Source organism: Lycium barbarum, chromosome 2 (assembly GCF_019175385.1).
Source record: "Lycium barbarum isolate Lr01 chromosome 2, ASM1917538v2, whole genome shotgun sequence".
Taxonomy (NCBI): domain Eukaryota; kingdom Viridiplantae; phylum Streptophyta; class Magnoliopsida; order Solanales; family Solanaceae; genus Lycium; species Lycium barbarum.
Window position 1 is genome coordinate 120,947,838 of NC_083338.1, and position 72,089 is coordinate 121,019,926.

A 72,089-nucleotide genomic window follows, 5' to 3' on the forward strand; every position below is an offset into this window, starting at 1 on the left:
CATTTGGTACACTCGTTCCATCCTTTAATTTATTTAATTCTTGCATTTTATTTGCGTCTTTTATTTCAATTAATTTTCATACTTTATTTTATTATATTTTGAAAATATGTCTTCTAAAAAAATTATGATCCCTAGGTTAGGTGTGACTGTCAATATCCCTAATCCTTTTAGTAGTAGTTGTGGTCCTAAACGTGGTTCTTCTAGTAAATTTAAAATTCAATTTAGAAACAATACGGAAGATTTTATTCATGTTGATGAAATTGATTTTAATTCTCCCCCCGGTTTTCCTCCTATCCAGAAGATTTTGAATTACAAAATGAAACCTTAGAAATAACTTATGGTAATTTAGATTTTGATCAATTTAAAATTTAGAAGAAGGAGAGAAATTAGATTTAAATGATACACCTACTAGTCCCATTACCGAAGCTCTAACTCAGACTACATCTTGGTCTGGAGCCAGTCTTCCCCCTAAACCTCCTACTCAGGATAAGACTAAGATGCAACGTCCTAGAACTAGTGTTGTATGGAGATTCATGACTCTTGATGATGATAAAATTTACGCTACTTGTCACAAATGTAAAGAAGTAAAAAAAACACGAATCCGGTGGAGGGGCGGGTGGGACGCGTGGTTTATATAGACACTTGAGAAAATGTGTTGGAAAATCATACCTTGATGCTCGAATAGAAGTCGGACTTGACAACCCACTGAGCAGCACTACTAGTTTCGCTCCCGCTGGATCCGTTGGGGGATCTAATATGGTCCAATAAACTTTAAATCCTTCTAACCCTGCTGTCACTAAAATTGCTTATCATAAAGATAGAGATCTTGAAGAACTAGCTAAAATGGTTGCGGTTTGTGGCTTACCTTTTAGTTTTCCTTCCAATCGCGGTTTTATGCATTATATTATAGCTATGTATAACCCTATTTTTCAAGGTATTTCTAGATCCACTGTTAGAGCCAACGTCTTTTAATTTCAGAGTGATTATTGTCAGTATATGTATTATGTGTTCCATCACTTAGATACTACAGTGTCTGTCACTTGTGATATAGGTCGCAGTATTAATGGCAATGATTATTTATGTGTTAGGGCACATTGGATTGATCATAACTGGAATATGCAAAAACGTATACTTGGTTATAAATATTTTGATGAGAAAAACAGCTTCTTATATTTCTTCAAATGTTCAAGAAGTTTTACAATTATATGGTCTTCTTGACAAAGTTTTAATTGTTACATTTGATAATGCTTCTTCCATGACTATGTGTGCTGAACTTATGACTATAAGAGTTTGCCCAATTAACGTTGATATTTTTCATGTCAGATGTGCATTCCATGTTTTTAATTTAGTTGTGAAAGATGGTCTATTTATTTGATGGTTCTCTAAAAAAATACGATATGCTTGTCAATATGTTTTTAGCGCTCATAAGCAAAGTAGAATTAATTTGTTTAAAAAATATTGTGTTGAGCAAAAATTGCCAGTTAGAAGAATTCCAAAAAATGTTTGTACTAGGTGGAATTCTTTATATGAAATGCTACTTGTTGCTCGCCAATATCAAAAACCTCTTCAATATGTTTTTAATGCACATCATTATCTACCCCGTGAACAAACACAAGGTAGCGATTGGAATGATATTGAATCGATATGTATTTTTTTAGAAAATTTTTATTTTGCAACAAACAATTTTCCGGTATGTACTATCCTACTATTGCACAAATGTTATTTTATATTTGTGGACTTACAAAACTATTTTCGGAATATAGAGAATCAAACCAACATGAGGAAGCCGTTGATGAAATGATTCTTAAATTTAAAAAGTATTTTTTTCCTATTCCCGATGTTTATTTGATTGCTTGTATACTTGACCCGTCTTTAAAATTAAAAGGTGCTAAGGGACTTGTTGAAAAAAATTATTTACAATTAGAAATTCCTCCTAACGAACATCCAATTGTTGAAGAGTGTAAATGTAGAATATATACTAAAGCTAAACTATTGTATGATAGTTATGAATCTTTGGACAGAAGAGGTGCAAATGAACGTCCTTCGCAAAAAAATAAGGCTAAATTTGCCAATAGAAAATTCGATAAATCAATGGATGTTGCCTGACTTAGTATTACTTCTACTCAAAATGAAAGTGATCTTAATTCTTATCTTAATCAGGGATTTGAAAGAATCAGTATGGAGGACCACGACAATCACGATCTTTTAAGATGGTGGAGGGAGCGTGGCAAGTCATTTCCATTACTCTCAAAAAATGGCTCGAGATATCCTAGCTATTCAATCATCATCAGTAGCTTCGGCGGCAGCTTTTAGCGCGACAAGATTTCAACTCGGAGACCACACACATTCATTAGCACAAGATAGCTTGGAGATTTTCTGTCTTATCCAGAGATTGGATCAACGCAGAAAGAAGAAATTGTGGGCTACCAAAATTAACCCGTCAAGAAGAAGAACGATATGAAGAGATAATCAATACTAACAGCAATGACGGCATGGAACTTATAGGCCGCCAAGCAGCAGTGTCAATTCCAAAAATGGATCCAACGGAAGCGATACGACATTTAGAAAAAATGTGTATAGATTCGTACAAGTTTTAGTATGATAATTTACAATTAGCTACTTAGAGGCCTAATTGAAACAGAATCCTTACTAGAATGTGGACGTGTAGATTAGGTGGTCTTATTGTAACTTAGAGGCCTAGTTGAAACAGAATCCTTCCTAGAAGGTAGCTGTGTAGATTAGATGCTCTTCTTGTATTTGAGACTTTGAGTCAACCTTTATGAAATTTAAAAGTTCTATTGAATAATTAAACGTAAAGTTCTTACTTGAAAATATTTTTCTTTTCATAACTACTAAAAAAAATGCAATTCTTTATAATTTTTATAAAGACTTGAAATTATATTAAATATATTATCTAATAAATTTTAAAAAATAACCCTTAGAAGTTCAAAAAAATAGCCGTTAGAAGTTCAAAAAAATAGTAAATACATTTAAAGTTATAAGTTATAAAAAATAAATAGTTCTTACTTGAAATTATTTTCTCCTTTTATAAATATTTAAAAATAAATCCAAGTCTTTAAAATTTTTATAAAGACTTGAAAATTTAATACTAACTAATAAGTTAAAAAACTAGCCGTTATAAGTTTTAAAAACTAGCCATTATAAGTTCAAAAAACTAGCAGTTGTAAAATAAACTTAGTTGATTTAAAGCTAAAAATTATAAAAACTCAACTATAAATGCCCCTCTTTCCTACTTCATTCTTCACACAATTATCTCTCTACCTCAATTTTAAAACTCAACTATTCTACCTCAAACTTTCATGGAAAATCCTCTTCCTCCACCTCCTCCTCAAAGAAGATGTTCTTGGGTATGGAATTTTTATGAGCGTGTAGATGAAGAAAATGTGCCTTGTAACAAGTGTCAAAGGTTAATTCGTCATCCGCTTGGCCCCGGACAAGCATTTTGGGGTTACCGATTGCTTAAAAAACACTTGATGAAGTACCACAAAGATGAAATTTGAAGTTTATCTCTATTAATGTTAATCGCTTAATTTGTATGTTTTGAAGTTTTATGATTTGCAATGTGTTTACATTTCGTTTCTATGTTCTGAATTTTAGATTTGCAATGTATTAGCCGTTTGTATGTTTGAATGTGTAATGTTATCAATTTAAATTTTAAGTTCGAAGTTTTATATTAAATTTGTGTCTATTACTTTTAAAAAAATCCCCAACCCGCCCCGCCCCGTCCCGGCCCAGCCCATCCTGGAGTGGGACGAGACGGGCCCTCCCAAAAATCCCCCCTGATCCCGGTTCCCCTAGTCCCGATCCCCCTAAGTCCTCCTTTAAATAGTCCCCCGTCCCGTCCCGTCTCCTTCGACGGGCTTAGGTTGTACAGGCAAATTTTCACGGGGTTCAGTGAATTCAACTGAACTCGTTATTTTCAACAACAATAACATATCTAGTGTAATTTCACAAATGGAGCTATCAACTTGAATTAAATGAAAAGATTATTTAAACTGTATCTATCATTAAGGTCACACATTTATTTAGAATTCATAAACTTTGATTTTGACTTTGCCTATATGAGGCCAGAAATAAAAGAGATGGTAGCACAAAATGTTGAGTAGAATTGAAGTTGAGAAAATATTGTAAAACACGAGCAAAAATGCGGTTTTCTTTTATTATTGTCAAGAAAATTAAAAATAGTTTTGGATTCTTGAGATTCTCAACAACAACATACCCACCCAGTGTAATTCCATAATTGGATGGATTCTTGAGATTTCATTATCCTTAAAGGTGACGAATAATTTTATTAAAGCCATGATCGTATTTGTTTTCTACTTTACTTTTCGTTGATGATATTTTCGATGAATTATCTTCTCTATAGAGATGGCTTAATATCGGCATTATATTTGGGTCATTAATAACCTGCAGTTAATGATAATATTAGCATAGAATAAACGGGAAACTTATAGAAGATTGATAATTACATGTGAAACGACATTGAATTCAATATTCATAGTAATTGTCATTGTTACTTACGTGATGTTAATGAAATTTACCATGTTAGTAATCTGATAAAATAAAATAAAAAATTAATTAACTACAATTAAGTGATAATTATATACAGTCAAACATATATCATAAATATATATTATTTAATGCAACATATACCATAAATATATATTATTTAGTGTAAATACGCAATGTGAGTAAGTTTTTACCGAACTGATAGCAAGGCCAACTATTCCGCTCGAGTGTTAGTCGTATTAGCCACATATCCAAATATTCCGTGTTATATATTCATCAGAATTGTGTAGGAAAATTAATGAATATCCCGTCTTTCACGCCTTCATTTGTCATTTCTTTGATTAAAATTCTTATGCACCTTCGTTTGTTTTTCCAATAAAAATTGATTAAATTACAAAGCAAAAAGAAATACTAATAAATAAAAGTAGAAAAGCGTCGTGAAGTCAAAGTGGACAAAAAGGCACAGTTCTGAGCACTCCTATTTTGTCTGCAATTATTAGCAAGTGCTCATACCACTTGTCTTTACTTTTGTTTTTATTTTTTCCTCTTTTATTGTTAATTGTCATTTATTTGACTCTTGGCTTTCCTTTGTGGTCATCTGACTTTAGTCAATTAGAAAAGGTAAATTAGGCTCCTAATGTTTTTGAAGTAGAAATTAGCCTTGCTTCAATGGTCATTAAAATCAAAGAAATATACTAATGTTATTAATGGTAAAATAGTACAGGCAAAGAGTATGCATATCTTGTTTATCTAATATATCTCATTACTTGGAACATGTTTGGATTGACTTATTTTAGGTGCTTTTAAGATCTATTGCTTAAAACTCTTTGTTAAACCATCAAAATTTACCCACTAAGAAACTATTGCCATGTTTGGGATTCAACACGACAATTCATTAGTGGCTGATCGATAAAACATCGTTGTTGATCAATCCTTATGAAGTTAAACCAGACTCCATAAATTAATAGACAAAAATAGTATAAACTGCACCTCCAAATGTGAATTCATGTCAGGTCTATTGAAGAAAATGAGTTTAAGGACTAAAGGGCAATATTATAATTGTACAGTTTCCATTTATTAGTTAAATGAGGTTAGGAGTTAGTTGGAAAGTTATTTATGAACCAACCAGTTCACTGATTGAGTTAATCTGTTGGTTAATGAGTTTAGCTTAGTTTCATCCGTGTGTATATATGTGTATATCATATTATCATTGTAAGCTTAATGATTAGAACTCAATACATTGAATGACATTTCTTTCTCCTTCTCTGATAACTGCTTTTCTCCTTCTCCCTTCTTTCTTTCTCATCTTCTTCTTCTTATGTGTAAAGTACATAACTCAACCTTGAGCTTCTGAATCATTTCATGGTTCCGAGCCAATTTCTGGAAAAAATTACTTCTGTCTAAATTCCGCTAAAGGCAGTTCATAATCTGTGTGTAACAAATTCAAGAACAATCAAGATTGCAAAGAATTATTGATGGCTATTCAAGGAAGTACGTCTGTCTACTGATGTCAGTGGAGTCACTGGCACAATATCATCAAATGCAGCTAATTCAACTGCTGCACAGACTGAGAGCAACACAAATGCTCAACCAGTTCCAGGAACAACTCAAACAATTGAACAAAATCATCCTCTCTTCTTGGGTTCCTCTGATGTAAGTGGAATTTTTTAATCTCTTTTCAATTAGTTGGGTCTGAAAATTATTCAGTTTGGTACAGATCTATGAGATTAGCCTTGTTAGGAAGAAACAAATTTGGACTAGTGGATGGAATCTAGAAAAAACAAAATTTCAGAGAAGAGTTTTGAGAACAATGGGAGAGGGTTAATGCCATTGTACTTTCTTGGTTGGTAAATTCAATTTCAAGTAATTTGTTGAGTGATGTTGTGTGTGCTTCAAATGCTTAGTCTGTTTGGGAAGAGTTGAAAGAGAGGTTTGACAAGATTAATGGTTCAAGAACTTATAATATGCAGAGGGAAATTGCAAGTTTAACCCAAGAAAAAGTTCTGTATCTGCTTATTTTACTAAACTCAAAGGATTCTAGAATGAGTTTGAATCTCTTATGCCATCTCCGGGATGTAATTGTGAGAAATCCAGAGATTTCTTGATATAACTTCAAAGACAACAATTGTACCAATTTCTGATGGGACTAAATGAAACTTATCAACAGGCTAGAAGCCAAATCTTGCTCATGCCCCCATTACCCTCAATGAATCAGGCATGTGCCATGATCATAAATGATGAAGGACAAAAGGCTAGCACCAGTATTGCATCTAGCTTATTGGGTGCTGGACTTTCTAGTTTTCATAGGGCTGGTTCCTCAAACCAAGTTGGGGCTATGAAATCTGTTCATTATGATCCTAGCACTATATGCTAGAAATGGGATGAACAATTCAGGTACTAAAAAATACAAGAAAGATTACAGTCTACAGTGTGACTTCTGCAAAATGAAAGGGCATACTAAGGAAACTTGTTATAAACTGGTTGGTTACCCTCCAAGTTCCAAGAAAAGAAAGTTCGGTCAAGGCTATGGCTCAAGCAATGGAGGACCAGGAAATGAAGGTTCTGCAGCCTACAATGCTTCTATGGTTAAGAATGTGACTATGCAGAATCAAGCTACATATCCAACAACATATCCAACTACAAGTCAAGGAGAAGAGAATCTCATTACTGCTAATATGACTGACTTGTATCAAAGGATAGAAAAGGGAACATGTCACAACAATCAAATATGAATCAACAGCTTGGAGCTTGTGTGTTCACTCAAGAGCAATATAGTCAACTCTTGCAGATGTTGAATAAAAGCAGTGCCTTCTCAGCAAATGCTAATATAGCTGGATTAGATGACATGTCAGGTAAACAAAATGGTAAGGACACAATTTCATATATAAGTGCTGCACCTAAAAAACATTCGCATCGTTTGCGTCGTAAGTAAACTAATGTAAGCTCGGAGAGGTCATGAAATCCTTATAAGGTTAAGGAATACTTTTAACAAGTGCTAAGCAAGTGTCTAAAGGTTTCAGGATCAAGCGAATCGAAGAAATTAAGTTTGTCGAAATTTTGGAAAACTTGGCAGAATTTTGGATAGGAAATTCTGGTCCAACTTGAGGGATGTGTATATCCTATAATATGAGGAGTTATGGAATTCAAAACCTATGTAAATTGAATTTCATTGAGTCTAGTTTCCAATTCAACAAACCGTTTGTCGATATGAAATCGGAGTAAAAAATTATGAGCTTTTCAAGATAGGCTGCCAGATGGCTTCACCGCGAGCTCCATTTGAAAGGCGGTGGAACCGATCTTCAAGGGGTATAAATACCTAATTCCTCTCATTTTATCATCATTCTACACTCCTTTGAGCTCTAGAAAGCTCCATAAACATTTCTTAAACACTTATAGCCCCTTAGATCAAGAATTCAACAACATTACACTAAACTAGTTCATGAAAAGTGATTGTTCTTCTTCTACTTGATGTTGTGGTGAGTTTGGTCTTGAAGCAAGTTGTGTGAGTTGAAGTTTTTTAAGTATAAGTTGTGTTCTTCATCGTTACTTTGATATTGAGTTGTTTTTGGTGGATTTTAATGGTTTAAAGTGAAGGAAAACATAGTATAAAGGTCGTAGTTTGGTATATTGAGGTTGTTGGCTTATGGGCTTATTTTACGAAGGAAGTCTTGGACGGATTTGCATATGTTTTTCATGTAGTATCTTGTTTATGTTATTTTTGAGGTTGTTAATGATGTTTGGGAGTTTTTTTTTGGAATTTAGAGGAAGTAGATGATATAGGGGAAATGTTGTCCGAATTCCGTTAACTTATTAACTAGCTAAGTTTGAGTGTGTAAGTGTTCTTATGGCCTAATTGTTGTATGAATCATCTTGAATGCAGATTTGCAGGCTCGGAAGGTAGACTTTGAGTGGCTAAGTAAGCAGCAAGGTATGTTAAGACTGTTCCTTTCTTTCTTAAGGCATGATCCTATTGTTATGACCTTTCACAAATGATGTCCATAATGATTCCTCACATAGTGATACTAGAGGCTTACATTCTTGATGTACTTACGATATTATTGATTTTGGTCTCACCTTATGATTATTGTTCCTTCAAGGTGAGATATGCCAATGATGTTAGCTCCATAATGGAAATCGGAGGTTTACCAACCTTACGTCACTCTGATGAATTTAGAAATGTATTCTTAAGGAATGTTTTGTAAGACATGAATAGTATGCTAGTTATGAGATCCCTAACGAGGTATTTAATGCTAGAAGATAGGCTTATGATGCACCCAGGAATTGACTAAGGTTTAGTTAATTCGGGAAGAAGTCTTAATGTCCTACAAAATGTTCTTATGAGTCTTATGTAATCATGTGGACATTAACCGATAGGTAACGACCATGAGAAGTACATAGGAATCACCCATAGAGGTCTGGTTATGATGTTGATTATATTTTCACTGGTCTAGAGCCAGTTGGGCAGATTATGTATCACTGTTTACCACCGAGCTACGGCCGGTCGGGCAGATATATATTTACCACCATGCTACAACTGGTTGGGCAGTTATTACCACCGAGCTACGGTCAGTTGGATAGATATGTATTTACCACCATGCTACGGCTGGTTGGGTAGTTATTACCATCGAGCTACGGCCGGTTGGGAAGTTACCACTGATCAGTCGGGCAGATGCCCTCTACCATCGGGAGATAATTGGATGGGCAGTTACTACCGTGCTACGGTCGATCGGGCAGTTACTACTGATCAGTTGGCAGATAGTGTTGACACCCAATTTTGTCCCGCCTCTCCTCCGAAATACCTATTTATACTTCTGGTATTTTGAGAAATTAAAAAATATGCATTTAAATTTTACTATAATTATTAGTCTTTTATTAACACCCACGTTTTTATTCTACTGCAGTTATTATTATCATCATTATTATTATTATTATTATTATTATTATTATTCTTAAATTATCATTTATTACTAATTATCATTAATTATTATTATTCTTGTTATTTCCATTATTATTATTATTATTATTGTTATTATTATTATTAATTACTAATCATTATTATCAGCGTTATTTTTGTTATTAATTATTAATCATCATTATCATAGTTATTTTTATTATTAATTATTATCATTGTTTTATCAATAATTGTTATTTATTATTATTATTATCATCATTATTATTTCTTATTATTATTATCATTATTATTTTATTATTACCACTATTACTGTTATTATTATTAATTTATTATCATTTTTGTTATTATCAATAATTGTCATTTTTTTTATTATTAATTACTACCATATTTATTATTATTATTATTAATTATTATCATTATTCTTATTGTTATTTGTTATTAATTATCAATATTTGTTATGTACTATTATTATTATATCTATTATTATTTTTTATCACCATTATCATCAGCATTATCATTATTACCATTATCATTATTGTTATCATTATTAGCAGTATTACTACCGCTATTTATTTGCTACTATTATTTAGTATTATTGAAACTTGCATTTCTCGACGTTTCTACCAACTTCCGCACACACATCGCATTTATTTCGCACATTTAAATGATAGCGTTTGTCATTAAATATTATAGCACGGTCATTTGCGACATCATATAATTTTTACCCGGATCTTTTTTTATAATTACATATTTCCGTATTAGGTGATATTCTGGCACCCTTAGTACATCGTCAATCAAAATGTGTCTCTTATTCAAATTTAGAAGCCAAACTATTTCTTGCACTCAGTCCGTATTTTGACTTACCGGACCACAAATCAAAGTCCGATTAATTCCTAATATTTTTTGGACTAGACCATATGTTTTATCTCAATTGTTTTAGATCAGTCCATGTTTAATTTAATAGACCGTTCTTTTAATACCCAGTCTAAAATTTGACCCGGTCCAAAAATGGACCGGGTCCAATTCATTCTTCAGCCAAATAAGGGAAACCCTTTTAGGGTTTCCCCTTCATTTTCCTCCATACCCACCGCCGCACCCCTCTCTTCTCTTTTCCCTTTCTCCCTCCTCCTTTCCCGCCTCCCTCGCCGCCGCTCCCACTTCCCCCCTTTTCTTCCTTCTTCTCCGCTCCCCACTTTCCCCTGTTCCCCGCTTCTCTCTCCTTTTCACCCACCGCACTTCCCTTCCCTTTTCTTTAAAAAAAAAACTCGAATGGAAAACACTATAAAGGGTGGCGATTTGAATCGAAAGAGCAAGTTTTTTGGAGCGGCCAAAACCCCCTGGTGACAGGCGAAAAAAGAAAAAACCCAAAAAGCAAGAAACAAGTTTTTTTTTAGTGGCAAGATCACCCAAGCAATACTAGTTCATCAGCCGCCTCAAAATCTCCATAAAAAAATCAGTTTCTTTAGCAAATCGTAGTCTCATTTTAATCGGGTCAAAATATTAGATCCCAATTTATATTCGTTTGCCTTGTTGTTGCTGTGAATCCGAGTATCGCAAGCTCGGATTTGATAGTGTTTGAGGTGGATCAAAGACTCGAAACCCCTGTTCGCTGCACCCGAAAAAGGTCCGTAGTCATCCTGTCCTTTTTACTTTGCTCGCAGATTCTTTTCATTCGTGTGTCGATATGTGTTTCTTTGTCGTTTCAGTCAATTTAGTGTGTTCATGCATATTCCGTAGTTGCAGTTAATATAACTTCAGTTAGTAGCTTAATAGTATGAGCGTATGTTTCGAGTTAATTGATTGCAGTTCTAATAATCGATAATGCTGGTATATGTATATCCCAGCCTAGATTGATGTTAGTTTCAGCTGTGTCTGTATGCTTATATTTAGATGACTGTATTGATAATGTTTGGTTTAATCTGGTAATAAGGGTCTGCCCCGTTTAGTTATACGATGTCGTTTAACTTAAACTGGGAGTTTAAATATGCATACAGGAGTTCGAATCGTAATTCCTACCTGACCTTGTAAAAATTTTAGTACTGCAATTTAGGAGTGTTCATATGAGTCATTGTGTTCGATATTATCATTAGCATGCTCGAAGTATATTTAGTCCTTGTTTTACTTGAATGTTCAAACTATTTTCATCTCTTAAGCAGCTCGTGAGGGTTTTTAAAAGGGCATCCCATTTTTCTTCTACTTATTTGGAATATGGTGGACAGCAGTGGTGGTTTAAGCTGTCGATAGTTTCTTGCTTAAACTGCTCTGCATCTGTTTTTGGGTAATCCTTAAATTTGGGCATGAGACATATCTTTACATGCTGAAACTGGTCGTGACCCTTCTTGTATCTTTTGTGCCTATGCCCTGTCTGATGCTAGCTTGTGTATGCCAATGTGTACTCATATGTGTGTTCAAATTATCCTATATGAAGAAAAGTGAATCTGTTGTTGTCTCTGGTTTGGGTACCCTTAATGCGCATAAACTGAATAAGTATGCAATACTGGCATGAACGTATCAGGAATGCATGTTTGTTTTGAGTAAAATCTTTTTCCTTTTGGTGTAGTTTTCAACAATATCTGGTGTTTATGTGTAATTATGTTGTTGGTTTGCTAGTTTAACCTTGTCGTTAGTCTAAGTATTAGAATTTTTTTCTTTATTTGAATTCAGCATGATGTTTAAATATTTATATAAAGGTCGATGATATAGTGAGATCATTTTGTGTTAAGTTAGCGTCAATTTAGTGCTAGTGTCAGTCTTGTATTGGTATATCTGATCAGTTGCTAAGTATGTTTAGTTCTGAAATTTCATGTATGTATTCAGTGTTAATGATGTTTCTTAATAACCTCAGCTTAAGCACTCATGTAGGTTTAATGATGAATCAGTTTAGCTTGAGATATCATTATTTGTGTAGGTATCTTACACCTCTACTGCTAAGTGGCTTCAATATTAGTTTAAATACCTCCCAACCCAGCTTAATCATTTGATCGTTGGCAGTATGTTTATCTTAGCGTTGATAATTGTTATCTTATCCTTTGTGGTTACGCATCAAAATAAAAGAGGATTAGAAAGCATATAGGGACAAATCTGAACCAAATCTGCTAAGTTGGTGCCTTTACATGCTAAAAGATATAAACTTGAAATGGTTTGGGAAGTGTGTAGTGTGTTTTATTCAGGCTTGATTTCACTTAACTTGACAAGAATTATTGCAACAGTCCTGTATTGGGTCAACATGCTCTATTACAGTTCGCTGAATGAATGTTTCCCCGTCTTAATGCTAATCTAAAATTCACTATAACTACAGGCATGTATTTCAACTTCAAACGATCATAAGTTCCCTTTTTTAGCATGGCTCTGTGTATTTATCCATTACCTTCATATGGGGATATATGGCATCAGTAAATAACCTGAGTCATTTAGATTGGATTTGTGTGCTGTTCCCCCATACTGTGATTGTCGTCTTGCCTGAAATTCAAATTGTTGATCTCGTCATATGTAAACATGATTAGTCCAGACCCACTCATATAATCCTATTGTGACCCTCATGTAAGCTAACATATTTACCATCTTCCTCCCATTCCTGAACATGGTTCTGCCTGTATCTAGTATGTGCAAAGATTCCAAAAGATGATTCCGAACTTATCATGACCATTTAACTGCTTTGCTATTAATTTTACAGCATAGTTGTGGTTCTGCTCAGTTCAGCTGAGATTGATAGCCCTTTTGTGACTTGACATTATCAAAATCTATAAATGCCCTATCTTGAGTATATATGTCATAGATTAATTTCTTGAAATATCTGCCTAAATGGCGTGCTTCGCTAGACTATACATTGCATTATGTTATCATGAGCGTTTGGACTAGACTATCTGTAACTGCCTGTTGTCTCCCTATTTATGACATAAAATGCTGTGGGTTCTGTTTGTTTGCCTATGTAAGTAGCGAAACTAAAATGTAAACTGGCAGTTTGTCTAGACACATTGAAGCGGTTTATGCTGATTAATACACACGATATGTGGCTGTTTGAGTTTCTGTCCATGTCTTAGTATTGTTTCGCTTATATCGTAACACGTTGTGCCTGAATCATGTATACGCGCGCGTATGGCTGGTATACCCTCATTGAAACACGTCAAATATACATCATCTATTGATCCTTTTTTTTTTTGAGTTTATATTTCCACATGTTTAATCTTATTTGTTGATTGTATACTAATCCTTTTCCTTTCGTTTTTATGCATGACCATCGCATACGAGTCCGAGGACTTATCTTCTTTTTGCATTCGGTGTTGGGCTAAAAGACCAACGAAACCTCTCATCATTCCTCATCCGCAGCAAACAGAAAAGAAAATCTGGGCCAAGGCCCCAATAGCAGTCCAGATCCACAGCAATACAAGAAAAGCTGCTGGGCCGAAGCCCAAACAGCGCATAGGCCCAACAATCCCAAAATGGGCTGGGCCCATTTGATTTACTTTTATATATTTCATTTTCATTCGATTTGTATTATGTGACTAACATTTTACTTTGTTTTATTCTTCTTGATTTAGATGAACTTAGCGAATTTAGTGAGTTAACTTTAACATATTGGGTAGTAAATTTAGGAGAAAAACTCACAAGCAATCTCCCATAAGTTTCATTTTCTCCTTTTATATTTATAATATACATAATATTTACCCCCTAGAATAATTGATAGCATAAATTCTTTTGAGTTAGAGGAATCATATTTTAGTGTCTTAATTTCAGAATGTCATCAACACGCAAACGTATTTTAAAATAACTCTACAGATTTTGAGCCAATCATGTATATTCTTGATTAAGCTAATGGATAAAGATAATAAAAAATGGACAAAAGAAAGCTATTAGCTATTTCGTATTTTTTCATACTCCTAAAACTCAAAGTCAATTAATATCTCATTGTTTAGTTCGTTCAAATATTTATTAAAGCATTGCATAAATTTACGTCTTCTTTACTTATATGTTAGATTATCCTATTTTCGTAGACTCATTTTATTGTGCTACTTCCTTTTAAAATTATTGATAATTATTATAAATCTTATTTCAAATATCATTCTAAGATTTCCTTTTATAAAGTATTGGTCTTATTTCAATAGCCTCTTATTTAAAGCGTTAGCAACATTTATAAAACCCTTTGTTTCAAATAGCATTCTAAAATCTCCTCTTATATGAATTACTAGTCCCATTCTTTTTTTTTTTTAAAATAGCATCATTATTTGAAGTCCTTCTATAAATGGCATTTAAAATCTTCTTTTGCACAAATCGTTATATCTTTCTATAAGTCTTATTTAGCACAATATATTTTCTTAAAATTTAAATACTATATCCAACATTAATTAATTAATCTAAGTTTGGCCGGATAACCGTATTCAACGGATTCTAAAGGATGCCTAATCCCTTCCCTTTAGGATGATATAGAACCCTTACCTAGAATCACATTGATTAAGCAGACCATTAATAGAGGTTTAGTTTTAGCTTTACCTTAGTTAATATCTAGGTGTCCTAATTCACCGTTAAACTAATTAGGTGGCGACTCCTTAAAACAAAGCAATATAGGAATCTCCAACATGTTTGTACTCCGCTTCGACTCCGGTTTAAAAGGGGTATAACAGCTTGGCGACTCTGCTGGGGATTTTTAGGTTCTTAACCATAACAACTTAGGTTAATAATTAAATTTGTTGGATGTTTGGTTGTTTTCTTTATTTTTTTTTGCCTTTATTGTTGCTTTTTTTTTTTTTTTTTTTTTTTTTTTATGTTCTTTTAAGTGATTGTTTTATTATGTAAATTTTCTATGTAATATGTATGTTATTGCTTTCCTTAAATTGGCATTCCGCTCATATTTCTTCCACTCCTGGAAAACTCACACATATTCACACACTTAAAGCGGCTTCGCAGTTTGCGCCCGTGCACTACTAAATTACCCCTTTAGTTGGATTGGTCTAGTGGATTTAGTCGATCAGCGGTGCAGTCGACGGCCACGGACTTTCCACTCCCAAGTTGTCCGCTTGGGGGAGCCTTGCGTCATAGGAAAACAACTCCTAGTCAGCCTAAGATAGAGCTAAGCCAAAACCCTTTAAGGGCATGCACGAACCTAGGAGGCTTAATACCCAGGGTGTATTAAGTCCATTAGTCAACCTCTTCCAAATGTCCAGGTGGGTCTACGACCCCGAGCGACGATTATCACGTTATGGGCATTGATTTGAAGGATGAATGTGCGTTATGTGGACCATATGCTTTTAGGTAGAACTAACCATTTGTGAACGCAGGTAACCATGAGTCAACACAATGCCTACCCGAGATTCAGCATGGTTTTGAGCGTCCCTTCCCAACTAACAGCATGGTGGGTTGATTTGGGGGATTACGGACAGCGGGTTGTACGTGGAGCATTGGGACACTTACCGTCTTTGATGGATATCCAGCCCTGCAGAGACATCATCGAAGCTGCAAGTGTGTTTTGGGATGAAAAGAGGGTCGTGTTTAGATTTGGCAACATTGAGATGACTCCGTTGTTAGAGGAAATAGGAGGCTATATAGAAAATGTGGCATTATTACGTAAACCAAGAAAATGGCAAAATTGTGGCATGATTATTCCGAGGCAACCTTTACCAAAAGAATTTGCTGACAGCTTCGGGTTCAGAGAGGGTAAAGGTGTGGAATGTTTGCAGAAGTCTATGATACCACTCGAGTATTTGTATCACAGATTCGGTTATCAAAGGAGTTTCGTCGATCATCAGGATGAATTCTTCTCATATGACTCTTGGAAGCAGAAACGGTGCTTCGCTTTCGCAGTATGTTTTTTAGGGACTATAGTATTTCCTAAAGGAACCACAAAAGACATTCACACCCATCTTGTTATTGTAACTAAGGCTCTTTTTGGTGGCATCGACGGGAAACACTACACTCTGGTCCCTATGGTCGTGGCAGATATCTACCGAGCATTAGGGCGTTGTAAGCGCGGGTATAAGCATTTTGAAGGATGCAACTTTCTTCTTCAAATTTGGCTGATGGAACATCTTCAGAAAGTCAACGGGGATCTAGCATTCCAGAAGCCGACGGGTGAGAATCACATTCTGGGTCATGTTCCAGGCGCTATCTTGACAGCAAAATCATTTGAGAAACCAAAGTGTGTGAAAGAGTGGGTAGAATTTCTTAGCCATTTGAACGATGACTCGATGCAATGGATGTTCAGTTGGTTTCCGTCTGAGGTTTTGGTGTTTCGAACGAAGATCGTACCATTTTTGGTCTTGATAGGACTTCGAGGTTTGCAGCCTTACGCCCCGTTGAGAGTTTTGAGACAATCAGGGAGGAAGCAAAACATACCTTTAGTGGCAGATATGAGTCATTACTGTGTTGACTACAAAGAAGGGAAAATTCCTTTTGCAAAAGAGGTTATTCGCATGTGGAAATTGAAAGAGACCACAAAAACAGATTCAGTTGAGCCAAATAGATACCAAGCTGGGTGCGAGGACAACTATGTGGAATGGCTGGCCGCTGATTTGGAGGAATCAATCAAACCCGGTGTTAGTTTGAAAGATCGGATTAAGGATGGGGAAGCCGAAGCATGCATATTACTCCGACAATTGCGTAAGAAAAGTCTTGTTTCTGAAGCCGAGCATCATGCGCAACTTAAGGAAAAGGAAAGGGAAGCAGAGAATTGGAAGAAGCAAGCACTTAGTTACGAGCAAAGTATGCAAGAGTTGGATACACTTCTGGCTGAACAGGGCGATACTTGTATCAAAGAAGGCATCAAAACAGGGGGTGTTCTAGCTATGTCATACCTTGCCCAAAATCGCCGAAAGATCGATCAGTCAATTCGGGCAACCAAGAGGTTCAAGAGCGACGAAGGGCCATCTTCATTTTAGTTAACTTGTTCAATAGCGATTGTAATAATTTCTTTTGCATTGGGATTGTATTCGTTTTGGGTTTTCAATTAATAGCACACTGGAATGACACATGACTACATATGTTGTCCTTCAAATCCACGCTAGGCCTACCTTTGGCACAAAAGGTCCCTTGCATAATAGGACGCATTGATTTCCTTCCGATATGTTTTGTTTGCTATTCAATATATGTTTGTTTGCAATATGTTTTGTTTGCTATTCAATGTATGTTTGCTACGCAATATGTGCTTATTTGCTATGCAACATGTGCTTATTTCAACATTATCTGCTAAATCTCCATATTATTTTAAACAACAATCATTCGGACCATACTAACACAGCTTTCTTCATTCTTAAAAGGTTCATTTTTTACTATCCCCCAGAGGTTGATTCGCGTTGACTGTGAACTGGCAGACCACCCATACTTCACGAGATCAAAAGCACGAACATCCGGCAATATGAATGATTCAGGGGCATCCGAACAGACTGGCTTGGGACTCGTCACTCTTCCAAGAGAGGAACCTGAGGCTTCAGGAGGGGGAAATGATGAACTCATTGCCCAATTGTTGCAGCAAATGGCCAATATGCAGACCGAAATTGAGCGACTGCGGAATCTCACCAATCTGTCCATCACTTTGAACGCCCCTCACCCTGAGCAAAGAACAAACACAACAATTCCACCATCCTTTTCGCCTGTCGATTCACCCGCTCCACAACCTTCTCCCTCAAACCCTCCGCTTTACACAGTCCATCCAAATACCTCCAACCCCCAACAAACTAACCAACAATCCGCCTCACAACAGTCAAATCCACAACAAACCATTCCACACCAGATCCACCCGCAACCAACCATCCCGCAACAAACTATCCAACAACAAACCATCCCGCAACAAGCCAACATACAACAAACTACTTCACAACCAAATGACCAGCAACGAGCCAACCTCCAGCAAATTAACTTCCAACAAACCAATTCACAACCTTTCGCTACTCCTTACATTCCTCAACCTGCAGTTACCCAAATTAACCCACATACCCAAAACTACCAAGCAGTTCACCATACACCATTGGCGCATATTGCCAGCCATAACACACAGTATGCGGCAGAAGCTCATCCTTTCACTACCCAGGCACAGGCCTTGCAACATCCAGAAGTTGACCCCTATGAAGAGTTGGAAAGGGAAGCTAGGGCAAGAGCGGACGAAGATGTGGCAAAAGAGCTTCGCAGTCTGAGGGAAGCAGTCAGGAACATCCAAACCAACAGGGGATGTGAAGGACTTGAATATGAAGATCTGTGCATTCACCCGGACATTGAGTTACCTGCTGGATATAAGGTGCCGAAGTTTGACATGTTCGACGGGAAGGGAAACCCTCGGGCTCATTTGAGATCATATTGCGATAAGCTTGTCGGAGTGGGTAAAAATCAAGCTATCAGAATGAAACTGTTTATAAGGAGCTTAACTGGAGAGGCACTCGATTGGTACACATACCAAGACCCGCAGAGGTGGCACAGTTGGGGAGATATGGCCCAGGAATTCATGGACAGATTCAGGTTCAACACTGAGACTATCCCGGACCGGTTTTATTTGATGAAGCTGGAGAGAAAATCAACAGAAACTTTCCGGGAATACGCTATGCGCTGGAGAGCAGAAGCAGCAAAAGTCCAGCCTCCAATGGCAGAGAGTGAAATGACGATGCTTTTCGTACAATCTCTAAAGGACCCCACATATTATGAGAGAATGTTAAGTGTCATTGGGCAGAAGTTTGCTGAAGTCATCAGGATGGGGGACTTCATAGAAGAAGGGATAAAAACAGGAAGAGTTACAAATCTTGCGGCCTTGCAGGCCACAAGTAAGGCCATTCAGGCAGACCCTGCTAAGAAGAAGAGAGACGGAGTATCCCCGGTCATGGCCATCCAAGATCAAAGACCCACCCCAAAATCAACCCGCCAATATTCTTCACCCCAGCCCTCGCACTACAGCCAGTACACCCAAATACCTCAGCCTTATTACCAACCCCCACCTACCCCCCTTCCGGTCTATCATACTCAACCAACATATTACTCACCCCGGTCACCTTCCTACCAAAACCCACCACAACACCGTCCAACCTACGCAACGCAACCCCAGTACCATTCACCAAACCACCCACAAAACACCCCTAGACCACGCCCAAATGTCGAAAGAAGACCAACCAAAACTTACACACCATTAGCCGAACCTTTAGCCCAACTGTACGAGAGGCTGAAAATGGCAGGGATACTCCAACCGATTCAAGGAAGAACTCCTGATCCCATCCCGGGATGGTATGACGGGACTAAACATTGTGCATATCATTCAGGAATTGCAGGGCATGATACCGGAAGCTGCTTTGCTCTCAAGGATAGAGTTGAGACGTTGATCAAGGAAGGGGTCATACAGCTTAAGGAAGCTCCCCCGAACATAAACAACAATCCGCTGCCGAATCATGGCGATGCAAATGTGCACATGATCACCCTTGATGAAGATTGCAATCTGGAGGGGACTATCGTGCCAATTAAAGAAAGGGAGGAGGTTGAATCGTCGGCTTGTGTTGCTCCAATAATCACGGTTCAAAAGAGGGCCCCATTCGAAGTGCTCACCCCAAGGCCCAGGATCACAACTTTCGTTGCCCCAACACCTTCTCGCAACATCAAAGCAGTCCCTTGGGATTATCAATCTGGTGAAAGAGACAAAGGGAAAGGAAGAGTAGTCGTGGAAGCCGTTGCCACCGGAATGACTAGGTCTGGACGGTGCTATGCCCCCGAAGAGATAGCACGAGGGGCGTCAAGCAAGGAAAATGGTCCGAAGAAGGCCGTTACAGAAGCTGAAGTCGAAGAATTCTGGAGAAAAATGCCAACGAAGGAATATTCTGTTGTAGAACAATTGAAGAAAACGCCAGCTCAGATTTCCTTATTCGCATTATTGATGAGTTCTGAAGCTCATAGGAGCGCTCTAGTGAAAATACTGAACGAAGCCTACGTTCCGGCCGAGACTTCCAGTGAGAAATTATCGGCTATGGTAGGGGAGATCCTTGAGGCCCACCGGGTCTCTTTTCATAATGACGAGTTGCCACCTGAAGGTTTGGGGCATAACAAAGCATTGAACATCACCATCAAATGCAGGGATAAGTTCATCTCCAAAGTATTGGTCGACGGAGGCTCTGCTGTGAATATATGTCCTGTTGCCACTCTACGAGCATTAGGGATAGACGTCGGGAAACTCCGTGACAGTCAAGTCAGTGTCAAAGGATTTGACGGAGCCCAAAGAGATGTTGTTGGAGAGATCGATTTGTTTCTGGAGATTGGGCCTGTGGAGTTCATTGTGAAGTTCCAAGTGATGGACATATCTACTTGTTACAACCTGCTGATCGGGAGACCATGGATCCACATGGCTGGCGCGGTTCCTTCCACTTTGCATCAGAGCCTGAAGTTTGTGTGGAATCACCAAGAAATAGTGATCCACGGAGAAGGCAACAATTCTTTATACCCGGGATGTTCAATTCCTCCTATTCAAAGTGTGGAAAGGCTAGACGGATCGGTTTTTCATATTAAGGAGAATGTGTGCACTGCTCAAGCGAAAAGAATGGAATTGCCACAAGTACTTATGATGGTGGCGTGGGAGATGCTGAAGAATGGCTTCCGACCCGGTCAAGGCCTTGGTCCGAACTTGAATGGAATTGTGGAACCAATTCAACTGCCCGGTCATAAGCATACTTTCGGTCTCGGATATGAGCCCACCCCCGAAGAGATTGCTTCGGCTAGTCTCAAAAGAAGAAGTGACATTCCCTTGCCAAAGCCTGTTCCTTGCCTGAATCAGTCATTTCTTAAGGCTTCCGCTGCCCAAGCACCAGAGGAAACGCTTGAAGACAAACTCCTGGAAAGTTTTAAACACTTATTCATCACCGAAGAAGAAACTGAATGCAGTATTGTTTCGGATGGGTATTCTGAAGACCCGACTATCCGGGATGCAGAGCCAGGATGTCGTTTGAACAATTGGATTTGTAACCCACCCCCGTTCCTCCGGGAGTCTTGGTAGACTAATTGTATTCAGCATTTGATGAAACAGACACGATTTGAAATTGAGGCCTGAATCGTGTCTATGCTTTTGTTATTTTTGCCTCTAAACTTTGAAGTTCAAATGCAATTTTCAAGCCATGCTTTTATTTATATTTTTTCCATCTTTGCTTAATTAATTTTCTTTTATTTTTCAGCAATCAAATTAACAAATCTGCCAATACTGTGAATGAGACACATAATGAAACAAGCAAGCCCATAGGAAATGCCGAGCAAGATTCTGAAGAAGATGAAGGAGATATGCAACCCGAGGGATTAACTAAGGATTTCGAGTATTTTGAAAATAAGCCGAAACCAAATTTGGATGAAACGGAAATTATAAATTTGAGAAATTCAAAACTCATTATGGAAGTGAGAATCAGTGTCGATTTGACCCCGTCGCAGAGAGAAGAATTGATCAAACTCCTGAAGGAATATATAGATGTGTTCGCTTGGTCTTACGATGATATGCCCGGATTGAGCACTGACATTGTTTCGCATAAGTTGTCTCTTGATCCATCCTGTCCTCCGATAAAGCAAAAGAAAAGAAACATTAAATCAGACTTGAGCTTAAAAATCAAGGAAGAGATCTCCAAGCAGTTTGATGCCAAGGTCATTCGAACTACGATGTACCCCACTTGGCTAGCCAATATCGTTCCCGTGCCAAAGAAGGATGGCAAGGTTAGGGTATGCGTAGATTATCGGGATCTCAACAGAGCCAGTCCGAAAGATGACTTTCCCCTTCCAAATATCCATATGCTCATTGATAATTGTGCAAAGCATGAGTTGCAGTCTTTCGTTGACTGCTACGCGGGATATCACCAAATCCTGATGGACGAGGAAGATGCAGAGAAAACAGCATTCATCACACCTTGGGGGGTGTATTATTATCGGGTGATGCCTTTCGGGCTCAAAAACGCAGGGGCCACGTACATGAGAGCCATGACCACCATCTTCCATGATATGATCCATAAAGAGATTGAAGTCTATGTGGATGATATCATCATCAAGTCGCGAAAGAGCTCAGACCATCTGACGGATTTGAGAAAGTTCTTCGACAGGTTGAGGCGATACAATCTGAAGTTGAACCCCGCAAAATGTGCATTCGGTGTTCCTGCAGGGAAGTTGTTGGGTTTTATTGTGAGCAGAAGGGGCATAGAGTTAGACCCCTCGAAGATAAAGGCCATTCAGGAGTTGCCTGCCCCAAAGAGTCGGAAAGATGTGATGAGTTTCCTCGGGCGTCTCAACTACATCAATCGATTTATAGCGCAATCAACGGTGATATGCGAACCAATAATTCCTACCAAATGGACTGAAGATTGCCAAAGAGCCTTTGACAAAATCAAAGAATATTTGTCTAGCCCGCCTGTTTTGGTGCCTCCAGAAGCTGGAAGACCTTTGCTATTGTATTTGTCCGTATCGGAGAACGCGTTTGGATGTGTATTAGGTCAACATGACAAAACAGGAAGGAAAGAGCGAGCAATATATTACTTGAGCAAAAAGTTCACACCTTACTAGGCACGGTATACGTTATTGGAACGCACCTGTTGTGCTTTGACTTGGGTTGCACAGAAGTTGAGACATTATTTGTCTGCATATACTACTTACCTCATCTCAAGGATGGACCCACTCAAGTACATCTTCCAGAAGCCTATGCCTACGGGGAAGCTAGCTAAGTGGCAAATGTTGTTGAGCGAGTTTGATATTGTGTACGTTACTCAAAAGGCTGTCAAAGGGCAGGCGATAGCTGATCATCTTGCAGAAAATCCTGTGGGCAAGGAATACATACCCCTTAAAACCTATTTCCCGGATGAAGAAGTGTTGTTCATCGGGGAAGATATCGCAGAAGAGTACCCAGGGTGGAGACTGTTTTTCGATGGGGCGGCAAATGCTAAAGGGGTCGGCATTGGAGCAGTTTTGATTTCAGAGTCAGGACAACACTATCCCATTTCAGCCAAAATCAAGTTCCCGTGTACCAATAATATGGCAGAATATGAGGCTTGTATTCTTGGCCTCAGAATGGCCGCTGATATGCATATACAGGAACTTTTGGTTATAGGAGATTCAGACTTACTGGTTCATCAAGTGCGAGGCGAATGGACCACTAAGAACGGGAAAATACTGCCATACTTGCATTGCGTGAAAGATTTATGTAAGAGATTCATCAGGGTGGAATTCAAACACGTTCCAAGGACACAGAACGAGTTCGCTGATGCTTTGGCCACTCTGTCCTCTATGATTCAGCACCCGGACAAGAATCGCATAGATCCTATCAAGATAAATGTGCACGATCAACAGGCATATTGCTTCTATGTGGACGAAGAGCCTGATGGAGAACCTTGGTACTATGACATTAACAAATATCTTAAGACAGGAGACTATCCGGAAGGCATTACCAGTGTTCAGAAGAAAACGCTTCGGAGATTAGCAAACCATTTCTTCCTAAGTGGAGAAATCCTGTATAGGAGGACTCCGGATTTAGGATTATTAAGGTGTGTTGATGCTAAAGAAGCGGCTCGGTTGATTGAAGAAGTGCATGGCGGTACATGTGGGCCTCATATGAATGGCTTTAATCTGGCCAAGAAAATCCTTCGCGCAGGCTATTTCTGGATGACTATGGAATCAGATTGTATCCGTTTTGTGCAGAAATGTCATCGATGTCAGATTCATGGTGATTTGATTCGGGTTCCGCCAAATGAATTAAATGTGACAAGTTCTCCGTGGCCTTTCGCAGCTTGGGGTATGGATGTCATTGGTCCTATCGAGCCAGCCGCGTCGAATGGACACAGGTTCATTTTGGTAGCAATTGATTATTTCACAAAGTGGGTGGAAGCATCTTCGCACAAGTCGGTAACGAAGAAAGTGGTAGCAGATTTCGTTCGGAGCAACATTATTTGCCGATTCGGAATCCCAGAGTCAATTATAACAGATAATGGAGCTAATCTTAACAGTAATCTAATGCAGGAGATTTGCGAGACATTTAAGATTACTCATCGCAATTCCACTCCTTATCGCCCTCAGATGAATGGGGCAGTTGAAGCAGCCAACAAAAACATCAAAAGAATACTGAGGAAGATGATCGATAATTACAGGCATTGGCACGAAAAACTGCCGTTAGCTCTCCTCGGTTATCGCACTACTGTGAGAACTTCAACGGGGGCAGCACCTTATCTTTTGGTCTATGGGACAGAGGCGGTGTTACCTGCTGAGGTAGAAATACCATCTTTGAGAATCATCCAAGAAGCTGAGTTAAGTGACGCTAAGTGGATGCAGAATCGATACGAACAATTGATGCTCATTGACGGAAAGAGATTGAATGCCGTTTGTCATGGACAGCTTTATCAGAATAGAATGGCCAAAGCTTTCAACAAGAAGGTAAGACCGAGGCAATTCAAAACAGGGCAATTGGTACTGAAACGCATATTCCCATGTCAAGATGAAGCCAAAGGAAAATTTGCACCTAACTGGCAGGGACCTTATATGGTTCATCGGGTATTGACTGGAGGAGCATTAATCCTAGCAGAAATGGATGGCGAAATTTGGCCGAAAGCTATCAACGCAGATGCCGTCAAGAGATATTATATTTAGAAACCTTCTTTTATTTGCATGAAATATTCTTCAACACTTTTCCATGTAATAGCACTACTCTCCCGTAGCGGGACGCATGACAAACCTATATCGGGTTAGGTCTTTAAGATAGAATTTCTCTCGAATTTTATTTTTTTTCTTGTATTATGAACTACGCCTGACCTGATTCCCATGGGGGATACGTAGGCGGCCCGCATAGGCCTCGGTCACATTCTCACAAAACCTCAATATCCTTTTTGTAATATGAACTACGCCTGACCTGATTCCCATGGGGGATACGTAGGCGGCCCGCATAGGCCTCGGTCACATTCTCACAAAACCTCAATATCCTTTTTGTATTTTGAACTACGCTTGACCTGATTCCCATGGGGGATACGTAGGCGGCCCGCATAGGCCTCGGTCACATCATTTATTCTCCCCAATTGCATTTCCGCTTGTAATTTGAACTACGCTCGACCTGATTCCTCTAGTGGGATACATAGGCAGCCTGTGTAGGCTCGGTCTGGCCATTTTGAAAAGATCAACATCCTTTGCACCAGAAACTGGGACAATTTTTTTTTAAAAAGGGATCACCGTAAGACAACATCGACAGACTCGGGAGAATATTGTTCGGCAGAGTCTTCGGGCAGAAGAAAACTTCGGAAAAAGGGCATTCGCTTTGTTTCACAATGTGTCACAGTTCCGAGTTCAGCAAAATTATTTATCACCATACATATAGTTTACTATGTCTATTTTTTTTCGAAATAATGTGATTCTAATCAGACTGTTTACTAGTCGGCCAAGACTTAAAATGAGCGGAGGTTACAAGTTCATACGAAGCTGGAGGCACGAAGCGCAAGAGCCAGATCCCCAAGTCAACGCGAATCAACCCCCTCCCCAAACTTACAAATTTTCTTTGGATGCAGGTTGCCAAGTTGCAGGAGCGAAATAGGCACGACCTTGAAATGATGGCGCGTCAAACGGTTTGAGCATTCTTCTATCAATTATGTCTTCAAATATAAATAACTTTCGGCGATCACCATAAGCTAACCTTGCAAATTATTTTCTTCAAATATATATCAACGCACAAATATTTTGTATTGCTTTCGAATACATTGCTTTTATTTTTTGCCACTGCGTGTGCTTACAGTCGCATTACACTGCACCTGCATTAATCACCGCCTTTCATATGATGCATGAGCTGCGCACCGCTCTTCGCATCGCTTTCATATTGTCTGGGCCATGCACCGCCCTTTTAAATTTCTGCATAAGGCCATGCACCGCCTTTCATATGATGCATGAGCTGCGCACCGCTCTTCGCATCGCTTTCATATTGCCTGGGCCATGCACCGCCCTTTTAAATTTCTGCATAAGGCCATGCACCGCCTTTCATATGATGCATGAGCTGCGCACCGCTCTTCGCATCGCTTTCATATTTACTGGGCCATGCACCGCCCTTTTAAATTTCTGCATAAGGCCATGCACCGCCTTTCATATGATGCATGGGCTGCGCACCGCCCTTCGCACCACTTTCATATATATTGCCTGGGCCATGCACCGCCCTTTTAAATTTCTGCATGAGGCCATGCACTGCCTTTCATATGATGCATGAGCTGCGCACCGCTCTTCGCATCGCTTTCGTATATTTACTGGGCCATGCACCGCCCTTTTAAATTTCTGCATAAGGCCATGCACCGCCTTTCATATGATGCATGGGCTGCGCACCGCCCTTTGCATCGCTTTCATATTGCCTGGGCCATGCACCGCCCTTTTAAATTTCTGCATAAGGCCATGCACCGCCTTTCATACATTACATGGGCCATGCACCGCCCTTTTAAATTTCCGCATGGGCTGTGCTCCGCCCTTTGCATCGCTTTCATATATTACATGGGCCATGCACCGCCCTTTGTAAATTTCTGCATAAGGCTGAGCACCGCCTTTCATATGATGCATGAGCTGCGCACCGCTCTTCGCATCGCTTTCATATTTACTGGGCCATGCACCGCCCTTTTAAATTTCTGCATAAGGCCATGCACCGCCTTTCATATGATGCATGAGCTGCGCACCGCTCTTCGCATCGCTTTCATATTGCTTGGGCCATGCACCGCCCTTTTAAATTTCTGCATAAGGCCATGCACCGCCTTTCATATGATGCATGAGCTGCGCACCGCTCTTCGCATCGCTTTCATATTGTCTGGGCCATGCACCGCCCTTTTAAATTTCTGCATAAGGCCATGCACCGCCTTTCATATGATGCATGAGCTGCGCACCGCTCTTCGCATCGCTTTCATATTTACTGGGCCATGCACCGCCCTTTTAAATTTCTGCATAAGGCCATGCACCGCCTTTCATATGATGCATGAGCTGCGCACCGCTCTTCGCATCGCTTTCATATTTACTGGGCCATGCACCGCCCTTTTAAATTTCTGCATAAGGCCATGCACCGCCTTTCATATGATGCATGAGCTGCGCACCGCTCTTCGCATCGCTTTCATATTTACTGGGCCATGCACCGCCCTTTTAAATTTCTGCATAAGGCCATGCACCGCCTTTCATATGATGCATGAGCTGCGCACCGCTCTTCGCATCGCTTTCATATTGCTTGGGCCATGCACCGCCCTTTTAAATTTCTGCATAAGGCCATGCACCGCCTTTCATATGATGCATGAGCTGCGCACCGCTCTTCGCATCGCTTTCATATTGTCTGGGCCATGCACCACCCTTTTAAATTTCTGCATAAGGCCATGCACCGCCTTTCATATGATGCATGAGCTGCGCACCGCTCTTCGCATCGCTTTCATATTTACTGGGCCATGCACCGCCCTTTTAAATTTCTGCATAAGGCCATGCACCGCCTTTCATATGATGCATGAGCTGCGCACCGCCCTTCGCACCACTTTCATATATATTGCCTGGGCCATGCACCGCCCTTTTAAATTTCTGCATAAGGCCATGCACCGCCTTTCATATGATGCATGAGCTGCGCACCGCTCTTCGCATCGCTTTCGTATATTTACTGGGCCATGCACCGCCCTTTTAAATTTCTGCATAAGGCCATGCACCGCCTTTCATATGATGCATGGGCTGCGCACCGCCCTTTGCATCGCTTTCATATTGCCTGGGCCATGCACCGCCTTTTTAAATTTCTGCATAAGGCCATGCACCGCCTTCCATATGATGCATGGGCTGCGCACCGCCCTTTGCATCGCTTTCATATTTACTGGGCCATGCACCGCCCTTTTAAATTTCTACATAAGGCCATGCACCGCCTTTCATACATTACATGGGCCATGCACCGCCCTTTGTAAATTTCTGCATAAGGCTGAGCACCACCTTTCATACATTACATGGGCCATGCACCGCCCTTTTAAATTTCTGCATGGGTTGCGCACCGCCCTTTGCATCGCTTTCATATTTACTGGGCCATGCACCGCCCTTTTAAATTTCTACATAAGGCCATGCACCGCCTTTCATACATTACATGGGCCATGCACCGCCCTTTTAAATTTCCGCATGGGCTGTGCTTCGCCCTTTGCATCGCTTTCATATATTACATGGGCCATGCACCGCCCTTTGTAAATTTCTGCATAAGGCTGAGCACCACCTTTCATACATTACATGAGCCATGCACCGCCCTTTTAAATTTCTGCATGGGTTGCGCACCGCCCTTAGCACCGCCTTCCATATGTTACATGGGCCATGCACCGCCATTTTTAAATTTCTGCATAAGACATCGCACCGCACCTGCCCTGTCTTGTTATTATTTTATTAATGCCCTGCATATGCTCGCAGCCGCATTGCACCGCACTTGCGTCGCTATATTTCAATATTTACTCTTACTGACTATTTTCATCTAGTTTTTAGTTTCGCAGGAGCTTTAGCGCAACGTGGAACTATTTCTTCGGCAGCGAACTGGGGCAATACGTCGGGAAGGACAAGCAGACTTCTCGACAAGGGTCAAAGATCTACCTCGAACACTCGGCTCCAAATTCAAATTTCCCGTTCACATTCCAGCACAATCAATTTTTAGGGTTCTATCACAATACCCAGTGTCATCATAATTCGACACTGGGACAATATTTTTTGCGAAGATTCGCATCAAATCATGAGTTGCCAGTCATAGGTGTCGTAGTCTTCCCAGAACTACACACGGCCTGATTCTCGTGCAACCCGAGATATGTAGGCGATTCAGAGACCAGAGTTCGGCCGTAATTTTCTTTACCCTTAGTCCTCCACAATCCTTTAGCCGGGACAAAATAGGCTACTAAGTCAACGTCTTTGCCCGAAAATTCTTTCATCATTACCAGGCAAAGAGGGACAAGTTGTTGACACCCAATTTTGTCCCGCCTCTCCTCCGAAATACCTATTTATACTTCTGGTATTTTGAGAAATTAAAAAATATGCATTTAAATTTTACTATAATTATTAGTCTTTTATTAACACCCACGTTTTTATTCTACTGCAGTTATTATTATCATTATTATTATTATTATTATTATTATTATTATTATTATTATTATTATTATTATTATTATTATTATTATTCTTAAATTATCATTTATTACTAATTATCATTAATTATTATTATTCTTGTTATTTCCATTATTATTATTATTATTATTATTATTGTTATTATTATTATTAATTACTAATCATTATTATCAGCATTATTTTTGTTATTAATTATTAATCATCATTATCATAGTTATTTTTATTATTAATTATTATCATTGTTTTATCAATAATTGTTATTTATTATTATTATTATCATCATTATTATTTCTTATTATTATTATCATTATTATTTTATTATTACCACTATTACTGTTATTATTATTAATTTATTATCATTTTTGTTATTATCAATAATTGTCATTTTTTTTATTATTAATTACTACCATATTTATTATTATTATTATTAATTATTATCATTATTCTTATTGTTATTTGTTATTAATTATCAATATTTGTTATGTACTATTATTATTATATCTATTATTATTTTTTATCACCATTATCATCAGCATTATCATTATTACCATTATCATTATTGTTATCATTATTAGCAGTATTACTACCGCTATTTATTTGCTACTATTATTTAGTATTATTGAAACTTGCATTTCTCGACGTTTCTACCAACTTCCGCACACACATCGCATTTATTTCGCACATTTAAATGATAGCGTTTGTCATTAAATATTATAGCACGGTCATTTGCGACATCATATAATTTTTACCCGGATCTTTTTTTATAATTACATATTTCCGTATTAGGTGATATTCTGGCACCCTTAGTACATCGTCAATCAAAATGTGTCTCTTATTCAAATTTAGAAGCCAAACTATTTCTTGCACTCAGTCCGTATTTTGACTTACCGGACCACAAATCAAAGTCCGATTAATTCCTAATATTTTTTGGACTAGACCATATGTTTTATCTCAATTGTTTTAGATCAGTCCATGTTTAATTTAATAGACCGTTCTTTTAATACCCAGTCTAAAATTTGACCCGGTCCAAAAATGGACCGGGTCCAATTCATTCTTCAGCCAAATAAGGGAAACCCTTTTAGGGTTTCCCCTTCATTTTCCTCCATACCCACCGCCGCACCCCTCTCTTCTCCTTTCCCTTTCTCCCTCCTCCTTTCCCGCCTCCCTCGCCGCCGCTCCCACTTCCCCCCTTTTCTTCCTTCTTCTCCGCTCCCCACTTTCCCCTGTTCCCCGCTTCTCTCTCCTTTTCACCCACCGCACTTCCCTTCCCTTTTCTTTAAAAAAAAAACTCGAATGGAAAACACTATAAAGGGTGGCGATTTGAATCGAAAGAGCAAGTTTTTTGGAGCGGCCAAAACCCCCTGGTGACAGGCGAAAAACGAAAAAACCCAAAAAACAAGAAACAAGTTTTTTTTTAGTGGCAAGATCACCCAAGCAATACTAGTTCATCAGCCGCCTCAAAATCTCCATAAAAAAATCAGTTTCTTTAGCAAATCGTAGTCTCATTTTAATCGGGTCAAAATATTAGATCCCAATTTATATTCATTTGCCTTGTTGTTGCTGTGAATCCGAGTATCGCAAGCTCGGATTTGATAGTGTTTGAGGTGGATCAAAGACTCGAAACCCCTGTTCGCTGCACCCGAAAAAGGTCCGTAGTCATCCTGTCCTTTTTACTTTGCTCGCAGATTCTTTTCATTCGTGTGTCGATATGTGTTTCTTTGTCGTTTCAGTCAATTTAGTGTGTTCATGCATATTCCGTAGTTGCAGTTAATATAACTTCAGTTAGTAGCTTAATAGTATGAGCGTATGTTTCGAGTTAATTGATTGCAGTTCTAATAATCGATAATGCTGGTATATGTATATCCCAGCCTAGATTGATGTTAGTTTCAGCTATGTCTGTATGCTTATATTTAGATGACTTTATTGATAATGTTTGGTTTAATCTGGTAATAAGGGTCTGCCCCGTTTAGTTATACGATGTCGTTTAACTTAAACTGGGAGTTTAAATATGCATACAGGAGTTCGAATCGTAATTCCTACCTGACCTTGTAAAAATTTTAGTACTGCAATTTAGGAGTGTTCATATGAGTCATTGTGTTCGATATTATCATTAGCATGCTCGAAGTATATTTAGTCCTTGTTTTACTTGAATGTTCAAACTATTTTCATCTCTTAAGCAGCTCGTGAGGGTTTTTAAAAGGGCATCCCATTTTTCTTCTACTTATTTGGAATATGGTGGACAGCAGTGGTGGTTTAAGCTGTCGATAGTTTCTTGCTTAAACTGCTCTGCATCTGTTTTTGGGTAATCCTTAAATTTGGGCTTGAGACATATCTTTACATGCTGAAACTGGTCGTGACCCTTCTTGTATCTTTTGTGCCTATGCCCTGTCTGATGCTAGCTTGTGTATGCCAATGTGTACTCATATGTGTGTTCAAATTATCCTATATGAAGAAAAGTGAATCTGTTGTTGTCTCTGGTTTGGGTACCCTTAATGCGCATAAACTGAATAAGTATGCAATACTGGCATGAACGTATCAGGAATGCATGTTTGTTTTGAGTAAAATCTTTTTCCTTTTGGTGTAGTTTTCAACAATATCTGGTGTTTATGTGTAATTATGTTGTTGGTTTGCTAGTTTAACCTTGTCGTTAGTCTAAGTATTAGAATTTTTTTCTTTATTTGAATTCAGCATGATGTTTAAATATTTATATAAAGGTCGATGATATAGTGAGATCATTTTGTGTTAAGTTAGCGTCAATTTAGTGCTAGTGTCAGTCTTGTATTGGTATATCTGATCAGTTGCTAAGTATGTTTAGTTCTGAAATTTCATGTATGTATTCAGTGTTAATGATGTTTCTTAATAACCTCAGCTTAAGCACTCATGTAGGTTTAATGATGAATCAGTTTAGCTTGAGATATCATTATTTGTGTAGGTATCTTACACCTCTACTGCTAAGTGGCTTCAATATTAGTTTAAATACCTCCCAACCCAGCTTAATCATTTGATCGTTGGCAGTATGTTTATCTTAGCGTTGATAATTGTTATCTTATCCTTTGTGGTTACGCATCAAAATAAAAGAGGATTAGAAAGCATATAGGGACAAATCTGAACCAAATCTGCTAAGTTGGTGCCTTTACATGCTAAAAGATATAAACTTGAAATGGTTTGGGAAGTGTGTAGTGTGTTTTATTCAGGCTTGATTTCACTTAACTTGACAAGAATTATTGCAACAGTCCTGTATTGGGTCAACATGCTCTATTACAGTTCGCTGAATGAATGTTTCCCCGTCTTAATGCTAATCTAAAATTCACTATAACTACAGGCATGTATTTCAACTTCAAACGATCATAAGTTCCCTTTTTTAGCATGGCTCTGTGTATTTATCCATTACCTTCATATGGGGATATATGGCATCAGTAAATAACCTGAGTCATTTAGATTGGATTTGTGTGCTGTTCCCCCATACTGTGATTGTCGTCTTGCCTGAAATTCAAATTGTTGATCTCGTCATATGTAAACATGATTAGTCCAGACCCACTCATATAATCCTATTGTGACCCTCATGTAAGCTAACATATTTACCATCTTCCTCCCATTCCTGAACATGGTTCTGCCTGTATCTAGTATGTGCAAAGATTCCAAAAGATGATTCCGAACTTATCATGACCATTTAACTGCTTTGCTATTAATTTTACAGCATAGTTGTGGTTCTGCTCAGTTCAGCTGAGATTGATAGCCCTTTTGTGACTTGACATTATCAAAATCTATAAATGCCCTATCTTGAGTATATATGTCATAGATTAATTTCTTGAAATATCTGCCTAAATGGCGTGCTTCGCTAGACTATACATTGCATTATGTTATCATGAGCGTTTGGACTAGACTATCTGTAACTGCCTGTTGTCTCCCTATTTATGACATAAAATGCTGTGGGTTCTGTTTGTTTGCCTATGTAAGTAGCGAAACTAAAATGTAAACTGGCAGTTTGTCTAGACACATTGAAGCGGTTTATGCTGATTAATACACACGATATGTGGCTGTTTGAGTTTCTGTCCATGTCTTAGTATTGTTTCGCTTATATCGTAACACGTTGTGCCTGAATCATGTATACGCGCGCGTATGGCTGGTATACCCTCATTGAAACACGTCAAATATACATCATCTATTGATCCTTTTTTTTTTGAGTTTATATTTCCACATGTTTAATCTTATTTGTTGATTGTATACTAATCCTTTTCCTTTCGTTTTTATGCATGACCATCGCATACGAGTCCGAGGACTTATCTTCTTTTTGCATTCGGTGTTGGGCTAAAAGACCAACGAAACCTCTCATCATTCCTCATCCGCAGCAAACAGAAAAGAAAATCTGGGCCAAGGCCCCAATAGCAGTCCAGATCCACAGCAATACAAGAAAAGCTGCTGGGCCGAAGCCCAAACAGCGCATAGGCCCAACAATCCCAAAATGGGCTGGGCCCATTTGATTTACTTTTATATATTTCATTTTCATTCGATTTGTATTATGTGACTAACATTTTACTTTGTTTTATTCTTCTTGATTTAGATGAACTTAGCGAATTTAGTGAGTTAACTTTAACATATTGGGTAGTAAATTTAGGAGAAAAACTCACAAGCAATCTCCCATAAGTTTCATTTTCTCCTTTTATATTTATAATATACATAATATTTACCCCCTAGAATAATTGATAGCATAAATTCTTTTGAGTTAGAGGAATCATATTTTAGTGTCTTAATTTCAGAATGTCATCAACACGCAAACGTATTTTAAAATAACTCTACAGATTTTGAGCCAATCATGTATATTCTTGATTAAGCTAATGGATAAAGATAATAAAAAATGGACAAAAGAAAGCTATTAGCTATTTCGTATTTTTTCATACTCCTAAAACTCAAAGTCAATTAATATCTCATTGTTTAGTTCGTTCAAATATTTATTAAAGCATTGCATAAATTTACGTCTTCTTTACTTATATGTTAGATTATCCTATTTTCGTAGACTCATTTTATTGTGCTACTTCCTTTTAAAATTATTGATAATTATTATAAATCTTATTTCAAATATCATTCTAAGATTTCCTTTTATAAAGTATTGGTCTTATTTCAATAGCCTCTTATTTAAAGCGTTAGCAACATTTATAAAACCCTTTGTTTCAAATAGCATTCTAAAATCTCCTCTTATATGAATTACTAGTCCCATTCTTTTTTTTTTTAAAATAGCATCATTATTTGAAGTCCTTCTATAAATGGCATTTAAAATCTTCTTTTGCACAAATCGTTATATCTTTCTATAAGTCTTATTTAGCACAATATATTTTCTTAAAATTTAAATACTATATCCAACATTAATTAATTAATCTAAGTTTGGCCGGATAACCGTATTCAACGGATTCTAAAGGATGCCTAATCCCTTCCCTTTAGGATGATATAGAACCCTTACCTAGAATCACATTGATTAAGCAGACCATTAATAGAGGTTTAGTTTTAGCTTTACCTTAGTTAATATCTAGGTGTCCTAATTCACCGTTAAACTAATTAGGTGACGACTCCTTAAAACAAAGCAATATAGGAATCTCCAACATGTTTGTACTCCGCTTCGACTCCGGTTTAAAAGGGGTATAACAGATAGCACCAGGATGATAAGTAGGCCAGAGACACAGTATTGTACATAGATGTAGTTAAGCACATGAGAGTATATAAAGACATACATGCTAGATTCTCATTAGTAAGTCAGAAGTGTCAGATTGATTCTTATCCTTCTTATTTACAATATATGTTTATTATTTTACATTTTTTGCATTACATACTTGGTACATTATTCGTACTGACTTTCCTTTGCTGGGGCCGCTGCGTTTCATGCCCGCAGGTCTTGAGATACAGGTTAACGGATCTCTCAGTAGGATACCAGCTCAGCAGGTAGTGTCGTGGTACTCCATTTGCTCCGGAGTTGCTCTGTCAGTCAGCATGGTTGCATATGCATTTTCATGGGTATGGTGGGTCATGTACTCTAGTAGAGGCTCGTAGACAGATATGCACAGTTAGATGTCCTATGGCCATCTCGGTCTATATGTTGTTGTGTCATTATTATGGATAGTCTTGCCAGCATATGTACTTGGGATTAACTTGATGACGTATGTATATTATGTTTTAGGCTTGTGTCCCATACAACTTATGTATCTACGAGTTAGCATTATGGTCCACTCAGTTTTGACTAAGAGATGCATGTATGTGGTACTCGGTAGGTTAGCTCCGGGTGCCGGTCATGGCCCTGCGGTTAGATCGTGAGAATAAGCAATGTGTGTCTCATTGCTGAAACCAAAGATGAATGGATTGTAGACACAGGTGCTACAAACCATATGGTGTCTAAGTCAAAACTATTATATAAACAAACTATTACCAAAAATATAGTACCAAAAAAGGTGTGTTTACCAAATGGTGAACTTGCATTAGTCACTCATACAGGATCAAGCACTATCTCACCTAGAAGTACTCTTGAAAATGTATACTTGTTGCCTAAGTTTAAGTATAATCTTTTATTTGTGTCAAAAGCAACAAGGGAACTAAAATGTGCAACCTTATCCTATCCCGATTTTTTCATATTTTAGGATCTCTCAAGTGGAAAGGTGAAGGAGGTTGGTAGACATGAAGAGGGCCTTTACCTACTTGATCAGTCAAATGCGTCTAAAACAACCTTAGTTGCTAATAATACTTCAGAAAATAGGAGAATAAATGGCAGTTTATGGCATAAGAAGGTTGGATATTTGTCCACTTCTGTATTACAAAACTTACTTCCTAATGCAGTAGAAAATATAGCAGATGTAGTGGAAAAATGTACTATTTGTCTTGGTGCTAAACAAACTAGATGTCCATTTCCTATTAGTAGTATAAAGAGTACTAATTGCTTTGATATTGTACACATAGATGTTTGAGGTCCTTATAAAATTCCTACTATTGATGGTTACAAATATTTCTTGACAATAGTGGATGATTACAGTAGAATGACTTGGATTTACTTGTTAAGACTCAAATATGATGTGTGCATTACTTACAGTTCTTTCTGACCTATGTCAAAACTCAGTTTAAAAATTGGTAAAAATCTGTCGAACTGACAATGGTGCTGAATTTGTAAATGACATTTGTAGTACTATGTTCAAAATTGATGGCATTATTCACCAAAGAACTTGTGCCTATTCCCCTCAGCAAAATGGTGTAGCTGAGAGGAAGCATAGGCATATTTTACAAATCACCAGGGCAATCAGATTTCAGGCTAATGTTCCTATTCAATTCTGGGGTTATTATGTGCTTACTGCAGTTTATATTATCAATAGGCTACCCTCTTCTGTGATTGGTATGTCACCATATGAAAAACTACATTATAGAAAACCATTATTAAATCACTTAAGAGTATTTGGATGCCTATGCTATGCTAAAATCATTCAACAGACTGATAAATTACAGCCTAGAACAAGAACTGTTGTGCTTATGGGTTACTCAGAATTGCAAAAGGGGTATATATTGTATGACCTCAATACTAAATCCTTTTTTGTTAACAGAGATGTGGTGTTTAAGGAATCTGAGTTTCCTTTCAAACTTAATACTGTCAATCCACCAATATTCACGGCATCGGATATTTGTCCTGATCAGACTGATGTTATATTCACTATTAACAATCCTGTTAAGCATAGTTCATTAGAACAAAGTGCAGGTGATTGAGTAACTTCAAATTCTACAGAAACTACAAATGCAATGCATGACACAACCATGATTCAACCACAACACCAAGATGTAGTGTCAAATGTAGTTATACCTAATCAACAATCCAAAGACAGATTCAGACAAGCCCTAGAGTGTAGACAAGAACATCAACAAGAGGCAAACGACCTCCTATATGGATGAAGGACTTTGTATCCTTGACTTCACTCAAACAGGATACACCATATGCTATCTCTAACTATGTTTCATATGACAAAGTGTCAACCAACTATCAAAATTACTTAACTGCTTTCTCTGCTGTTTTAGAACCAAAAAACTATAAGGAAGCTACAAAAAATCCTAAATAGGGGAATCAATGCAAGCTGAGATTGATGCATTACAAAGCAACAACACCTGGGAAATTGTAATCTTACTACAAGGAAAACAACCTATTGGATGCAAGTGGATCCACAAGATCAAATACAAAGCATAAGGATATAGCCAACAAGAAAGATATAGCCAACAAGATATAGCTTTGAAATAGAAAGATTCAAAGCAAGACTGGTTGCAAAAGGATATAGCCAACAAGAAGGGATTGATTACCAAGAAACCTTATCACCAGTTGTTAAGATAGTTACAATGTTGGCTATTGCAACTTCTAGACAATGACACATCCATCAAATGGATGTATACGATGCATTTCTCCAAGGAGACTTGCATGATGAGATCTATATGGAACTGCCTTGAGGATTTGTGAGTCAGTAGGAGTACAAAGTATGCAGACTCATCGAATCACTCTATGGACTGAAACAGACTCCTAGAGAATGTAATGCAAAATTGAAAGATGCTTTGCTAAGACTGAAGTTCATGTATAGTCAACATGATCATTCTCTATTTATAAGAAAGACTGACAAAGGAACAGTAATCATTTTAGTATTGTAGATGATATGTTAGTAACTGTTGATAGTTTAGAGTTGATTCAAACAACAAAGAAGGAACTTCACTAGAAATTAAACATGAAGGACCTAGGGGAACTAAAGTACTTCCAGGAATAGAGTTTGCTAGATCCAAAGAAGGTATACTGATGCATCACAGAAGGTATTCTCTGGAAATTATATCAGAATTGGGACTGGCAGCTGCTAAACCAATGTGTACACCAATGCATATCAATGTGAAGTTGACTACAAGAGAATATGATGATCATTTGAAGAAAACCAGTTATGATAACCATGTGAAAAACAACAGTGCAGAAGATCCTTTGTTACTAGACACAAGCTCACACCAAATACTTATAGGCAAACTGTTATACTTAACAGTCACAAGGCCTGATATTGCCTTTAGTGTACAAACACTAAGCCAATCGTTACGCCTCTTGTTTCCGTCATAGTAGAACTTATGATTTCCTAGTTGGGCATGCCTTGGGAATTGAGACCCGAGCCCGAGTTTTAGAGGTTGAAAATGTCTTACCCCGTGTACAAGGGTACCAGCAGATATTCCTGGCAATTTATAGAGTTAGAAGCTGAACGAGTCGAATCGACATGATCTGAACTGAACCAGAAAACCTGCAGGACACCAGTCATGATCGACGAGTCGTCGAACCTGTCGACGGACCGTCGTTGTACGGCGTCGACAGGGTTCCGCAGCCATGCATTCTGCAAGCGCAGGACGACGAGCACGTCGACGGACCGTCGACACGTTGACGGGTCGTCGACCCACTCATCGAACCGGACCACTGAAGCATTTAATCCCCCGAGTATAAATACGTGGTCCACGACTTTATTTCATATTTTTCCCATTCCCAGATCAAAAAAACCCTAATATTTTGCTCTCCCAACATTTATGGCATATTAGTGAGGATTTGACAAGACCCGGTTCCCGTAAACCCGAGCTTGTGAAGGGAAGGTTGTTCCTAGGGTTTGATTGAAGTTGTTGAGCTTGAAGAGTTGGATTTAAAGCTAGGGTTTGAGATTTTAAACTCTCCAAGGTATGTAAATGATTTCTACCTTTATATTTAAGTTGGCCATCAAGAGTTTTAGTGATTTTAGGTTAAGAGAAGGTATTTGTGGATATGATAGATTGATGAAGGGCAAGGTAGTGACATGAGACTATTTTAATGAAATGATTAGAGATGGAATTACGTATATTTAGATATACATAGGTGTTATCCTTGTAAGCTTATAAAGGAGATGGTTGTCTATGATTCGTTAAGCTTTATGCGTACTTGGGGATGATTAGTAAGCAAGGCAAGTAGCCCAATTAAGGCTTATGTTATCTTAATTGTAGACTTACGAGTTCAAGGAATAAAAGTTGGACGATTGAATATATCTCCAGGTATGATAAGGTTTTCCCTTATTTTCTTTGGCATGATCCTATGATATGAACCGATAACGAGTAAGAGAGTTTCTATATTACTCTATTCTTATAAGTACTAAAAGAAGTACAGTTTTGATGTTTCCGTACCCGCTATGGTATTTTTTCCCATATACAGATCTTATAATTTCCTGTCCTAGTAGTATGAGTTCAGTAAGGCCCATGAGAGGCAAATTGTTATTATATTGTTTGAGAATCCTGTTGTTCAGTTTTACTTGTATATGCATTCAATTCCAGTTCTTAGGGATACAGTGAAAGGCACACTTGACAGGGGGTGAGGGTGTGACCTATGATATTACGTTTTAAATGTGAAAGGCCTGCTTGATAGGGGGTGAAGGTGTGACCTATGAGTGGCCTATGATGCTAGAGTATATACATGAGGAAGGCACACTTGACAGGGGGTGAAGGTGTGGCCTGTGATGTGACAATGAAGTGTGTACCTACTAGATACATATATATACATGTCCATACTTCCCGACATACAGATTCAGTCAGATGCAGACAGATACTAGTTCATACAGATTTATGCAGATAGTCATTTCAGCTTATGAGTTCAGATCTTATTCATGATTTCTATATATATATATATATATATATATATATATATATATGTTGTCTTTATGCCTTACATACTCAGTACATTATCCGTACTGACTCCCCATTGCTCGGGGGGCTGCGTTCATGCCCGCAGGTACAGGTAGATAGGGAGGTGGTCCAGCTTAGTAGGACCCTTATCCAGCAGAGATCAGTGCACTCTATTTGATTCGGAGTTGCAGTATATTTTGGTAGGACTTCTTTTTTAGATGTATATAGATGGGTACGACGGGGCCCTGTCCCGTCCTTTCTACAGCTTTATTCCAGTAGAGGTCTGTAGAAAGTTGTATGTAGTGGTTAGATGATGTAGCCTTGTCGGCTTCTATTCTTTTGTGTACAGTATATGTAGCAGCCTAGCTGGCTTGCACTGTTCTTCCGCATGTTGTGTATGTATATGCAGATTGTATAGGGTCTTGATGTTCCCTTTTTATGAGATCAGTGTATGCCATTGTGGGCCTTTGATGATTAGTAAGATGCAGTTATAAGAATAGGGGCGTTTGGCCGCTAGAGGTCAGACTCCCGTCACGGCTCATCGGTTTGGGTCGTGACACCAATACCTGCATCAAGCTAAGAAGCCTCACATGGAAACAGCTACAAGAATGGTCAGGTATATTAAAACTCAGTCAGGTCAAGGCATTTTGACAACAAACAAGCCTATTCAGATAGTTGCAGCATTTTGTGATGTTGACTGGGCAGCTTGCCCTCATACTAGAAGATCAGTGTCAGGTTCTTGGAACAAATTAGAGGACTCATTGGTGTCATGGAAGTCCAAGAAACAAACAACCATCACTAGAAGTTCAGCAGAAACAGAGTATAGGAGGATTTCATCAGTTTAAGAACTTACATGGCTACTTGGATTACTCAAGGAGCTGGAAGTGGATATAGTGACAGTAAATCAGCAATACAAATTGCTGCAAACCCAGTCTATCGTGAGAGAACTAAACATATTAAGATAGACTATCACTTCATTAGGGATAAAATTAACAAGGAATAGTTCTACCTCAATACATCTCAACTAGAGAACAACCTGCAGATATTCTAACCAAAGGGCTTACAAGAGTTCAGCATCAGCTTGTGAACTCCAAGTTAGGTGTGTTAAACATAATTAGAGCACCTAACTTGAGGGAGAGTGTTGAAGAAAATGAGTTTAAGGACTGAAGGGAAATATTGTAATTGTACGGTTTCCATTTATTAGTTAAATGAGGTTAGGAATTAGTTAGAAAGTTAGTTATAAACTAACCACTTCACTGATTGAGTTAATCTGGTGGTTAGTGAGTTTAGCTTAGTTTCATTGGTATATATATGTATGTGTATATCACATTATCTGTAAGCTTAATGATCAGAACTCAATACATTGAATAATATTCCTTTCTCCTTCTCTACTCTTCTCCTTCTTCCTTCTTCCTTCTTTCTTCTTTCTTCTTTCTTTCTCATCTTTTTCTTCTTGCATGTAAAGTATAGAACTCAACCTTGAGCCTCTAAATCATTTCAAGGTCTTTCTTTTCATAGTTCTTGCTAAATCTAAGTAGGTGTTTGGACATGCGGTTTAAGGCGTTTGGACATGCGATTTGAAGCCATGGTTTGAAACTATGAGATGAAACCAGCGTTTGAACATGCCTTTCATCTCTTTGAAACCCCAAATCATCCAAAAAGGCATGATTTGGGGTTTCAAAAATTTTAAATATAAAACTTGACCCATAAGTTGGTAAATATTTTTAACAACTACTCCCACCAATCATTTACCAACCTCATTAACTTCCACCAACCTTTATTTATGTCTATCATGTGGGAGGATTATATTAAAAAGTAGTTACATTACTATTCATGTCAAAATTTTCGTTTTTATTGAACTAAAGTTTGATCAATTGATATTATATTTTTTAGAAAGGCCTTCTAGTAGCGTATTAATTTTATTATGAACTATGACTTGCTCATTTGGTAAGATTGTATAAGAATTGAGAATGTTTTGATCGTTTTCACAACTTGTGAGTTTTTATGTCTATAAGAGAAAATACAATTTCAGATATCCAAACATGATTTCAAACCATGTGCAAACGGCTCCTGACAACCAAGGTTTGTAATCAAAAACTCACTTTTGGCAAATTAAAGGACCAAAAGCTGTTCAGAAATATATCAAATGAATAATTTAAACCTACACCCAAACAACATTTTTGTCATTTTCTCAATATTTTTTGTGGTAGATTTCAGCTGTCATAATTTGCTAAGTAGTCTGGTAGGTAATTCTGCTCTGTGTAAATATAACAAAATGGAGTTGTAATATGACATATATGACGTGACATGTTTATAAGTATCAACATATCTCCTTTCAGTAAAGACATTTAACAAGTGGCCCACAAGCTCAGAGTACTACAGCATGCCTTAAAAACAAAGCAATTATTTTCTGGCAAGTCATTTTCTCTACTAAAATCTACAAGAATGGAGGACCCAATCAGAAAATTCAGTAATTAAATATAAAGAGATATTTTTCTGGTACCTTTTCCTGTAGGCTTCTCTTAGATCTGCCATTGGAATTTAATGTGATTATTATTGGGTGAGGTTTCACCAACTAATTAGCAAGACACAACTCAGCTATTAGTTGTTCACTTTGCATACTTGATAGTTAAGGTAAGAAAAGTGAACAACTGATAATTGAAGTGTGTTTTGCTAACTCGTTGATGACATTTTAGGTAGGAAACTCTCACACCTGATAGTTGTAGTAGAAAACTAAAAAAAAAGTGATACTTGAGATGTGTTTTTGACCCTTATCTCTTTGCGAAACTAAATTTATTTCAGCCACTTTTGCAGTGTGTATGTAAAATGTGAGTAAAATCAATCTCTGTTTTAACCTTGCTTCCGTAATATTTAAGAGTTATTTCAAACTTTCGGGAAAAATAAAAGTGGATAATCAATGTGGCTAATATAAGGATTTCATCCATCCCGAACACATTTTGTAGTGAATTGGAAAATTGTGTTGATACCATACCAGTATAGCAACAAGTCTCACTTTTCAATATTTCAAGTGAAACATGATTTTGGAATTAATTCTTTCCAATGTGCAAGTAATTAAAATTTGTTAAGGAAAAAAAAAAAGATATTGCTAGTTTCTCTCATTATGCCCACATGATAATACACAAATCAAATAAATGTTCCTTTCTTTTATGTGTTCTGCCTTGCCTACTTAATAGGAAATGGTCTCCTATTGCCATTTATAATTTTGAATAGAAAAAAATGACTTTTTCATATGTTTTTTTTGCTATTTTCAGACCTCTTATATATAAAAATGAACACCTCTCCAAAGTATATTCTAACGGGACCCAATGAATTTCTAATTAGAATTAGGGGATCTTTTTTGTTTGTTTTTTTTTGTTTTTGTTTTTGTTTTATCCATACTTGATATTTTACATTCTTGAAAGGCCCCATTCAACTCCGCTCAAAGAGTAACTAGGACCAATTTAGTCACATTTTTATTTTCCAATTGAACAATCTCCATTTTTTATTATTCTCAAAGAATAAGATTATTCTCTTTACCAAACATATGCAGATCCAATTATGTTCTTATATATAAAAAGAACAAAAAATCTTTCTTGATTAATATCCCTTTGCCCCTCATTCTTGAAGAACAAGGAAGATCCTTTTCAAGTTCAATACGTTCATTTAGAATTTAGTTTCTTTTACTTCATATTTATTTAATCAGAATATTTTTCCCTCCTCTTTTTTTTTTTTTTTTCCAAATATCATTTCTTAAGTTCCATAGTTGTGTAAAAAAAGACATAAAACTAAAAACAAAGTTGTAAAGGATTACAATAGTAAAATTGACCGATTCTTAAGTCAGAATTTAACTGAACCCATTCTGTTAAACTCGAATTATAGATATGTGAAACTATTTAGGCCCCGTTCAGACATGGTTTCAAACCATGTTTGGACATACAATTTGAATGTTTTAAGTTGTATTTTCTCTTATAGACATAAAAACCCCACAAATTGTGAAAACTATCAAAACATTCTCAATTCTTATACAATCTTACCAAATGAGCAAATCATAGCTTCTAACAACATTAGTACACTACTAGAAGACTTTTCTAAAAAATGCAACATCAATTAATTAAACTTTACTTCAATAAAATCGAAAATTTAACATGAATAGTAATGTAACTATTATTTAATATAATCTTCCCACATAAAATAAAGGTTGATAGACATAAATAAAGGTTGGTGGAAGTTAATGAGATTGGTAAATGATTGATGGGGTAATTGTTAAAAATATTTACCAACTTATGGGTTTTTTTTTTTTTACAAAATATTAACTTATGAGTTAAATTTTGTATTTAAAAAAGTTGAAACCATGATTTCAAATCCAAACCATGCTTTTTTGGATGATTTGGGTTTAAACCATGATTTCAAACTAGGACTAAAAATTAATGGCCAAACGCTGATTTAAAATCATGATTTCAAAATTGATGGCCAAACGCCTACTTAAAGAAAAATAACTTACGTTATGACAACATAATTTTGAAGAATCATTGTGTTTAGTGATGTGAGCTTGAACTAATAGTTAATATTTTTAAATTTTGAATCCATTTCTGTACGTAATAGTACGTCATAGGTTGTTACCTACCAAATTTCGCAGGTTTTGTTGGCAAGCAACAGCCCCACAATACAGTGCTTTCCAAGCTAACAGTACTGCAGGAGACATAATTTTCACATGGGGGAAGTTTTGATCACAGGATATGGCACAATGCCAATGTCTCACTGATGATTTTTTAAAGTTCCTAAAACATCTTGTGTGACTAAACGCCAAATTAAAAAAAAAAAAAAAAACATATGAATTACTGCCAGATTATGTTGTAGGTAGTTAACCTCTTTCAAATGTATTTCATTCGCTCTAAATTAACTGTTCTACTTTATTGTTGAGTTGTTCGAAATTATCCACTTTATCAAGAGGACATTATTATATGTACGGAAAGAGGCCAAATATATATTTATATAGTATGAAAAATATCTCGTAAATACCTTCCATCCACTTTCAATTAAATTTAGCTTATTTACATTTCAAGATTAAAGATCATATTTTTAGAATATTCTTATACTTTTAAATAATTAATATCTAATATATATAATGAAGATCTATCAGTTGGTCGGATTTCTAGATTTTAAAACACGGAAAATCACAAAGCTATAAGACTTCAGATCAATAAAGATTAGAATTACATTTTCTAACAGTTGAAAATATATATGAATGGCTTGGGAAAAAATAAAAAGAATAATTTTCACTGTGTATTTGAATATTCTTTCAGTTTTAGAATATTCAAAATTATTTCTATTAAATATATTCATCAAAGATATATATTTGGTTTAATTCCTATTTTATAAAAAGCATGCTCGTGAAGCATGCCACAAATATAATTTTTATAATTTACTTTTTCTCATATAAGTTTATGAGAAAAGATGAAGTCTTCTCTTTTTTCAAGGAAAATGCGGGGTTTAATTATGTACAATCCCGTGAAACATGACTTAGAGACTACTCAAAGTCATCAAATAAATATTGCTATGGATGCATAATTTTGTCAGGTCAGCGTGGAAATCTTATCCAAGTTTAATAATAATAATAACTGTAGAAACTCAGAGAGAAACTCTTTATGGGTTTCTTGTAAAATGAAAATACCATGAAGTATGAGGTTGCAGAAGACAGGTGACGTAGAAAATTATATTTATGTACATGCAAATCACGCTTTTGTTTCTTTTCTATTTCTTAAAGTTTACTCTCTCTCAAATAACATATATGTGGGATATGTTTACTTATATATACAATAGCGTGAAACATAATTTAATATACTAATGGAAACATAATTGCAATATCACAACTAGGAATGAAGTGGAAATCTTATCCACATTTGATATTTATTATAGACTTAGAAAGAAAAACAAAACTTCTATATATCTTGGACATGCATGCTTGACTTGTTAAATACCTAATTTTGTTGAAGCTGAACGAAGCCCAAGGAAAGTTTCTTAATTGGTTTCCAAGTCTCTTTCATATCTAACGATGAAAAACTAGGATTTAAGTAAGGGAAAATAACTTAATAACACTATATTACAAAATATAAAGATATTTTTCCTTATTTACAAAGCATAACAACTTAATTACAAATTATACCAGATTTGAAAAAATTTAAAGTTCCACCCTTTCCTTTCCCAAATCATACCAGATCTGAATTTTTTTTTTTTTAAAAAAAAAAACCCTTCCCTTTCCCTTTTCTCAGCCGCCCACCCTTCCTTCCCCTTCTCTCCATTCTACTCAAACTCTGCTTCAGATCTGAGAATTATAACAGATGATTATGTTCAGCTATGTTAAAACCGCCAAGTTGTGGGGACTCTTCGTGGGTTCGATCAGTTCATGAATTTGGTTATTGACAACACCATTGACGTTAATGACAATGAGAAAAATGAGATTGGCATGGTGGTAATTCGGGGTAATAGTGTGGCGACAAATGACAATTGAAGCACTGGAGCTTGTTGCCATACCACAGTAATATGAATGAGGTGATTATTAGAGGGGTCCTTATCTACATTCAAAATATTACTGCTCTTATGGAACCTAAGTGAATTATGTGTGGTACCTAAATTTAACTAGGCTTTGACAAGGTGAAAGTTGACATGAATTCCTTCCCAAAAAAAAAAAATCTAACATGAACTTTATACAAAATTTTATACAATTGTATACATACTTCATACCATTTTTATAACGTTTTCATACACGAAAAAATGTGAGAATTCTAAGCCTTGAGCGAGATATACATATTTCATATAGTTTTTTATACACAAAATTGAGTGAAATTCTTAAGCCTTGAGCGAGATATACATATTTCATACACAAAATATTGAGCGAAATTTTTAAACTTGAGCAAGTTATAAACATTTCATATAGTTTTCATACACAATCTTGAGCGAAATTGTAAGCCTTGAGCCAATTCTTTTGTATATGTCTTGTAAGAAATCTATCTTTATGTTTTGTAAACTGCAAAGTATCGTCATATTTTGTAAATATACACTATTATTATGTATATATACGTCATTCTCCCAGTAAGTAATGCATTGACTGTATAAGGCAGTTTGACACAATTATAAATGTAATTTAGCCTGTTATAATAAATTACTGACCCTTTATTGAAAATTATCCATTTTAATATTGTTACCAACAATTGCCTTTTAAATCATAATTTGATTGTGTAAATATTTTTGTATTATTAGTGCACAGAATTTAAACGCCAAAAAAAAAAGTAATATAAAATAAAGAAAAGAAAAAGGAAAAAAAGAAGAAGAAGAAGGCGGCGTAGGGTATCTATCGATATTACGGATTTGGCTCCCCTCCATTACACACCATTTTTTCAAATGCATAGTTAGATGATTGACATTTGTCTTATTTTAAATTCTAAAGGCTTAGATTAAATTAACTAACAAATGTTATTAACTAAGGTTAATGAGATAAGTTTTAGGAAATTTTAGGAAAATGCTCACTAATATTGGTAAGATAAATGTCAACTCCATAAATTTGGGAACCATTAATATCGTTACTTGCTATTATCATTACTTTCATTTTTATATGTTTTACATTTAGATTTTTATTTTTAATGAAATGAAACTAAGTAAAATTTCAACATAATCGCCTTTTAATTTTCTTTTTTGATCAAATCAACCTTTTTTAATTTGCAAGAATATAACTAATAATTCATTAAAAAAATTGAAACAATATACATCGTACTTTGGAGCAGTGGATTTGAATTAGTAAGTGTTCCTTAACTAGCTATTTTTTAATTTCAAATTACAGAGATATGTTGAAAAATATCAAATGTGGGAATAATATTACTTCTTTTGGTTTGAATAGGGGGTCGCCCTTTTTTTGGTTGAAGTAGCCACAACTTATTTTTATAATTAAAAAACAATAATTTTGTAATTACACTTTAGTTACAAAATTCATTTTATTAAGATAAATTCTATGGCTAGATGTGAAATATATTATGATAATAATTGGTATTTATGAGGTTTCTAAATTGATGGAAGTTGAGATTTTCGTGGAGATTGATTTCCCAAATTAAACCCTCAAACATGGTTAAGATGAATGTTAAGTTAATTCAATTTAAGCTTTTAAATCTATATATAATATAAAGCTAGGCATAGACAAGGTGATGTGGTACCTCTCTATGGCCTAGAAAATCATTTATCTTTTTTCTCCTTTTTTTGAGATTTTTTAGTCTCTAAATGTATTTTTAAATCTTTTCTCTTTCTCCTCCAATTAATGTATACTAAATGTTAGTAAAAAGCAAAAAACTCATCCTCTGCCCACGTCTGAGACTCATAACTCCTAAGTTTCTTTGATTATTTTTTTCTGTGGTTATTTAAAGAGTTGATCACCTTTCTGTCATGTCCAAAAATTGTCTCAGATCTTTGCGTTCAATTAACAAACTTATTTTTTATTTTGTTCTCTTGGCCTTATTGTAATTATAAAATGAGAATATCACCTATTACTTTAAGTATTTTTCTCTTTTGTATTTAATATTTTTACATGGAGTAACTACTCATAACTCACACCTCTTTAATTACTCTTAGTAATATCCATAACTCTCATACTTTAATTTTTCATGCCCATAACCCCCATATTTTAGTTTGTAAGTTTGTGATACCTTATGGTATTCTTCCATTCTGCCTATATAAATTCATATTTTGTTTCATGAAGACTCTTATCCAAAATTCTCTTCTCTTCTCTATCATTTTAGCTTTTGGATTAACTAATGTGTCAAGGCTAGGACTATATAGGTAAGAAAAAATTTCGTTTGCAAGTCTTCCGTTCAACTTTATGTGTCTGGTCGCTCTTTCTTTAGCATATTTTCTTTATGCTTGTATGTATTATCATCCTCCAAGCTCCAACGAACCATGATCAAAAATATTTTCTCGGTGAGGTACTTTTAGTAGTAGTGTTATTTTGCGATTGACACTTGTGTGTGGTTGCTTTTTCCGAAAGTTATTTTGCGATGGACACTAACTTTTTAATCATATGGTGTGGTTTGATTACAATATTTGATAGATCTCAAGAAACTTTTGATAGTTAGTTACAACCGAAAAAATGATTTGTAGAGACTTGTATAGTTTAGATTTCTTTCCTCTTTCTGAAATAATTATTCTTTGGTAGGTATGATTAGAATAGAAATATTGTAAATATCATACATAGTATTTAGTAGTATCATATTAACAATTGTCTAGACTTTTTATTCAAGAAAAGAAGAAGGAAAAAAGGGTTTGGTATTTTTATATTAAATAAAATTAGTTTATTTTTTGTGTTTTATGTTATTTTAATTAGAGAATTTATTTTATTTATTCATAACTGTATTAAAATTTTTAGTTTAACTGGTAGGATATGATGAGGAGTTTTATTATTCTCATAATGAAAATTAAAAGATGAACTAATCTATTTTATGATGTCATTGTTTAATTTATCTTTTTCAACTCTTTTGCCTATTTAACAATCTTTTTTTTTTTTTTTTTGCTTTTCTTTTTGTTGTTTATATAGTGCAGGTTATTTTTACATACATTTAACTACATAACTAAGAAAATTTATATATATTATATAATTGTGATCTTTGAAATAGTGATGTGACACCTCTGCCATCAAATACATTTTTTTTATGCCTTTTTCTCCATATTTTCCCCCTTTATCTATTTTTTAACTCGAGAGATGAAATAAAAGAAAAAAAATATAAAGGGTCTTCACTTTTTGTTCTCTTTTTTATGTTTCCATGTTTCTTCTTGAAAAGAACTTGTACAGATTTGCTACTTTCTGTTGATCATGAGTAAGCATATGCATGATATTATAACTGAATTATCTTTTCTATTAAAAAAATCCAATGCGTAATGATTAATGTATTTAATGACTAATAAATATTATATATTAAAATTTCTTAACTCACATCTCATCATCTTCCTAACTTCTACTCTTAATTGGGATCCACTTCATATGTATTTCATTTTCGTAACTCCTAAAAAATTATTTAATGTGTAAAAGATTGTAGTGAACAAATGTACTAAAAAAGAGGGGATTGAAACAAAAAATAATTATTTGCAACTTAATACGATAAAATGCTGTTTCAAAATATGACCTCTGATTCCATTGACTTCACCACCCACCCACCCTAAATTATTATTATTATTACTTCTACTATGTACATATGAATGGTCAGTAATTAAAAAGAAGTAAATATATGTTACATACTCCTTAATTATAATAAGAAACTATCAATCTATACAATTAGTTTTTGTATGTATATAGTGCAAATATAACAAATTCATTAATATTTTAATAACCGCGCGAAGCGCGGATAATTTCACTAGTTAGAAATAAGACTAAGTTCAAATTTTTCTAACTAATGCACCAACGACGCGCAGGACAAGTTCAAATTTGAGGCAAAACACAAGTTTTCTATTTGAAACTTGAAATACGCTGCATTGAAACACGAATATGTATAAATAAATCGGATTGAGTAGCAACCTAACAATAAGCCCAATAAAATTGAAAAATCACAAAGAAAAAACTGGGAGCATTTTGAACAATTAATTAATCAAGCTGAATGTTGAATGGTCACTCAAATTATATAGTAATTATCGATCAAAGTCACTCAATTTTGTTTTATCTTTCAAAACCCATTCAATTTTACCTAGTTAACTTTCATAGTCATTCAACTTTATCTAGTTGGCTTTCATGGTCATTTTAATTGGATATACACTTTTCCTTACCTATTTTAATGACGTGACAGCTGTAAAGTTCTAGAAAAATATTTTAAAAATTAAAATTAATACTTAGAATTTATTTAGGATCCAAATCATTCTAAACCGACCCGCTTAAATGAGTTGACTATATAACAGATGCCCTTAATAACATTTAACTAAAAGAATACGATGGTTCTTCAATTTCTAACATTTTAAACATTAGAGATGCCCTTAATAGCAATTAACCATCATATTCTTTTAGTTAAATGTTATTAAGGGCGTTCTCTTATATAATCAACTCATATGGGTAGGGTTTAGATTGGTTTGGGTCCTAATTAAATAAATTTAAATAGTCATTTTAATTTCTCAATATCGTTTTCAACATTTACAGCTGCCACGTCAGTCGTCTTTAAATAGATGCCGGAAATACAATTTCCGACTTCATGACCATGGAAGCTAACTAGGCAAAGTTGAATGACTTCTAAAGACAACAAAGTTGAGTGACTTTGATGACCAATTACTATAAGTTGAGTGATCATTCAGGCATTCAGCTCCTAATTAATCATATTAACTATGCTATTTAAATATCATAGTCTTTTCCTTTTGTGATTGATAGAATTACAATATCGTATGATTTTATAACTAATCTAACTGGTTCAAAGCTGAATTGATATATATTACAACATGTTTTACTTAAACTAGTTATTATAATATCACAAATTTAGTTGTGGTCAAATTCTTGTAATTGTGCAGGCTCGGCCATAAATTAATAATGTGCTTTCCATATGATTTCGGCAAGCCCGCCACAACTGAAAGACAATCTTCTCTTATTATATCATCCATCCATCTTGGAACAAATCAATTTGTTAACTGTCATCTCTAAAGTTCTCGCGAAATCATGGCACAACAGAATATATACAATAATCTCATCCAAAAAAAAAAAAAAAAATCAAATGATAAATGTCACTCGAGGTAAGATTGGAGCAATCATAGCCCAAAATTGATGGGCTAACATTTTGAGAAAGCCCAAAAATGTTGACTGAATTAATCTGTTTGAAAACGGGTCATTTGCACGATTACCTTCAAAGGCACTGGTCTTTAATTTTTGTCCCTCAAATTGGTTTTCTTTAATTTTTGCACCTAATACCATGAGTTTTGGGGTTCGAACCCCGGTTCAGTTAAAAAAAATAAAATAAAAAATATCACAAGACAGAGTTTTGTAGCAAAGTTAGGCCTATTCGGGCCAAAGTTAGGCCCATGCAAAACTCTACCTTGCGAATCCAAAACTCTGCCCTGCGAAATTCCTTCATTTTTTTTTACTGAGCTGGGATTCGAACCCAGAACCTTGGGGTATTAGGCGCAGGGCAAAAACTAAAGACCACCAATTTGAGGGGAAAAAATTAAAGACCAGTGCTTTTGAAGTGAAATCCGAACAAAAAAATGTTTGAAAACGATGTGTTGAAATCAAGTAATTTCACGTTTTCCCTTCAAATGGACGGGTCTTTAATTTTTGTCCTTTAAATTTGCTGATCTTTAATTTTTGTCCTTCAAATTTGCTGATCTTTAATTTTTGTCCCTTAAATCGAATTTATGCCTAGAAGGACATAAGTTCTCTAAGGACTCAGGCATAACTTGTGGATGTATCTTATACCTCTTTAAGCATAAGTTGGATTTTGAAGGCAAAAAATTAAAGACTAGCCCATTTGAAGGAAAAAATTAAAGATCAGTACAAAATAGGGACAAAGGTGCAAACGACCCTGTTAAAATCATTCCTTAAATCTAATTTAACTTAGTTTTCTCAAGTCTTTTTGCCATGCCATTGTTCTGATTGACTTCACCAACATTATAAAGAAATGAAAGGTAGCGGGCAATAGAAAAGAAATAACAAGAAAATTTAGAAATAAAACTATTGCTAGTTGGTATTTTACATTGTAATAGATTCACCCGTTAGTAATATTCAGATCAGAAGTTGCTAAAAAGTCCTTGAATATTTAGTTGGAAATAGAAAATCTCTCTCTCTCTCTCTCTCTGAATTAATTTTAGATATCCTAAGGGTATAAGAATAAACAATAAACATTGTTCAATCTTCATAGCTTGGTTCACAATTGTAAGTTGGCTGGCTATGATCAAACCTTCATACAATATTGTGTCCTTTACATCTGTTTTTTTTTTTTTTGGAGAGGAAGGCTTAGATAAGGAGAATGGGATAAGAGGTGAGCCATGATAACATATTTATACTTTCGGTTCATTTTTAGGGATCATTTGTATTCTATTTTCAAAATATAACAACAAAATCATCACATAATATATATAGTCTCCAACAAAAATCACAGAATTAGAAATTTTAAAGATCTTTTTTCTTTTATCTTATCTTTTCTCTCAGATTTTCACAAAATCTAGCTTGAAGAATCCATTAAGGAATGCCGTTGAAGAACTAAGCTAGGTACCTCCTAAAAACTCTTGCCGCCGAGTACTTTGGTTTGGAATTGAGAATACTTGTGGTTAAAATATGATATTGAGCTTAATAGCCTAGAAATCATTCAATAAAGCTGAAATTTGCGATTCACACTATTGGTTTGGTGACTAAAACATGAAGAACTAAACTCGAGGTTCAATTTGAAGTTTCGAAGTAGAAATTCGAGTTTGCAAAATCGAAATCATTTTTGAATGGGTTGTTCCAAAAGCCCGGAGACATTTTGTGGAGTTTATATCTTAAGTTTGGGATGATTGGGACAAAGTTGGTATGGTTTCGGATCGAATTTCAAATTGAACCTCGAGTTTAAAGATGAACATTGCAGCCCTATGTATGTCACTTGCATATTATATATATTGTCATATGTACATCACTTGTATATCATTTGTATATCATATGTATTTCATGTATATAATAATGATGTTCATGACATATATAGGATATATACAAGATATACACATGACATGCAATGGCATACATATGACATACACAAATATAAAGTGATATACACGACATGCAACCTAGAAAATAGCAACCAATCTGCGCTCGTTGTTCTTTGACTTTGGGTTCAAAGTTTCCACTCAACTCTCTCAATCTAAACCAAATGCTCCAAAAATTCAAACATATGTTCCAAACAACCACTAGAGTAAAACCCAATAGTCAACCCAAATCAACAATTCACATCCATGTCGCCAGTTCGTCTTCTTCGATGTCGATCGGCTTCAAAAAAAATTCAATCCAAATGTTATCAAATCAGTTCCCAAAATAGATTAGCCTTCAAAAACAAACTCTTACAATAAGAAGCACCCGTCAATCGATAGGTCAAACCCAAAAACATAGTACAACTGGCATTTCAAGAAAATAGAAAGCCCCCACCACTAACTCAAACCTCCTTCAATATGGCAGGGAGATTGGAAGGGATATGTTTTATAAGAAGTTGAGCCAAAAACTAAGGATATACCTATCAGGTTATGTTTCTACAAAATGAAAAATGTTGTTAATTAGGATAATCATTTTAAAGTCTCTATACAAAGTGTAATTTGTGCTCCTAAACCACCATGTGCAGTAAATTCTCTATTTTTATGCTTAAACTGTTAATGGGTTTAGAAGGCCCAAGTAGGGGGGAACTGTAATATCCGGTCTTCATTTTGAGTATTTGAATGCCATTATTTTATATGAGACTTTTTCTATGTTTATATGGTATTTTAGGACTTGTTGGGACATGGTTTTGATGGGACCCGAGGGGCTCGGCTAAATTTTGAGCAAAAATATAATAATTATATATTAGATTGTGTAGACTTTCGTGGTGCTAATTAGGGGTGTCAAATTTGACCCAAAATGTGATGGCCCGTCCAACCCGTTCAAAATTTTATGGGTTGGGCTCAAGATATTTTCATATTGGTTGATTTTAACTCAACTCAACATAATCCATTTTAAAGTGATCTCCAACTTAGCCCAATACTAGCTCAATTCTAGCCCATTTTTAAGATTTACTTAAATTTAGGTTTATTGCTTGAGATTTACTTTATATTTTTTTTATGTATACACTTTTCTTGTATCATGTATCTTATAAGTTTGTGGTATGTTTAATATGAAGGGAAATATTTTCGCGAAAATATGTTTAATATGAAGGGAAATATTTTTCACGAAAAATGTTTTTCTCGAAAATATTTACCACAGAAAATGTTTTCCTCAAAAATATTTTTCACAAGAAATCTGTGAAATAATTTTCAAGAAAAATATTTTTTGCAAAAAATGTTTTTCTAGAAAATAGATCCTTCAAAAAAGCTGGGTCAAGTTGGGCGGGTCATGACCCAGCCCATTTTTAGCCCATTTCAGCCCAACCCATTTCAGCCCAAGTAACTTTTGGGCCAATATTAGCTCAACCCATTTATTACCTCAGCCCATTGTGATTGGGCCAATTTCAGCCCAACCCGCCCATTTGACACCCCTAGTGCTAATGCATACCACCGCGATCGCGAGGCATAGTGGCATGATCATGAGATGCCAGCCAGTTGTGCAATGCGGATACAAGGATCTGCGGAGCGATCGCGTAGGGTTGTGCTGGGATTGACCACGGTCAAATGGCTAACGCGACCGATAGAGCCAACCCGAGAACGTTATGAGGAGAATATGCATTGAATTGCAATTGTGTGACTCCTCTAGCGAACATGAAGAAAGGTACTTGACAATACAAATTGGACTAGTTGCGGGATTTCGGGCTATTTTACCATTTTTTGGATAATGGGAGCTCGGACCGGGCGATTCAAAGGAGGATTTTCACCTTCAAGGTTTTGGTTTGTCACACCCCAACCTTGGGGGGTGGGACCGGCACCCGATACCCGAAGGGCCGAGCGAACCAACTGTGATATCTGAACTCTGTAACATGAATTATAGGACGACAAGGCCGCTGAATAACAATTATAAGAAGTATATCATGACAACCTACAAGCAAAAAAGGCCCAACAACACATATATGCATAATTAGGGCCGACAAGGCCACAACCAAGAAAGATGACTATCCAAAAGGCCGTCAAGGCCCAACAAAACACCTGTCCACTGACTAATAGTCTGTAAGCCTCTACGAGCACTAACATGCATCAACTGGACGGGACAGGGCCCCGACATACCCCTAGCCATACTCATAATATATATATATATATATATATATATATATATATATATATATATATATATATATATATATATATATATATATATAGGGTTTTGCTATCTTACAACATGAAGGTTGCAGGATAGCAATGTACCCATCTTTTGTTTGACAAAAATATCCCTATTAGCTAATCAAAGTAGAGACTTTCAGGGGGGTATTTTGGTCTTTCCCTCAAAATCCTTAATTTCCCTCCAAACATTTTAGACCCCAATCTTTCATTGGTTCCTACTCAAGACTCTGACACTCCGGAGAAATGGAGTTCAAAAACCAACCGCTGAACATCTGGTACCCTACTTTGGTAGCACACCTAGCCTATCTATCTGTACCTGTGGGCATGATCACAATGCACAAAAAAGGGATCAGTACGAAATATGTACTGAATATGTAGAGCGGTAAGTGTAAGCATAAGAAATATTAATAATAAGAGGAGAGATACGGAGGCAACCTGAACACTGAAACAAGCCGTTGAGGGCAATCATAACCACAACATGAATATAACTGTATGCTCGTAAAAGTCATTCCTCACAGTAGAGGCTTATAGCATATCATATCATATAATGATATATATCCCTCTGTGGGGTGAGCTCATCATCATATCATCATCTCTGTTGTTACACCTCGTGTTTTTGTGCGTTATGGCATCGTAAAGTGGATAACATGCTAAGAAGGCAATGTTATGAGGTATTTAAATAGTATAATAGTCTTATGTTAAGTTTTGAAGCGAAACGAGTTGCGATACGAAAGTCGATCAAGGTCGTCGCAAGTTACGTTCGTAAATTTCACTGAAATTTGGGTCAGATGTCAACGAGCTTTTCTCTCAATATACTTGGATTTACAGGGTGATCCACCGACCAAATTGCAGGTCTATGAGTCTAGTTTTCAGCGCATTTAACCGTTCATCGATACGACGTCGGAGTAGAGAGATATTCGCATTTCCGTCCAAGGGCACAAACTGCCGCGGGAGCAGCGAGCATGGTCGATGGCTGCTCACTTTAGGTTATATAAAAGACCCCTCTTCACGATTTTTTCTCAATTTTCTCACCATACACGACCTGTAAAACCCTCAAACCCTCTCCAGTTAATCCTCCATCAATGTCAATCCAAATCAAGAGCAAATCTATCAACCTTAACCTAAGGAACAACATGGCAATAATAAAATCATCGATTTCTCGTTGTTTCACTTGTCGGAAGAAAGCTTCATCTTGAAGTAACTTGAGTTGCAGAGTATCCTTCATCTTTTGAGGTATGATATAACCTTCTCTTCATCTCTTTGAGCTTTACAAGTAATTAAACCTAGAAATTTGGTGGAAAACCCAACAGAATAAGCTTTGACAATTCTTGTGAACTCTTATGGACTTGGCTTGGCTGTTTTATATGGTTTTAAGATATTGTTTGGAGCTGTGTTGATATGGATAGGATCGTATTTACAAAGAGGAGTAGGAGAGTAGAATTTGGTAGCGTTTTGCAGGGAAATTGAGCTACAAAAGAGCCTACGAACTTATGCTCGCGAGTTGCTCGCTTAAATGTCTAAATGAAGATTTTCATGAGCTATGAACTTGATTTTAATCTTGAATAGTTCGTTTTGTATAGGAAGTCGTTCATAAGGTATTCAAGGACCCGGAAGACGCATATAACTTCATCGACAAGGTATGTAGGGCTTTCTCTATCTCCTTGTGGCATGACTAGAACCCGAATATGTTTCGTTGAATATATTCCTTCAAAACTCGAATTGTCGATTTCTTATGATACCAAGGCTGGTTATCCCTGTTATTACCATTTCATGTTAAGTTACCTTCTTTAAGTCCATAACTTCTCAAGTTGTCGAGTCGAGAATAACATCTATAAAGGTATGTGCCTCGTCGAAGTTAAACCGAGCATATGACCTTTAAATCAAATTGACCCTTATTTCACTCATATGTTTCCTTTATCCAGCATAACATGTACACCCTATACAATTATTACTTCTTGGTTGAAAGATAATGAACGTAGTGTCAGTAACGATAGTCGAAAGGTAACGCCGATAGGTCCCCCGATTCCTTCTATGGTGTCTCTTCTGGGGCTCGGTCTTGTATTGCACTTATATACATATGTAATTACTTTAATTACCGCACCACACTATAGTGGGCCGGGCAGGCACGTAGATGTGCACCTAGATGTATTTCTTTCATTACTGTGCCGTGTCAGATACGGTCGAGCAGGCACGTAACTGTGCATACCACTGATCAGTTGGGCAGAAATGATGATATGATGATGAGCTCACCCCACAGAGGGGTATATATTATTAGATGACATGATATGTTATAAGCCTCCACCGTGAGGAATGTTTTTACGAGCATACAGTTATATTCACGTTGCGGTTATGATTGTCCTCAGCGGCTTGTTTCAGAGTTCAGGTTGCCTCTATATATCTTCTCTTGTTATTTACATTTCTTATGTTTACACCTACCGCCCTGCATATTCAGTACATATTTTGTACTGACGCCTTTTTGTGTGTTGTGTTCATGCCTACAGGTGTTTGATAAACTAACACGTCTCCGCAGTAGGATACCGAGATTAGCAGTTCAGTGTCGCACTCCACTTCTTCGGAGTTGCTGGTTCTGAGTTTATAGGTACAGATGCATATGTGTATATATATAGTTTTGGGGTATTGTTGAGGCCCTGTCCTGGCCTGTTTACACTGTATTCTACTCTTAGAGGCTTGCAGACTAGTTGTCATACATATGTTTTGTCTGGCCTTGTCGGCCTCCTGGATAGCTGTCGTGACTGTTGATGTGGCCTTGTTGGCCTTAGATATACATATATGTTGCAGTTGGGATTTTTCTGCTTGCAGGTTGTTACGTTCATTCTTATTAATGTCATCTAGCCGCCATGTCGGCCCCATGTTCATGTTACAGTCCATAGATGCCCTGGTTGGTTTGCTCAGACCTTCGGGTGCCGAGTGTCGGCCACACCCCCAAGGTTGGGGTGTGGCATCTGCCCAACTGATCAGTGGTATGCACAGCTACGTGCCTGCGCAGCCGTATCTAACATGACACGATAATGAAAGAAATACATCTAGGTGCACATATACGTGCCTGCCAGGCTGACTATAGCGCGACACGGTAATTAAAGTAAATACATATGTATATAAGTGCAATACAAGACTGACCTCAGATGAGACATCATAGAAAGAGTCGGAGTGACCTATCGTCATTATCCTCTGACTATTGTTATTATCGCTACATTCATCATTCTTTAATCAATAGGCCAAAGAAATAAAAGTACAGGGAAACATCTTGTTATGAATAATACATAAAGCCAAAATTAGCTAAACTCTTATGAAATATGATCGACACAACTTTATCTGAAACAGTGTACCAACGGGAGGTTCGTCACCTTGAGCAATAAACAAGAAGATAAGGATTAACTCAATTAAAGGAAGTACAAACTTTAACGTGAAGTGTACCGTAACGAATATCATTCTTTATTCAATAAACAAAAGGGATACGAAATGCGAAAGGTACTTCAATACAAGCTATTCATGAGAAAAAGGGTGAGCTTAACCATTTTAGAACATAATCGACACAAGTTGAACGGAAAGTCTTTTAATTGATAACCAAAAGGAGATATGGAATGTGGAACATACTTTAGTACAAGTCATAAATGAAGTATGGGTTAGCTCAATTATCATGGAACGCGATCGATCCAAATTAACGGAACAACTTTTCAATGAAAGGTCATATGAAATCTAGTCATGCCACAAAGAGGATAGAAAGCCCTACATACCTCGTCGATAGAATTATATATGTTTTCCGAGTGCTTGAATGCCTTACAAAATATTTCCTACATAATACCAACCATTCGGGATGAAAATCAAGTTCATAGTTCATAGCTCATAGAATTCTTCATTTAGACATTTAATCGAGCAACTTGCGAGCATAAGTTAATAGGCTTATTTGTAGCTTAATTCTCCCGTAAGACGCTACCATATCCCACTTTTCTGCTCCCTCTCATCACTACGATACCATCCATATCACCACAGCTCCAAACAACCCACCATAACCATACAAAACAGCCCAACAATTAAGTTATATTCATGAGAGTTAACAAGGACTTATTCTTATGGGATTTTCTCCAATTTTCTAGGTCTAAACGTTTGGAAAGTTCAAGGAGATGTAAAGAAGGTTAAAACATACCTCAAGTGATCTAGAACACTTCAAACTATAAATTACTTCAAGACGAAGTTTTCATCCTAGAAAAAAATAGTGAAGAAATCACGATTCCGTAATCGCCATGTTGTTCTTCATGTTAAAGTTGACAGATTTGCTTTTGCTTTGGATTGAGATTGATGGAGGATTCATTGGAGAGATTTTGAGGGTTTTCCAGGTCGTGGATGGTGAGAAAATGAAGAAAAATTCGTGCAAGGGGTCTTTTATATGACCTAAAGTGAGCAGCCACCGACCTTGCTCGTTGTTCCCGCGGCAGTTTGCGTCCGTGGACGAAAATGCTAATATGTCTCTACTCCGACATAGCATCGATGAACGGTTAAATGCACTGGAAACTAGACTCATAGACTTTCGATTTGGTCCACCCTGTAAATCGAAGTTGATTGACAGAATATCTCCGCAATATCTGACCCAAATTTCAGTGAAATTTACAAACTTAACTTGCAACGCCCTTTGTCAACTTTCGTATTACGACTCGTTTGACTTCCAAACTTAACAAGTGACCATTATACGATTCAAATACTTTATATCATTACTTGCTTAGCATGTGAAACAGTCCTAATCTCACCCAAAAGTACAAGTTATCGTATTCCCAACTTGCCGACTTTAGACGAAACTCAGCCTTCTTTGATTCATTCACCCTCCAAACCTTCCGCCACTTACTAATCTTATTTATAGACTCTTATAACCATTTATATTAATAAGCTCAATCCCTTTTAACCTCAAGATAATTTCTTTTTGAACTAGTGTCGATTAACTCATAATACGACTTTAACGTATGAAATTCCGGGGTGTAACATCGGTAAGAATGGTTTGATTATGTATGGTTATTACCGATTAAATTCAACAGCTACCACATGGAATTAAAGGGTAGAAATTGAGGAACTTTGCCCAAAGTTTAAGAGCGTGAAATTAGGGATTTTGAATATCAATTTGAACTCGTATGGGTAACCTAATGATAGATTTGGTCTCGTACGGTTGTGAGTAACCTAGAAACATAATTTATTTTAGGGTTTGACAACATGGCTTAGGGTTGACTTTGACTTTGATTGAGTCTAAGAATACGAAACGGGCATCAAGGGATTCATCTAACCTGATAGATTATTCTTTTATGAAGCTCATGTGGTTGGTTTGGAATTAGAAAAAATGTTTCGTGAAGGTTAAGACATATCTAAGTCAAGGTACGTTAAGACTTTGACCTCAATGAATGAATTTTCCCAAATTTATATTGTTTGTCGTGTATTATATATATGGAAGTACCGTAAATGCGAGGTGACGAGCACTTATGTGGATATTGGGTTGTATTTGCTATAAGTATAGGCTGATTTTCATACATGTCTTGTGTGTTATTTTTTGTGCTATGACTACTTTGAGCATTTCATCATGCTAGAATAATGTTATAGGCAACATGTTTCATGCTAGTTTAACATTATGAGATATGTGAAAGTTAGATTACATGTTCAGTTGTTAGTCATGCACTGTTTATATTCGTTATAATTGCATACCTGCTTTCACACATTGATGCATTTATGACATGTGAGCTCTGTCCATATGAGTTATTGTATGACACGTGAGTTGTTTGTGCAGCGTGTGGATATGGACCTGTTCCTCATGAGTCACTGTATAACTCGGGCCTCCTGGAACGTGTACACGCAAGATTAATGAACTAGTGTCGGGATTAAATAAAGGTCGACTCTATATCACACATCCCTGATTTATGACAAGTGTTTGTTGCATATCTCATAATTATATCGTATCTGATGCATACCTTAATATGATGTACCTGTTGCATGTATTATTGTGTTGTATCTGCACGTATCTTTTCTTGTCATTTTGTACTTTACTTCTGTACAATTTATATATTGACTGCACATGTTATTAAGCAAGTATTTCAAGCTAACTGGCCTCGCGACTATCTTGTTAGAGGCGACTGATGATACTTACTGGGTACATGTTGGTGTACTCATGCTACACTTGCTTCATGTTTTACGCGGACTCTGATCCTTGCACTAGTGGAGCTCGGGAGTGATTGCTGAGTAGCGAGTTGAGACTGCCGTTATGAGCTACTTGATCAGGTCTGTAGTGTCTTGGAGTCTTTTCTTTTTGTTTATTTTATGTTGTTCTTGTACTTCCTGTTAATCAAACTTGTAATCTGGTCATAAAGTAAAGAACAATATATTTATTTCGAGCCCACAGAAAATTGTGTTTTCTTAAAGAATTTAATCCCCTCACAGTTGCCAAAGGTTTGGATTAATTCTTCCCAGGATAGAACGAAATTCTATTGTGCAATACCCGCAATGGAAATTGCAGAATTTCAGCGAACTCAACGAATGGTAGTAATCACACGACACTTACTGATTTTTTGGTTTTGAAAAGAATGCAGTATGAGGGAAAAGGAATTTGCGTTTTTTTTTTCCAGAGAATTTTCAGTGTCTAAAAAAAATGAGGCGAAGCCTCTGAAAATTTATAGCCTGTTGTTTGTTCTGAACAGGTATGGAAGCGCCTGTTCGGTGAAGGAGATGACCGTTGGAAAAAATAATTCCGTTGGAGAAAAAAAAATCCGCGAATTTAATGAATTAAGTTAAATTTCGCGTGAATTAATTAATATCCGGATTGGAAATAGAAAATGGAAATAAAATAAATTTGGTCCAAAAATATTATCAATCAATCAGATCATTTGACCAAATCCAAATCCAAATCCAAAGCCGAGCGACGACGACGGCGCGAGGGGTGGTCCTCTTCTCAACCCTTTATGATCTAGAGAATGTGTTGCTTAATATAAGCACACACATAACACTTTCAACCACCAATATAGGAGAAGTGTTCACTTGAAAGATTGTTTTTTTCAAACTTTCATTTCCCGCCACTTTTGTTTCCCTCCATTTCCCAATTCATACTTCACCTTTAAAGTCCCTCACTTAATGCATTTGTGGACTTTAAACTTAACAATCCCCCACATGAATGGGGAATGGCTATATATGCAACATGCCAAAAAAAAAAAAAAAACTTGTGTGATTACAGGTAAGGATTAACCGCATCTGGGTAAGTAGGTTTCCCTTTGAACTTTCCATAGTGAACATACATCGGATATACTCGATCAATCGGTAGATTTGATATCTTTGAACCGTCGATCTTTAATGTATATCTAGACAACATATGTCACACACTTAACCCTTAACCATTCTTGGTTCTCATTGTTGTGTTCGTTTTAGCCTTGAACACCGCCTGGTTTCATGAGTGTGTAGAGAACTGGCCTTATTCTAATTCTCCTTGAAGCGGCTTCTACTTCACACTCATATAGGTGATTCCTAAACGTGTCATCCTATAGATACACAATTTGCTATACTTCGTATCAAACTTAGAAACCATTAAAAAGCCTTTGCGCTTTATCCTTGTTCCTGAACATTGTCTTATCATGAGAATGGATTGAGTTTGACGACAATGTTGAATTGTCATTCATAACTTTGTTTGATCTCCTTGAACCTAGATCTTGGGATTTCCAGTCAACTAGGTGGAGTTACCATTATTATGACTTGTTCTTGGCCATAATCTCATTCCCTTTGATGATTTATCAACCGCCTCTCTAGTTAGGCCTTTTGTAAGTGGATCCGACACATTATCCTTTGACTTTACATAGTCAATTGTGATAATTCCACTAGAGAGTAATTGTCTAACGGTATTATGTCTTCGTCGTATGTGACGAGATTTGTCGTTATACATGACGCTTCCAGCCCTTCCTATTGCAGCTTGACTATCACAATGTATGCATATAGGTGCCACTGGTTTAGGCCAAAACGGAATGTCTTCCAAGAAATTCTGTAGCCATTCAGCTTCCTCACCAGCTTTATCCAAAGCTATAAATTTTGACTCCATTGTAGAGCGAGCAATACATGTTTGCTTGGACGATTTCCAAGAAACTGCTCCTCCTCCAATAGTGAAAACATATCCACTTGTGGATTTGACTTCAGATGATCCGGTGATCCAATTTGCATCACTATATCCTTCAATTACCGCAGGATATTTATTATAGTGCAAAACATAGTCTTGGGTGTATTGTAAATACCCCAAAACTCTTTTCATTGCCATCCAATGAGTTTGGTCAGGATTACTTGTGTAACGACTCAATTTACTTATTGCACAAGCTATATCTGGTCGTGTACAGTTCATAATGTACATCAAACTTCCCAACACTCGAGCATAGTCTAACTGAGACTTGCTTTGACCTTGGTTCTTTGTAAGAGCTAGGTTCACGTCAATTGGAGTCTTTGCAATGTTAAACTCCAGATACTTGAATTTTTCAAGTACCATCTTAACATAGTGAGTTTGTGACAATGCTAGACCTTGTGGAGTTCTATGGATCTTAATTCCTAGAATTAAATCAGCAACTCCTAAGTCTTTCATATCAAACTTACTAGCAAGCATACGCTTAGTGGCATTTATATCGGCAATGTCTTTACTCATTATCAACATATCATCAACATACAGGCAAACAATGACTAAGTGATTTGGAACGTTCTTAACATAAACACATTTATCACATTCATTAATTTTAAATCCATTTGCCAACATTGTTTGGTCAAATTTTGCATGCCATTGTTTGGGTGCTTGCTTAAGTCCATAAAGTGACTTAACAAGTCGACACACCTTCTTCTCTTTTCCGGGAGTTATGAACCCTTCGGGTTGATCCATATAGATTTCTTCCTCTAACTCTCCATTCAAGAAGGCTGTTTTTACGTCCATTTGATGGATATGGAGTCCGTACACCGCAACCAACGCTATCAACACCCGAATGGATGTTATCCTTGTTACTGGTGAGTATGTATCAAAATAATCAAGACCTTCTCGTTGTCTGAATCCTTTGACAACGAGTCTTGCCTTATATTTATCACCAGTGCCATCATCTTTCATTTTCTTCTTGAAAATCCATTTGGAGCCTAAAGGTTTGTTTCCCGGAGGAAGATCAATCAGTTCCCATGTATGATTGTTTAATATGGATTCTATTTCACTATTGATTGCCTCTTTCCAATATTGTGCTTCGGAGGAGGACATTGCTTCTTTGAAAGTTTGAGGCTCATTCTTTACTAAGAATGTCAAAAAGTTTGGACCAAAAGAAGTCGATGTTCTTTGACGTTTGCTACGTCTTGGATTCTATTCGTTAGGCATATTTTTCGTTGTTTCTTCCCGAGGTCGTTTAGGTCTTTCACCAGACGACTCACATTCTATTTTATACGGATAAATATTCTCAAAAAATTCAGCATTATCAGATTCCATTACCGTATTAACATGAATGTCGGGATTTTCTGACTTATGAACCAGAAAACGATACGCTTTACTATTGGTGGCGTATCATATAAAAACACAATCAATGGTTTTTGGTCCAATTTTTACCCTTTTGGGTTTAGGAATTTGTACCTTGGCTAAACACCCCCACACTTTGAAATATTTTAAGCTAGGATTTCTACCTTTCCATTGTTCATATGGAATGGACTTTGTTTTGCTATGGGGCACTCGGTTGAGTATTCGGCTTGCTGTAAGGATAGCTTCGCCCCACAAGTTTTGCGGTAAACCAGAACTTATTAATAAGGCATTCATCATTTCCTTCAACGTTCGATTCTTTCTTTCCGCAATTCCATTGGATTGTGGGGTGTATGGGGCAGTAGTTTGATGAATTATTCCATATTCTAAGCATATTTCTTCAAAGGGAGATTCATACTCTCCACCCCTATCACTTCTAATCATTTTGATTTTCTTGTTCAGTTGTGTTTCGACTTCATTTTTGTATTGTTTAAATGCATTAATAGCTTCATCTTTGCTATTAAGTAAATACACATAGCAATAACGAATGCTATCGTCAATAAAAGTTATACAGTACTTTTTCCCACCGCGTGATGGTGTTGACTTCATATCACAAATGTCGGTATGAATCAAGTCTAAAGGATTGGAATTCCTTTCAATAGACTTATAAGGATGCTTAGCATACTTGGATTCAACACATACTTGACATTTGGACTTATTGCATTCAAACTTAGGAAGTATTTCCAAGTTAATCATTTTTCGCAATGTTTTATAATTAACGTGTCCCAAACGTGCATGCCATAAACTATTTGACTCAAGTAAATAAGATGAAGGAGAAATTTTATTCATATCAACTGAGATTACATTGAGTTTGAAAAGGCCCTCTATGAGGTAGCCCTTTCCAAAATACATATCGTTTTCACTAACAACAACCTTATCAGAAACAAAAACACATTTAAATCCATTCTTGACTAGTAGTGAAGTTGAGACTAAGTTCTTCCGCATTTCTGGAACATGAAGGACATTCTTGAGCGTCACAATATTTCCAGACATCATCTTCAAGGCAATGTTGCCTATTCCCTCGATTTTGGCAGTAGCAGAATTGGCCATGAAGATCGTCTCATTGGGGCCAATTGCATCATAAGACGAAAAGAATTCCTTGTTAGAACACACATGGCGAGTAGCACCCGAGTCTATCCACCATTCTCGTGGGTTACCTACCAAGTTACATTCGGACAACATGGCACATAGATTATCCACTTCATTGTTCATTTCAGCCATATTGGCTTGACCTTTTTTCTTCTCCTTATCCTTTTTCGGAGCACGACAGTCTGAAGCCATGTGTCCAATTTTGCCGCAATTGTAACAACTTCCTTTGAATTTCTTCTTGCTTGGAACATTCTTCCCTCCAGAAGGCCGCTTCCTTTTCTTTGAACTTGTAGAGGCAGTTTCAACGATGTTTGCCCCCATTATTGCTTGTTTGCCATTGGCCTTCTTCTCAGCAGTTCTGTTGTCTTCCTCAATTCTAAGACGGACGATTAGATCTTCTAATGTCATTTCCTTACGTTTGTGTTTTAAGTAGTTTTTAAAATCCTTCCACGAAGGCGGCAATTTCTCAATAAAGGCCGCAACCTGGAAAGCTCCATTGACTACCATTCCTTCCGCAAGCAGATCATGTGTAATCACTTGAAGTTCCTGGACTTGTGACATGACAGATTTATTATCTACCATTTTAAAGTCCAAAAACTTCGCAGCAACAAACTTTTTCAACCCAGCATCCTCGGTCTTATACTTCTTGTCCAAAGCATTCCATAATTCCTTAGACGTCTTACAGCCGCTATAAACATTATAAAGACCATCATCCAGCCCATTGAGAATATAGTTTTTACATAGAAAATCCATGCCTCTGTCACGATGAAACGTTCGTTGTCCGGAGTTTCTTCTGGTAGAACAGGAACTTCCTCAGTAATAAATTTTTGCAGACTGAGGGTTGTTAAATAGAAGAACATTTTCTGTTGCCAGCGTTTAAAGTCTATCCCAGAAAACTTTCCGGGCTTCTCTGCCTCAGCCATCGCAGGGACAGTTGTGGTGCGACTGGAAGAGGCGACAGTCTTAGCACCAGAACCAGTAGCATTCTCGACAGTGATATCAGCCATTTTTTCTGTTTGACAACAAAACAGAAGCAGAATCAATAAATAGAACGCACAAAGTAATAACGTCGATGAAGTTTTTATATTCTTCTAACCGAACACACAAAGTAATAACCTCGATGAAATTTTTATATCTTCGAATCGAGTAGATTACTGGAGTAGAAAATCCGAGGATTTTAGTCTCCAACCAGAACAGAATATTAGATGAAACAGAAGTATTAGTAAGTTAAATTCTTTAAGTTTGTACTTCCTGTTAATCAAACTTGTAATCTGGTCATAAAGTAAAGAACAATACATTTATTTCGAGCCCACAGAAAACTGTGTTTCCTTAAAGAATTTAATCCCCTCACAGTTGCCAAAGGTTTGGATTAATTCTTCCCAGGATAGAATGAAATTCTATTGTGCAATACCGGCAATGGAAATTGCAGAATTTCAGCGAACTCAACGAATGGTAGTAATCACACGACACTTACTGATTTTTTGGTTTTGAAAAGAATGCAGTATGAGGGAAAAGGAATTTGCGTTTTTTTTTCCAGAGAATTTTCAGTGTCTAAAAAAAATGAGGCGAAGCCTCTGAAAATTTATAGCCTGTTGTTTGTTCTGAACAGGTATGGAAGCGCCTGTTCGGTGAAGGAGATGACCGTTGGTCATCGTTATGTCCGTTGGAAAAAATAATTCCGTTGGAGAAAAAAAAAATCCGCGAATTTAATGAATTAAGTTAAATTTCGCGTGAATTAATTAATATCCGGATTGGAAATAGAAAATGGAAATAAAATAAATTTGGTCCAAAAATATTATCAATCAATCAGATCATTTGACCAAATCCAAATCCAAATCCAAAATGATCTAGAGAATGTGTTGCTTAATATAAGCACACACATAACACTTTCAACCACCAATATGGGAGAAGTGTTTACTTGAAAGATTGTTTTTTCAAACTTTCATTTCCCGCCACTTTTGTTTCCCTCCATTTCCCAATTCATACTTCACCTTTAAAGTCTCTCACTTAATGCATTTGTGGACTTTAAACTTAACAGTTCTCAGTTCAGACAATATGTTTTATTGAGACATTTGTAGCAGACCATTCGTAGAGGCTCATCATTTGTAATATTATACCCTAGGGTTATATGGATCTTTCCGCACTTACTTGGTTTCGAAACTTTTAATTGTACTATTTTACTTGCTTTCAAACTTATCTATGCTTTTTGAATAACTAATTAGAAATTTGTGCTTTTTGGTCCACCTAATGGGTTGGATTAGGTGTTACCGTCAATTAGACAAACTAAATAGTACTAAAAGAAAAGGAAGGGGAAAGAATGACCTAATAAGAATCGAATATTAATGCACGTACTAGCAACGAGTGAATGATCACTTAAGTGCCAAGATTTTATAGATAGAATAAGTTGCTTCATTTGTCCATTTGGCTCGGAAAATAGACATGTGGGCTACACTATAATTCACACATTATTGTTTGAACCCGCCACATTAAATAGTTACGAGTTGGTCTTCTAAGAGACTATCACATATTAAACGTGCAACTAGAAATCTAGAATATGTACAAGGATGTATGTCAAATGCTTGTGGGAAAATGCCACACAAAATTGTACTTTAATTTGCCCATTATATCTTTACATTGACAGGTCACACACTTTAAATTAAATTAAGACTCTAATTTGAAAATAATATTCATGACACACAATGCGTCATCTCTCTACAATTATAGATAACTATACATAAAAAGGTGAGATTGATAACCAAAAAATAAGACATATTAACCCTGCACATGTTAATCAAATTGTTTTGATAGTTTAAAAATTCATAATAGTACACCATCATTATATACAAATTAGATATTCAACAATCACCTCAACTTAAGGAAGCAATTGATACTATTAAGTGATAGAATTAAGATTGATCTTCTCTTGCATGGGCTAGGACTTGCCTAAAATTATGTTAAGAAGCTGGCGAAAGGTGGATTCATCACAAGGAAGAAGAATTCTATTTGTGTTATGAAAACCGTATTCTTCTGCAGCCTTATCAAGAAGCTTTTGGAACAATGGATTCTTCAAGTAAGATGTTGGAACAACAAACCTTGTCATTTCACTTCCCACATACACCACAAAGTGCCCCTTTGGAGCTCTATTTTTAGCATCAACTAATTCTACTTTCTTTTGCATTCGAAAAATCAAGAAGATAAAATTGATAATTTAGTCAAGGATATGAAGATGAAAGAGATATATAGTGAGATGTATATATAGAAAGTTGAGTAAGTGTGCCCATATTGTGGTACTACAAGATAAGGTAAGTACATATAGAAGTAAAAGAATGAAGCCAAAACGTGGAGTTATCTACTGTTTGTGTCCAATGCAAAATGGATTGAATACTGAGAAGAATGGGAAAGAATAGAGTGGGGAGAAGTCTAAGTTTGCTAGGGCTTAGTGGTGATGAATGAAACTGCTGCCAAAACTATTGCCATACCATTTCACTTAATTCAAATCCATCCAGAGTATATATATATAAATACATGCAGAGAGAAAACCATCATTTTCTTGTTTGAGGACAGACAGTGAAAACAATTTCAATTTCCCCTGTCAAGTTAGATGACCTACGATAACATGTAATTTCTTGTATCATGCCTACTATGATAGCCTGAAAAAAGATTAATACCTTGCTATAATCGACTAAATTTAGTAGTATAAAAATTCTTTATACTTTAGTGCACAAAACTTAAACCAATTAATATTCTGTACTCATGGACTGTCTCTTTTGAAACTAGAGTTCCATATTTCCAAGTAGAATCATGATCTTAGACATACTCTGTAGTTTATGCTATTTGATTATTTATTGTTGGATCAGAAATTCCCTGCAGGAAGTCATAAGATATATGAGTGTGCATGAGAGTCAGATGAATTGCGCATCATGCTTATATATAAAGACAGAATTAGATTAAACAAAGGAAAGGACTTTCTATGGGAATAAGGGCTCTTTCTTATTGCATAATATTATAGAAATATATGCTTTAATACTCAACCTCAATGTCTTATTGACTAGATGCCCCCCCCCCCCCCCGGGTCTCTCTCTCTCTCTGCCTTACGGCTCTTGATCATGTCGTCCACCTTAGGGTAAGTTGTTATATATACACAAAAATAGCTAAATGCATCTTTAGTGTGATGTTGAGGACTATGGGAGCTTGGGAGAGTAGTGGGGAGGCGATCAACATGTGGGATAGGACGGCCAGTTGCATTAGGGAAGCAGCTAGAGAGGTGCTGGGGGTCTTGAAGGATAGCCGTGGTCGGCACCGAGGGGACTGGTGGTGGAATGGAGAAGTTCAAGAGAAGGTGGAAGCAAAGAAGGTGGCGTATGCGAAACTGGTAGACAGCAAGGATGATGAGGAGAAGCGAACGAATAGGGAATTGTATAAGATGGCGAGGAAGGAGGCAAAGTTAGCGGTTACGGCGGCAAAGACAACAGCTTTTGAACGCTTGTATGCAGAACTAAAGGACAAAGACGGAGGATACGAAGTTGTACCGACTAGCCAAAGCGAGGGAGAGGAGGGCGCGTGACTTGGATCAGGTGAAGTGCATCAAGGACGAGGATGGCAGGGTACTGGTGGAGAATGCTCTCATTAGACGGAGATGACAGTCATACTTCCACAAACTCTTGAACGACAAAGGGGACAGAGATATTGTGTTGGGAGATTTGGAGTACTCCGAGAGGTGTCGTGATTTTGGATATTGTAGGAGTATAAAGGTTGAGGAAGTTAAGGGTGATGTTCGTAGGATGAGTAGGGGAAGAGCGACCGGGCCCGATGAGATTCCTGGGGAGTTTTGGAAGACTGCAGGTAGGGCAGGTTTGGAGTGGTTGACTCGGTTATTTAATGTCATCATTAAGACGACTAAGATGCCCGAAGAATGGCGATGCAGTACAATGATTCCATTGTACAAGAACAAGGGCGACATTAAAAGTTGCAACAACTACAAAGGGATCAAGTTACTAAGCCACACTATGAAAGTGTGGGAAAGGGTGGTGGAGATGAGGGTGAGGAGAGACGTGTCTATCTCAGAGAAACAGTTCGGATTCATGCCGGGGCGCTCAACTACAGAAGCTATTCATCTTGTACGGAGACTGGTGGAGTCGTATAGGGAGAGGAAGAGGGATTTTCACATGGTATTCATCGACCTAGAAAAGGCATACGACAAAGTGCCGAGAGAGGTTCTATGGAGATGCTTGGAGGCTAGAGGTGTACCTGTGGCGTACATTAGGGCGATCAAGGACATGTATGATGGGGCCAAGACCAGGGTAAGGAATATGGGAGGAGACTCAGAGCACTTTCCAGTGGTGATGAGTTGCACCAGGGATCAGCTCTTAGCCCATTTTTATTTTCCTTGGTAATGGATAGATTGACGCG

The 72,089-nt window shown here is 36.7% G+C and overlaps 1 protein-coding gene across 2 annotated transcripts; it reads left to right on the forward strand.

The window, feature by feature from the left end:
• The first annotated feature begins 5,665 nt into the window (after positions 1-5,665).
• On the forward strand, positions 5,666-35,842 carry LOC132626961 (uncharacterized). Of its 2 annotated transcripts, none has more exons than XM_060342002.1 (3): positions 5,666-7,382; positions 8,411-8,458; positions 35,340-35,842. In XM_060342002.1, the coding sequence occupies exons 1-3, from the start codon at positions 7,241-7,243 to the stop codon at positions 35,495-35,497; spliced, it is 348 nt and encodes a 115-aa protein (XP_060197985.1). In that variant the 5' UTR covers positions 5,666-7,240; the 3' UTR covers positions 35,498-35,842. The 2 variants fall into 2 exon arrangements, with proteins under 2 accessions (XP_060197985.1, XP_060197984.1); XM_060342001.1 differs by having other exon boundaries at positions 5,666-7,394; positions 35,340-35,835.
• Positions 35,843-72,089: the final 36,247 nt, after the last annotated feature.

Coding starts and splice junctions, on each gene's coding strand:
- LOC132626961 (XM_060342001.1), top strand. CDS start 7,241: ATGTCACAACAATCAAATATGAATCAACAGCTTGGAGCTTGTGTGTTC. Junction 7,395..8,410: donor CATGTCAGGTAAACAAAATG/GTAAGGACACAA, acceptor TCTTGAATGCAG/ATTTGCAGGCTCGGAAGGTA. Junction 8,459..35,339: donor GTGGCTAAGTAAGCAGCAAG/GTATGTTAAGAC, acceptor TCATGCCCGCAG/GTCTTGAGATACAGGTTAAC.